The following is a 72089-nucleotide window of genomic DNA, read 5'->3' on the forward strand; positions in this document are numbered from 1 at the left end:
TTTCTGCTTCATTCCCGCGAGCCTTAACTCGAAACATGCATGGAGCGAAAACGTGGATGTAACTAAAAAATGCGAACTTTTGTTAACTTCGTTACATCTAGGTTTAACTGTAGTCGAACTAGCTTCGGCCCTTAGTGAAATTTCTCTTAGCAGCGGTGCTGTTCCACGGCTGGCCCTGACGACAGTCTCGGCCAGTATTGTGTCGCGCTCTCTCTTGAGCACGTTTGAGTTTGGGGAAGAACGGTTTCTAGTGTAGAAAGAAATCATAAAAAAATGAAAACTGTCCTAGAGCCTTTATATCTCGATACAAGGCGGCTTATATTGCACGCACAAAAATGCCTTCCCAAGAATGCATTTGTGTTCAGAGGTGAAGACGACTTTAAGGCGTCAGTGTAAGCTTGGTATTTGTAAGCTGTTTTTTCGAGTTGCGTGTGGCACAGGAAGCATGACCATTTACGGAGGGAGTTCAAGTACAAAAAAAAAAAAACCGCTGTAACTCTTGTGCTATCGAAATCATCAGAAATGAACTATTTGACATTTAGCCGCTAAGACGGCTCTACCGTTATTCCGAGTTATTCACTTGTCACAATTGCACTTAAAAATGGATGTGACGAACCTCTATGTGACGAATTTCTGGATTTAACGAAATTTTTCAATTCCCCATGGCCGCCGCCCTTGAAACCAATTTGTGTGCGACCTGTATGTAACGGAGGCGTTGCGGTGATTAACCTTTGTAACAAACTCGCTGAGTTGATAAGTCATTGGTTTTTGCACTTTTACAGAAAAATCGGAGGGAGAAATGGACTATCTTTCGAATACTAGCACGAAGGCAACACTAACAAAAATGTCTAGAACTCCAAAAACAAAATTTGTTGCGATTTTGGAGCGGAGCGGCTGTCGTCATACCATGGCTAACGTAGCCCTCACTTTAGGATTTGCTTGTGTAGCGTGACCTGAGGTGGCAAGACTAATGACATTTCACTTAACTACACTTCATTGCAAACTACCGCGCTTTTCCACGTGTGAGTGCGGTGCCGGTTCGAGACTTTAGTTTTGAGGTGCTGTCGTGTAGTCGCGCGGCTCCAGTGCCATGTTGGGTATCGGCTCGTCGGTAATGAGTTCTGCTGGCAGAAAACAAAATGCTTTCTGTTGTCAAAAACAGCTCGCAATTTTAAATGCCGTCTCCACCCGGTACAGTATTACAGCTAGTAGCCTCTGAAAAATTGTGAGTGTGTAAAATCGCATCGTTCCCAAAATGGTGCCTTTACAGGATAAGTTTGTTTCTTAAAACACGTTTGGAACAAAATACAAATTACACCAACTTTCCGTAGGGGAACCCTGAGTAGTATGCGAAGCAGCCATGGGGTCAATTCAAGTGTCCATTAGTTTTCTGTTCGTCGTTTCCGTTAGGTTGTGGTATGTAGCTACCGTTATATTTACCGTTTGGTTTCCAGGGGAACTACCACGCTTTTCCCTTACCGGAACTACGAAATGGGAAATTGCGTTGACCCCATGGCGGCTTCGCGTACTACTCAGGGTTCCCCTACGGGAAGATGATGTAATTTTATTGGAGGTGGGTGGGGGGTGTTAGAGTGGACAGGCATTAAAAGAGAGAGAGAGAGAGAGAGATTGAGAGAGAGAGAGGCGCTGTACGTGGTATGAGTTTGTCTTTATTTAAGCATTATCATCATCGTGTTCAACGTAGGTGACGTCGAGCTGTGGTTGGCGGGCTTTGATTATGACCGCCTTATGGTATGTGAAATGTAAAGTCAAGGGCTGTTGTAGAGGATGAACCCTAAAGTTGCTGAAGATGACGTCGATGCACGTTCCCCGGATGGTTGTGGGCTGCTTGTAATCACGGCCCGCCGATACTCGCCGACGCACGCCGCTGCCGACGACGATGAAACGTCGAAGGCGCGTGAAGCGTGCTCGTCTCGTGCCGGCCCAGGAAGACACCGGCAACACTGTCGCTCCAGGAGCCTTTAGAGGGGAAGCGTGCTCCTCTCGTGGCCGCCCAGGAAGACACCGGCAACACTGTCGCTCCAGGAGCCGTTATAGGGTAAGACACTACCGGGCGTTGTGCAAGCCGAGCATGCGCAGGGGGGGTGCGGACGGCGCAACAACGACCAGGGAGGGACATAGCCCCGACAATGAGATGTTTCGCATCTAAAAGTGTCTAAAGGCAAGAGTGATAATTTCTTTACAATTGTCGATACGGGGGTAAGTGTCCTTGCTTCTTGGGAGCGTCGTGTAGTGCCTAAGTTCCTGCAAAAGCAGCAGGCGGAAATAACGCAGTTTTCCACTGGGTAATAAATAATTCAAGGGTGAGTGCACATCCCCTGATATCAAGACGTTTGGTTTTGTTTCTGCTTCATTCACGCGAGCCTTAACTAGAATCCTGCTTGTAACGAAAACCGGCATGCAGGAAAAAATGGCGAAGTTTCGTCAACTTCGTTACATTCAGGTTTAAGAGTACAGTAAAACCTCGCTATAACAAAACGGGATAAAGCGAAGTAACGTCTATCACGAAGCAAATGAAACTCCCATTGAAATTACCATAGACCTCCATGCATTTAGGACCTCGCTTTAACGAAGCTAAAATTTCCTCACAATGGTTATAACGAGCCATTTTTTGCCACAACGAGCTTCTACGGACCACTTCGGTACAAGTCAGATCAACGTCTTATATCGCGCGCTGTACGTCGCATCACGGATACACGGATTCAAAACCCCGCGCTAGCTATACGCCCCCAATTCACGCGCGTAAAATCAATGGCAGCAAGCGACTGGAGTCACGCACGAACGAGGGTGCACGTCTCCCTGGCTCCCGTAGGGTGCCTTGATATTCCTCTAGGCAACCTACCGTGAGGAGGCAGACCTGCTGCGGCGCTTCTTTGGCGCGCACGATGACGCCGAGGAGGCACTCGAGAGCCGGGCTGTAGCTGAAAAAACCACCATTCGGCTGAAAAAGACGCCACAAAAATCTATCGAGGACTTTTGCTCTGCGTCGTGAGCCGCGAGCTCGTGTGCTTTCGAATGATCACGGATGACCTGTTCGGCAGGAATGAAGTAAGGATTCTTTGCTGTTTTTTTTCTCTTGTTTTTTTATTGCTGTTTTCACGGGATGCTGTGAGTTTTGGTGGTGAGTACATCTTCTGTTGCATGTAAATTATTGGTAAAAATAGGCACTGGCTGTAACGAAGTAATGGTTATAACGAAGCAATTACGACTCTCTTTTCAACTGCGTTATTACGAGGTTTTACGGTACTTGGATGACAGTGAAGTTGTAGGCGTCGCACAATTACTTTCTGATGTTAATTTATGGCCGTCTATGGAGGAAATACCATTACAGAAAGCGGCTGTAACTGCAGCCTTACCAAAACTATCCGGAAACAAATTATGTGAAAATTAGCGGGTAAGACGACTTTAACATTACGCGCCACAGCTTCGCATGGTCTCCCCTCTTCACAGAATGGAAGGGCACTGACTTGTTTTTTTCTTTCTGTAGCTTTTACGTCATCGCTTAGTAATGTAAACATCACGGTAGAAATGAACACGTTTGCTGTAAGTCAGCCTTGTGTTGGGTTTTCAAGCGCTCCTCCCCGTTGTACTCGCTGTTTGTATGTTTGTATGTCTTGTTTATCGTTGACAACATTCGTCTGAAGACGCTTCACAGCCCCAAGCCACGACTTTATTCGCTGTCTCCTTTAGTGGGTGTTAGCACACTACTTGTTGCCGTGTTAGTTGTGTATTTTGTTCGTTCCGAGGTCCTCAGCTGTGTGTTTCAGTGGAACACCTCCCCCGTGAAGCGACTTGTCTTCTACAGCTACATGAATAATATATTCGTGCTTGCACGGCACTACAAATTTTTACACCACTTGAGCCTCGATTTTGTGATTCTAAATGTGTTGCCCAACGGTAAAAGGGACTTCGCAGGAAACTTAAATAAAGAACGAAATATAAAGACAAACACTAGCGCCATTTGCGAGCACTGAAGCACGCACGGCCCTTCCAAGGTAAAACTGGTCCCACTTAACCCCGTTTTCCCGCGCGAGCCGCGCGCGCGTTCCGCCACACGGCACGGGAGAAACAAACAAACAAACAAAAAAGCGCGCGAGAAAAGCGAAAGCGCGCGGAAACGAAAACGCTGCCGCGAGTTGACCTTGCAGCCGCTTCGAGTTGCTCGGGTTCTATCGTAGACAAACAAAGCAACGACATCGACCAGGGCACGCGCCACGCTCGCGACAAACGCCGCCAGTGATGGCCGCAAGCCTGTGATCACTCCCGCACACCGTAACGAAGTCAAGGATACCAGCCGAAAATAAAGCAAACAAGCAAGTATCATATGATTACACCTCACAGACAGCATAAAAGGCTCCGAGATAGACGCGCGACCTCTTGTTAACTGGCCTGGATAGTTTCCCTTTACAGCGGCGACATTTGTGAACATCTCAATTCAAGGTTAGCGCGAAGAGTCAGTTGATAGCACAGTGAGGACGCAGTGTGAAGGTCTTCACACCATCAAGGAGGTGTATGTTGCGCACGGGTGGAGGGAAGCGGGTGGTTGCACCAGCGGATTGTCCAATCGCAGCGGCTTATCACGTAACGCTGCCGTCTCGTCTCGATCGTCCTATGAACGAAAAAATTTGACTGAATAAAAAAAGTGCGCAAGGCTTGATCCTCGTTCTAAGCGCCCACGGTGCACCGTCTGAAAGCTGTCCGAGCTGGTTAGCTCCAGAGAATACTGACCGTGACAGGTTGCGTGTGTCACGCTGTCCAGACCGAGTGTCCCACCCCACCCCCGAGCGATGGAGTACGTGCGTCTGGTCATCGTTGCGTTCGTGGCGTTATGGAGTCGTCAAGGTGAGTTCGAGGTTCTGCCGTCGTTGAATAACGACGTCATGTCTTTAGTATTACCCGCTGTTTGCGATGCCTTATGATAAATATTACTGCTAAAAGGATTGCTTGACCACTTGTTCGATACAGATGTATTTTCAAAATTAGGTGTTTTCCTGCTGTGCCTTTTATCGAAGTGTTTTAGGGCAACCTAAAAAAACAAGTAGACCCTGGAGATGAACGCAAATTGACATCTGCTGAGTTATGAAGGTTACTCGACCAGGCGGTTGCTTTATAAGCCTTAACACCACGTGGATTAAAGAAGGGAGAAGCGTGGCTTTATACGGTGATAGAGTGGTACAGACTTGTTCCCTTGGTGGAGATACCAAGGTGGCAGTGTGGGCAAACGTGTTGCAAAAAAAGTGTTAGCTATTGCACTCTGTAAAGGTGGATAACCTAGAAAACGTGAGCCCGGCCTGCACGCGGCATACCGACTGCTACGTCAGAATAGAAGTGAAATTGAAAATAGTGAACACCAACTTGTATTTGGGACGGTACCGCCCCCCTCCCTCCTATAAGCTGGAGGAAACTAGACATGCAAGAGCTTGGAACACCGACAAAGACAGCGCGCGGCGAAGTAAGGCATGTAACCAAACTGTTGGGCAAGTTGGTGCGTTATGATCGAAAAATAGAGCTCGACTTGGACAACGACACAACGAAGAGCGACGGGACAAGCGCTTGTCCAACTAAGCCATGGCATATCCAAGTGATGAGACGTCCCACATGTGGGCGCGTACTTACTGTCAACTACTTACGTCCTGGCTGACGGCACACAGCTTTGCCTGCTGACAGACAAAGACATTTTCTTGGTCTGTATACTCCCCATATAGAACTGCATCCAGCATACTTCCTTTCAATGTGCGCGTTTTTGACTATTTATACCATATTGGCTTTTACTGACTGTTTCATATCATTAATAACTGGTATTTTCAGCTTTTAGTAATGCCGTCATCATCTGCCGCTTTTTAAAAAGGGGCCGTATGCACTCGATTTCGAGTTGTTCAGTATAGCCTATTATAGTCTGCCATAACCACCTTCACTTATTAATGATGGGCTTTACGCTCCCCTGAGTCCTTTGTAATCGAATTACACGCATCAGCCTATTTCTACCCACCCAACCCATCATCAAGTTTGGCTTAACATCATCCGAGCGCTGCTCTTTGACAGTCACACACACACACACACACACACACACACACACACACACACACACACACACACACACACACACACACACACACACACACACACACACACACACACACACACACACACACACACGCACGCACGCACGCACACACACACACACACACGCACGCACGCACGCACACACGCACACACACACACACGCACGCACGCACGCACGCACGCACACACACACAAGAGCACGCACACGTACACACACACGCATGCGCGTACACACACATGCATACAGACACAATTTTTCCCCAAATCTGAAAATACATGACACCCTGGAAATACAAGCTACGCTTAACATCGAACGTTTGTGGCATTGTACGTCCGCGTGTTCTATATAATAAATGCCTGCCGTAGCGTTCCAGCTGGTTTCAGTCGGGCTCTCTGCTTCCGGTTTACATTTTTGCACTGTCCGTGAAGTACTCTAAGGTCGTCAGGGGAGTAAATCTCGTTAAATACTCCACACCTTACCCCAAAACTACACAGTTTGAACGAAGGGATTTTAAGCCACACCGGCTACAGCGTTGAGATCCGCAATATTCCTAGACAGCCTCCTGCGACGCCATCTCGTGAATGAAGTGAGAAACTGCCTTGCCCCGCGCTCGCCTCGTTTCCATCGTTACCCGTCGGGTCGTGTTGCCTGCATAGGAAAGTTCCCTGAATGCTGTTCTTCGCGGTCACCAAACATGGTCGTCGTCTGGAGCAGTGATGTCCAGTGCGGGGAATTTTCCCCGTTTACAGGAATTTTCGGATGGAATTTTGGCCAAGAGGGAAAAGAAAATCTCTCGTAGATGGAGTGAAGTTTAGGCGTCACGGTGTAAAACAGGAAAAATTGAGTCAGTGAACCGGACCGTGCATCCTTTATTACAATCGTTTTCTTTTCAAAATTCCATTCAAACTTCGTCGGATTCATGTTCAAATATTCGCCGTCGTCTTTCGGCAAGCCGCAAGCATCCAAGGCATCTTCCAAACCTGTTCACAAGGAAGAAGGGAGCATATAGCGGCTGAAGGGCTGAAGACTGTTCGCATGTAATCCTGAGCAGTGCACAAAAAGTATTTCGGGTGCCCCTTGAACCATGTGCTTTCAACAGAAGATGCTGCAGCGAAAATTACCTCAACTAGCCAACAATGCCTCGTTATTTCTCACACGGGCAATTTTAACTTCGAGCTTAGACGGCCCATGCAGACAAAATGCAAGTTTGGTTCATTCGAATGATTGCCCCTTTAAATCATACTGGCACCACTTTTAACGCAGAATTCGCTAAAATAAGGTACATAAATAGGAAGATATAAAATGGCCATGTCACCTACTAGCTCATTTCCCGAAACAGAAGCGATGATGTCATATGTATGAGCTCTGCGATTGGCTCAGGCCGCATATTAGGCAGGGATTATCAGCTTGCTGAACGAGTTATTTTTACAGCAGTAAGAATGGTGGGGTAAGGAGTGGGAGTTACGAAAATACACGTAAACATAGAAGTACCGTTGCGTACTGCTGTTTTTACTGCGCGCACTATGCTTGTTTTAGCTGCGCGGCGCTTTCGGGTTGTCTGAGATGGCACTGACCGATTGCCGTAAGCGACGGTGTCTTGTGTAACCCGATCATGGAGTGAACACCATGTTTCTCAAAGCAATTATTTTTTACGTTAACAAAACCAAGCCATGTGAAAGGACGGTCAAAAACAAAGCAAAAGCAGAAAACGGGCCGACGCAGCATGGTAGCGCCTTCTAGGAGGACTGGCGGTAAACAAGGCTCCGCAGTCGGCTGCCGATCCCAGTGGCCCACTAGGTTTCGCTTGGAGACCCGTTCTGGTGATTTTATTTCAGACCTCACGAAAACGCACGATTTCTGGGAGAATCAAAATGTTAACCTAAATTGATTATTTATCAGTTACTAAATCATGGTTTGCTTCCGGACAAGCGCTGCGGCTATAAACACGAAACCTTTCAGATGAAAGAAAGTCATATTTTGTCTTCACGGCCCCTTTAAGTATGAGAAGTGAGCATGCTGTTCGGTACAAAACGTGAAATGCATCGTCAAATGCTGTCGAGCGGGAGATGCAGAGGTATTTATTTCACGCTGAAACTCCGATTCTCTGAACGGCGTCTGCATCTGGAAGGCTACGGAAAGTAGACATAGGTGGCGCTTGCTAACGCCCGAAACCGAACAGCAATACACGGAAAGAACTATCAGCTCGCAAAAAGAGAGTGCATGACAATTTCCATGAGAGTCTTCAGAAACCTGCGGGAAAGATGTCAAAATAGGGAATTTCAAACCTACAAATGGGAATTTTTCTTCCCAGTACGGAACATCTTTGGCACTGGAGCACACTGCGACAGTGCAATGTCTGCCGTCCTTAAACGCTATTATCTTAGTACTTAGTACTTTTCCTGGTATTTTTGGCGGCTAAAAAAGGGGCATCACCACTGAGGGTTGCCACAGCTGCGTTAGGTATTGCAATCAAACCATATTTCACCTACACAAATTGCGGGTTATCCTCGGCATAAAGGACATTGTACAAACAATGCCGCTCTCAGCAACGCGCGACTCGCAGACATCACCTGGCAACGACAGCGTCTACAGCAATGCCACGCCAATTTAACCAAAATGTTTCAAACTACGCGCTCATCCCCAATGTGCAGTGCGCTTAAGCAACCTCGTCATACACAACGACGCACAATTGGATGCCTTCTCCTCCGACTATTTGCATGCAGACCACATACTGCTTCGTGCTCGCCTGATGATCGGGAAGTATATGGTTTGAAACCAACCAGGGGAAGGAAGGAATAACATTTATTTAAAAACGGTCATAGCAGTCCACGTCGGCTTCCCGAAGAGTCGGTTCAAGAAGCCGTGGTCTTGAGCTGCCCGCTCCGCCATTTTTGTTAGCCAGAGCGGGACATCCAGGGTCGGGTTCGGCCGCAGGGACTGCCAGGGTGGTTCAAGTGTTAGTAGTGGCCACGGAGCTGGTCTGGGTATGTTGGGGCAGTCTAGCACCATGTGTTGCAGTGTGTTCGGTTCATCTTCGCAGTACTGGCATTGACGCTGGTAGATTCCTGGGTGTACCCCATGAAGTAAAGTTCCATGTTGACACGTGTTGGTTTGTAAGCGGCGCCAGGTGGTAGCTTGTTCCCGGCTGAGCTTGTGATGTGGAGCAAGCTATTGCTGTCGTTCTTTCCAATAGTGTTCGAGGAGGTACCGATATGTGTTAGGTATTGTCTCTCTGCCTTGAGTTGCTGGGACTGGAAAAGCGGTGGGAGGGAGTGCCCGGTGTATGTGCCCTCGGGCTGTGACATGGGCCTCTTGATTCCGCTGCACCACCGCGTGTCCTGGCGCCCAGACGATGTGGGGGTCTTGTAGCGGCTGGGGATGCGAGGTGAGTACATGCAGTGCGACGCTGCTGCTGATCCGCTCTTTATAATTGCGGCACGCTTGTTGAGAGTCTTATCAACGCTGGCTCAGTCACTGTTTCAGTCGCAGTTGTCACTGCTATAGCTACCGCCAGCTCCACCACCGCCGTGGAGTTGAGGGCTCGGGTGGATGCGGTTGTGACCTCTCCACCACGGGCATTAACCACACTGATGGCGAAGCTGTTGCACTGTGGGTATTTCGCGGCGTCCGTGTAGATGGCGACTCTGTTCTGTCGTGTTGTTAGTTGTGTCCGTAGATACGTGGCTCTTCCGCGGTGTCGCACTTGGTCGTATTCTGGGTGCATGTTGTGTGGAATGTTGAATGCGTAGATGGTTTCTCTGATGTGAGATGAGATGCGACGTGGTTGGTGTGGAGCATCTTTTACGGAGCAGCCAAGTAGGGTGAGAAGCACCCTTCCGGTGGGTGTTAGTTGTAGAAGGTTCATCTGCCTCGCTTGCTGTGTTTCTATTATAGCTCTTCCCAGGTGTTGTGAATTCCATGATAGAGAAGTTCGTCAATTGATGTTGTTGTGGGAAGTGGTAGTATCGATTTATATACCTTATGAATGAGAATATTTAATTTTTGCTTTCTGCAGTTTTGAGACCTATAGGTACAGCGTACCATGCGTTAGGCGGCTGTATACCACTGATTGTGTGATTTTTACGCTTTCCTTGTCCTTGCGCCCCGCCGATGGTTTGTCATTTTCCGAATAGGTGAATAAATTCATTAACGGGCGCCTGTAAGCGAAGTAGTTGTAGTCATATCCTGGATATCGTGGGTACCGCTGGGCCACCGAAAGTCATCTCGGGATCAGGGTCCTCAGGCGGAGGGCGCCCACGGGTCCGTTTGCGAAGAATCAATAGTTCTGATTTTTCCGCTGCGCGTTAAGCCAAGATCAAGCAAATTCTTTTTTTCCAGTTGCAGGTCCAGCGCTAACTCAGCTGACCTTTCATCTTACACGTGAAGGCATATGTCTTAAAAAATTATTTCTTTATATGTTTCCCTCATTATCTATCACTTGTTCATAAGTCTGGGTTATTGTTGTTGATGATGACGATGATGATGATGAGATCATGGTAATGTGAATGGCCAGAAAAACCAACGAATGAGGCATCAAATCATCTACGAACCGTGGCGCGAGTAGCCGAGGAATGCCTCATGTTAAGGTGTGTACATGCGCTCCCAGTTGTGATGATTCGTTCCGTAAAAGGCAAATACTGACTTAGATCACAAGTTCCATGACTGAATGACGGGCTGATTGGCTGACTGAATCATCAAAGCCCAGACCGAACAACCGGGCTTTGTAAAAGTAAATTCTAATATGCTCCTTTTCGCAGGACGCAGTGGCGCAATAAGGCGGGATTCATCGTAGTTTTGTTTATTCAAGCCTGAGAATGCTTGCACAATTTTCAGAAAATTCTCTAAGAAGGCTGTTTAATTTCTTCTTGCATCAGGACTTCACTCAGGCGAACGCATGAAATGAAAAATAAGCTGTCTCCCTACTTTACGCCATTAAGACATGTTGGAAGCAGAAACAACAGTCAAGAGCAGTTGCCTCGGGGTCAGTTCAGTGCTGGTAAGGAGGACCGCTAGCAAAGTTGCGTCCGGAAAGGTCTTGATTGATTGATTGTAGGGTTTAACGCGCCGACGCAACGCAGGCGATGAGGCGCGCCGTAGTGGAGGGCTCCGGATTAATTTTGACCACCTGGGGATCTTTAACGTGCGCCGAAATCTCGAAAACACGGGCGTTTTTGCTTTTCGCCTCCATCAGAAAAGCGGCCGCCGCGGCCGGGAATCGAACCCGCGACCTCGTGCTCAGCAGCGCAACGCCTTAGCCACTTAGCCACCGCGGCGGGTGACGGAAAGGTCCTGATGCTAGCGCACTAATTTTGTACGTGAATGTTTGTCGTCGTTGCAATTCACCAGTTTCCATACAAGTTGGCATCTAGCGCCTGATTCGTCGATCACCACCCCTACTACGACAGCGGAATTTCTTTTTTAACGTTTAAAATAGTCAAACTTTATAGGGGCTGCTGAACTTCGACATCCCGTATTCGCATCGAGTGTTTCGTGCGTCTCCACTAACAAATCCTTTTCTCATTGCAACATGAAGCCCTAATAAAACCTCGCGGTGTGAGTGTGTATGCAACAAGCATGGCCAACTGCTTCTTCGCGTATTTTTTCAGCTTGTGGCATATGCACCGATTCTAATTTTCTTCAGTGCCCGAGGAAGTTGTTCATAGTCCAGCTTGTTACAAGGGCCAAGAATGCCAATAAATACCCGCCGATTATTGGATCAGCTGGTAGAGGCTTTTGCCGAAAGATAAAAGGTGTTATTGCGCGCCGTTAAGGCGAACTACAGGATTGCTTGAGAAACAGGGTAAGAAAGGTTAAAGAGTTGGTGTAAGAGGAAGTGAGTTCTTGAATGGGAATGTTCTCGGTCGTGGTGGGTTCCGGGTGAAGTAGGAGTCCCGGGGTGTTCCTGTTAAGAAATGGGGAACACACACTTGTTAAAGGGGCCCTAAAGAATATATTCACGTTTCTTTTGTTAAAAAAGCTGTTTTATCCCGATAAAACAATATTAAATCTATCAGCACCTTTAAACAAATATTCCAGATATTAAAGAAAACGTATTCAACTGCGACGATTCCTTAGCCACTTTCCGGCAATTTTTCTATGACGTCACCTAACCTTGTGTAGGCTACTGGCGGCCGCCCTAGCCACCGCCAAAAAACAGGACTCGAAGATTGAAGTAAAGTGCCGTTGAACCGTATCACTTTAGTGCCAACGCGTAGTCAATATATCGATAAGGATGTAATAATGCAGAGCGTTCTTTCTCTGGTATCTAGCCACTCAGAAAAGTGTAACGCCCTGCATTTGAAACAAAAATGGAGATTTGGCTGAAGTAACACTTTTAATCGTTACAATTGCGTAAATACAGGTCGCGGTTGAACGTTCCGTAAAACTGGAAAAAAAGAAAAATATAAAAAACGTTTTCCCAAGAATGAGCTCATAAAATTAATAATATGCATCTTATACAATTAAAAAAAAGCGAAGAATACGTGAAAATTCCCGCAAAAGGACGTTGAAATCGCGAATAAAAAACAGCGCGAACGGACCAACTACGTAGTACACCTTGCACCTTCGAAAAAAAAACATAATTATTGAAGTAAAGGCACTAGTCGCCATAATAGTATATATTAACGTCATTGTCGAAAAGAAACAAAATAAAATTTAAAAATAATAAAGATTTCAACGCCTTTCGCTACTCATGCCCATATTTGGCTGCTCACGCTCTATACAACGAACTCACGCTCTATACAACGTCATAAGAATGTTACGCATTAGTAGAGAATTAACTGAATTGATGCCGACGTTTTTAGTGGTAGTTCATAACTTGTCACTCCGGCCCATATTCCGTAACTATGGTACGAAATTTGTACGTTTTTGAATATTTATTGTACTTTTTCGTTTATAAAATGTCTTTTGGAGCTGGACTGGCGCAGGGTGACTCTAGTTCATTCAATTAGAACAGTTGTGTTTTATGTTCATGGTCCCTTTAAAACAAAATATGATTTCACATCGCGTTAGTAAAAGCCTTTGCTGATGTGCACATGCTGGCATGCAGTTATTTTCGGTACACCTTTTGTCTCGGTGAAACTTCGCAGGTTGCGTGAGGGGACAGTTCCTGGAAGATTCCAGTTGCAGCGATGACGTCATTGACGCCTGCGGTACGGATTTCATCGTCTTTGCCAAGAGCCCAACGATACCCGACACGCCGGAGAAACTGGCCGAGAGTTGCAAGTGCGTATCAATTTAATCGAAAGCCCACAAAAACTTGTACAAAGTGCAGCACCACATGCTTAAGATGTTGTCGGAATTAGAACTCACCCGCCGCGGTGGCTCGGTGGTTAAGGCTTTGCGCTGCTCAGCACGAAGTTGCAGGTTCGATTCCCGCCCGCGGCGGCCGCTTTTCTGATGGAGGGGAAAAGCAAAAAACGGCCGTGTGTACGAGATTTCGGGGCACGTTAAAGATCGCCAGGTGGTCAAAACTAATCCGGAGCCCTAAACTACGGCGCGCGTCATCGCCTGCGTTGCGTCGGCGCGTTAAACCCCAGAATCAATCAATCAATTAGAACTCGCCGAAGGTATTACTGCGACTAGACTTTCCCGATCGCTAGGAAAGTGCGCGGATACCTGAGATCTTTTCATCATGCACTTCCCAAAAAAAGGGTCGTCACACTTATTAACAGAACACTAACCACTTACTTGTCACAGTATCCACTAGGTATATAGCGCTTTTACTAACTGGCCATGCATAAAACAGTAAAAAGCTACGCGTGACAATGTGGATCGGGTGAGCGTTCAGCACGACGTATACACATTCTAATCGCACATATCCCACTTAGACAAGACATAAATTGAGCAAGAAAACCAACGGAATGCACGATGAGATGAATTGAAACTAGTGACCTTGAAATTATATCGACCATTCTTGCTTTGTGGCCAGTAGCGGAAAGTCCTCTGATAGGGTGAGTGGGCTACTCGCAGAAATCAAATCTTTTAGCGACAATTTTAGAAATATGCGTTTAGTTGTGAGCGTATACAAGTCAGCACGCGGATTTTCAAAAACGTTTTAAACGCGATTTGCAGTGGAAAAAGTGCTGTAGTTATTATGCTCAATATTTCATATAATTTTGTTACTATCGGGGCTGTTAGTATCAAACATGCAGTAGTTACTAAATGCAAGGTCTAGAATAGTAACTATAGCATTTAGGATCCATACTTAGTGGCGGCACTTGCGTACCGTTCTGGGGGTAGTAATGTTTGTAAGGAGTTAGTAAATGAAACCCGTTACTACCTTTGACTAGCACTTTTTTAAGTGTGTGAAGCGTTAGTGATCAATCGCCTTCTTTTGCACAGATAGAGTCTTTTAATCTTCTGCTAAATTCTCTGCTTAAGCTTGTTTTTTCAAAGTTTCCTCTGTTTCTTTGCGCTAATTTGTGGAACCGTTATACCCGCCCTCCAGAACACACGACCTCCAGAATACGCGTCTGGTGCGATGACCACTACTTTACCGGAGGGGCTATTTTCCCCTCCACTTTCTTGAACAATTATCACAACGTAATTGTTTTTTGTGCTTGAGGGTGGCAGCCAGCGCCACGCCGAGCGCTCGGGGTGAAGGGGACCTTCTTCCCCCCCTTCCTCCCCCTTTCCCCCTCCTCCCCCCCCCCCCCCCCCCCCGCCGTGAGTCAAGCGTCTACGACATGGTCGAACAGCGTTTAACCCTCTTAATCTACCTAAGGCAGCAAGACTGCCAGCCAGAACACAGACCCTCGCTATGGATATAGCAAATTTTAATGGGAAATGAGCCACTCGTTGAATGAAGACAGAAATAAGTGTTGGCCGAGAAGAAAACCTCGGAAAGAAAGGGGATATTGTGGTAGGTAATTGAAAGATACAAAGAATTTGGAACGACAGAAAGAAAGTGGATAAGAAATGCCCGCTGGGTGGGATCCGAACCCACGACATCCAAAATTCGCCTATGGTGCGATGACCACAACGCTACCGGCGGGGCTATTTTCCCCTCCACTTCCTGGGGTATTTATGTTAAGGTATTTTTGTTTCCTGCGCTTGGGGGTGGTGCCAGCGCCACTCGGACTACTAGGGTTGAAGGGGACCTTCTTTTTAACCCCCCGGCCGTGACTCGAGTGTATATGACATGTCGAGAGTGGTCGACCACAATTGAACCCTCTTAAAAGAGCCAGGAAGACGAAACACAACTTTTGGTTCATTCAAAAGACGGCCTTGTTAGAATCATACTGACGGCAGCTTTAACGTAAACTTCGCTCAAATAAGCTATATAATTAGGAAAAAAGGGAATGGCCATGCGACACACTCGATCATTTCCCGAAACAGAACCTATGAGGTTATACCAGCCTGCTCTGCGATTGGCGGAGTCCGGCAAAAGCAAACGCAAATTAGGCTGAGCTTATTATAAGCCTGCAGAACGAGCTATTTGCGCTTAAATTTAGGGCACATTCTTTTTAAAGCTGGAAGAATGGTTGGACAAACCGTGGGAATTACGAAAGCACAATAAACATAGTAGTACTAATGCATACTGCTGATGGTACTGCGCGCTCTATGCTTGGTTTGGCTGCTCAGCACGCGCGGCTTTGGGGTTGTCTCAGACGACACTGGCCGATTGACGCAAGCAACGGTGTCTTACGTGACCATATTTGTCGAGTGAGGATCACGAAACTATTATTTTCTTCCAGAACAAAAACAAGCCAGGCTTAAATACGACTTGCTGCGGTATGGTGGCGCCATCCTTGGTTCAATAACGTAAACAAACAGTCGAACCCCCCGTAGAGTACCTCAAGGGCAGCGCCGCCGTACAGTGTGGAGACACCCTTTGAATGGTCCCGTGCCGCCGCAATCGGGTCAACGTGCTCAAAGCGTTGTTCTTTTCGTTTCCCACAAGACCCAGCAAAGCGAAACACATAAGATGATTCAAACTTCGCCAGTAAACCGCGTTGCGGCGATAATTTTAGCATGGTTTTGATACAATGACTTGTTTCGGTGGCGAGAGAGTGACCCAAAATGGCGTAATGAGCGTATACGTGTCTCCACCCCATAAATAAAAACTTTTAGATGCAGAGTATCTGATTCACTCGTCTTGTTCCTCCGGCGTCGCCGTCGTTGTCGTCGTCCTCGTAGTCGTCGTAGGCGTTGTCCACCCCTCCCCCATTCTCTTCGCCGCGCCAGCTGCGCTCTCCGCCGCTCACCCCCTCTCCTCTCCGACAGCGAACACTCTCTCGTGAGGGGCATTGGCTTGGCTTGGCTTGGCGTGGCTTGGATTGGACTGGATTTGGATTGGATTGGATTAAAGTGGATTGTGTTGGATTGTGTTGCGTCATATCCGCGGCAGCTGAGGCCGGCGCATGTGCAGTACTCTCTCTTCCGCGGTTTCCTCTCCTTCGGGCGCGCTGCGCATATAACCGGTGTGCCGTTCTCCGGTGAAGCAACATCCACACTTGGCTCAAACACCTAGAGTTCACGCCCCTTTACAAGTACGCCAATGTCGTCACCGACTGGGACCGGCTTACTCGGTCCCCTCAACGTTATGCGCGCTATAAAACGCGGTCCCTTCGCCGCTCATCCTATGCGGCGCATCTACACAGGGGTTCCCGCGAGGGGAGGTGGGAGTTTTTTCTTTCCTCTATACTCCACCCTGTACGGCGGACGCGTGAATAAAGGTACCCTAGGTTGCAGAGGGGTCCGTTCCTGTGATGTCATTGGAAACCACGAAAACACACGATTTAGTGGCAAAATCAAAATTTTAGCTTAAATTAAATAATTTCTCAGTGAATAAAGGATCTTTTGTATCCAGAAAAGTGCTGGGAGCACTATAAAAGACGAAATCTTTCGAATAAAACAAACTTGTACTGTGTAATCGTGGCTCCATTACTTTGTATTCATGGCTACTTGTATTCATGGCTACTTTGCATTCATGGCTTCATTACTATGGCACCAAGACTGCCAGAACAGAGGCCCTCAGAACAGAGACCGAACCAGAATGAGAAATGAGGGGCTCGTTGAATTAAGAGAGAAATAAGGGTTGGCAGTCAATAAAACCTCGGAAAGCAATGGGGAGAGTGTGGTAGGTCATTGAAACAGAAAAAAGAATTTCGAAAGACAGAAAGATAGCGGAGAAAAAATGTACGCTTGTTGGGATCCGAACCCACGACCTCCAGAGTACGCGTCTGGTGCGACGACCACTACGATACAGGCGGGGCTAGTTTCCCCTCCACTTTCTGAGGTATTAATATTAAGGTATTTTTCCTCTGCTTGGGGGTGGTAGCCACACAGGCTTCACTAAACCAAGTTTGACCAGAAGTCTAGACATTAGGCTCTGGGTAGAAAAGCTGCAGTACCATTGTTAGCTTTGATACTCTCTCCTCGTAATCGATTTGTGCATGCGAGCGTATGTGATTGCTTTCCTCTTGCCTTCCTTTTTGTGTATTGCGGTTTTCTATTATTCCTTGCTGACCGCCTCGCCCTTCCCTGAACCGGTACACGTGCCGACCAGACGTGTACCTCCAGGTGCGCGTCATGCGCGTGCACCTGCCTTCTATTATCTTTCTTTTATCACTTGTTTGGCGCTGTCTTTTTTTTTTCTCTCCTTTTCTTTTTTTCTTGCTTTTTTCTGCTCTTTGTACACGAGTGTACACTCATTTCCTGTCGAAACTGCCTGTCTGACTGCTTTGGGGCCCAACCCTTACCTCCCACCAAAAGAAGGCAAGTTTAGCACTCTCATGTTTCAATCACCTGACTCTGATTCTTAGAACGGATGTGTATGGCCAGATGTGCGCCTTTTGTGTGCATGGGCATATCTTCTTTGGACCTCTCTCTTGCCCCCAGTTGCCTCGGGACACTGAAAATACCAATTACCTTGTTAATTTCTTTTTCTTCGTACTTCTTTCGCATGTCGCTTCCAGGTGACTGTAATTTCGTTATTATCTTTTTTATGCCATGTCAAATGCGTGCAAGGGCATATTTTGTTTTCACCCCTCTCTTTTCCCCTTGTTGCCAAGGGGGAAAGTGTAATTACCTTTCTAGAATATTTTTTTTCTTTTTCGTTATGTTTCTTCTTTTTCAATTCTTGTTTTCTTATGTTCGTTCCACGTGACTGGGATTTTTTTGCCGATGTTAAATGCGTGCATGGGCATATCTTGTTTGGTGTAGGTGGCACATTTTTAGGGTGGTGTTAAAATCTCAAAGAAATCAATATTTCACTTTCTTTGCGATCAGAGTGACTTTGAAGAGCGGCCACAAGCTGTTGCTCTCGACGCTGTTGCTGTTCGAGTCGTTTCGTGGGCCGCGTGGGTCACCACTGCCAGCGTGTGTGCGGAGCGTGCTCGAGAGCATAAAACACTTCATGATTTCCGACATTATCCATTTCTTGTGAACAAAACATGAAATCGAGAAAGATAGCTCAGCGATCATCGTAGCTAACAATATGCTGGCAGGGAACACGAACCGCAGCTTTCGCTTATGCCGGGTTCGTTCGGATACTTCAGCATACGCCACCATACTCAAGTTGTTTGCGGGCAGCCTGCCACAGTCAATAGGGTCAAAAAGTGCTTAGGTGGTCACATAACACTTCACACACTGAGAACTAATGCTAATGTCAAGAATTAACACGAACATGTATTCAGAAAGCGCGTAATAAACGGAATGCCACTCGCTGCAAGCCAACTCCACAGCATGATCGGAATGGGATCCCCATGACTGACGCCAAAACGATCGCAGCGCCAGCCTCTCCAGTGATGGCGCTCGCGGCGAATAACATGGGAGGTCAAATGGCATGGAAAGGAAATGCACATAGACAAACATTTTCTTGGTGGAACTTGACTTGACAGCCTACGCATGTCAATGTGGGCTGAGATTCTGGAAGAGGGCTTCGTTAAATTGTTTTTTTTTTGTTTTTGGAAATCTGGAAGCCTGTTTTACAAAACGAATGGTAACAAAGTACCGAAACAGAAGTTTGAACCGGAATGTTGAAACAGAAAACACCCTCCAGGCGGTCTTTTATATAACTCACATTCTTGTAGCAGACATTGCTTTTGTCTCTGTTACGCCCTTACCTTCCATAATGCCGCAAGCTGCGGTGGGTACTAAATTAATAAATAAATATGCAGAATATAAAAGGCCACAGAAAATATTCGTCCTAAACATAAAAAGTGGAACAGCTCTTTCGCTTTCAGCAGCGAAGCCGTCGTTTCCTGTCAGCATGCTCTTCATCTAGCCTCCTTCTTGATTTTGCAGGCGTGAGCTGAAGGGTGCTGTCTGTGCCAAGGAATACGTTATGCGGTGTTTAGTGGGATTCATACGTGGCGCCGCCCTAATTACAGTCGGCGCCGTCATTGAAGAACTCGAGGGCAAGTGCGACACGTCACATCCTGCTCACAAACGTAAGTTTGTTTATTTGATTGATTGTATGGTTTTGCGCGCCGACGCAACGCAGGCGATGAGGCGTGCCGTAGGGGAGGGCTCCGGAATAATTTTGACCACCTGGGGATCTTTAGCGTGCGCCGAAATCTTGTATACAAGGGCGGTTTTGCTTTTCGCCTCAATCATAACAGCGGCTGCAAAGGCGGGGAATGGAACCCGCGTCCTCGTGCTCAGCAGCAGAAAACGTAATATCGCCAAAATATGTTTAAAATAGTTAGATGCACTCTGATTCAGCGGTCGTCCGTAGCTGCGAGCAGTTTTTATCAGTAGCTATAGGAGGTCATGTATTCATCAAGGCATCGCCGTGGTGACCCAGTGGCTTAGGCGTTCTGCTGCTGGGTGCAGGGACGCGGGTTGAATTTCCACCTTGGTGGATGCTTTTCAATTGCAGGCAAAAAGTGAGACTCCCGGTGTGTCCATATTTTGGCGTACGTTAACAATCCCCAGGTGGTTAAAATTAACCCGGAGCCCTCAACTATACGGCGTGCTGTGTAGCCCACGTGTGCCATCGGCGGTTTAAGGGACTGTCACAAAGCTAGATGCCAAGGTTGTCCTCTCCCACGAGTGTCAACCCAGGCCATCAAATCGTAAACAACAGAACATTGCTAGCATTGCCTATGCGGGGACCTGGTCCTAACGAAAACAAAGCGGCATTTGTCTCGCGACGAATAGATAAAGGACTCATCAAAACCACAATGCATGCGTCGCCCAAAGGTATAGACGTGAAAGAGCAATGCGAAAGGCTGATCTCATTTCAGAAATCCTCTCTCCAACGCTGAAAGTTTTTTCGCTCAGGCGTGTCGTCACTCAGATTTTTGTGTGTGTGTGTTCGGGTTCGTGCTCTTACGGAAACATTTGAACACTTTGCCACAGCTTGGAACACCGCAGTCGATTTCCGAGAAGAGGTCTGGCCAAAACATAGACAATATTTGCGGCTCAGAAAAAGAATTTCGTTTCTTGCTGGTGTGTTTTTAGCGCCCGTCACGCCTCACACGTCACACCCTCTCGTGAAAAGAGGGTGTGAGGGGTACATATTTTCGGAGCTGGAAACGCGAGTACTGAAAGTCATTATGTTTCAGGATACCTTCCTCGCAGCTTATGTCCTACTCACAAACCAGTAGTGTTAAGGCACATCTTTTAAACAGAGGTACACGTGCTTGAACTCGGACTAAATGGGTACACATGACTTCTTCAATAACAGCGCAGAGCCTAGGACCAAAACGCTTCTGTTTATCACCTCTTTGGCCCTTGTTTCTGCGCGTTTCTTAAAGAAGCACGTATATTGCCAACACAATGCAGAATAATGAAATAGAAGAGCTCTCACCCTCACAGAAAAGCCATTCAGCTTTTTCGAATAATTAAACCTAGTGCTATATACCGTACGTTAGGCTTTGTAAAGCGTAGATTGTTGAGGGGTAAAAAAAATTCTGTTACTGCCCAGACTGAAGCGGTACTTTTCAATTTGCTAGAATAGAGTTCTTCGAAAGAGGAGCAGTTAGGCCAAATTTCAGGCGGCCCAAAATAAGCAGGAAAGGAGCAATCAGCGAAGTATGGCCTAAGAAAAGCTCTTAACTCTTTGTTTTTACATGTTCCGATGGCAGGTTACTTTCAGCATGTCAAATGCATGAACAAGGCTGGAGAAGAAATCCACGGATGCGTAAAGACATTCCAGAAGCATCTGTACATGACTGCCGTGAAAGCACCCCGCAAGCTCAAGATTGCGTACGCATGCTGGTGAGAATTTTTTCCTTTGAACTGTGGATAAGACCCTGAAGCGTCAGCCTGGAAGCAGTGATGCTTCTAGGTTCGTATTAAAAAAACTAAAGTGTCCAGATTCAAGCTAACAATGTGACCAAAATATTTTTTGGCGCAGTAAGCCTAACGAGTAGCTACTTCACAACGAACTATTCCGCACATACACAACTCCTTCTGCTTTTGTCTTTCACGTTCCAAGACAGCGAGCAGTACTACGTTACAGGAGTACCAGAGTTAACGGGGCTCTAAAATTACCAACCTGTTTACGACACATTTCATCGGACGGCATTTGTGTCTTTCAACGAAACCAATGAGACACTTTGACGGAAGCGGTAATCTGCAGATTTAAGCTAATCGCGGGACGAATTTCTATTTAAGCTAAATGGGCCCCAGGTCTTATTTGCAATTAAAAATGTTGGCACTTGGGAATTACTTCAACAGGCAGACTGGTGACATTTTACGCCACAGATTGTTCCAGAAACAGAGTTCCGCGGAACGGGCATCTCACTGTTCTACTTATGCGTTGTATCGTTCGGCTCTACCGTTCCGCGAGCTACAGTAACTCTTGTTCTCAAGGTGGCAATTTACGGAGGTAGCGTCGTGGTAACGCACACGGTTCAAAATCTGGGGACTCGGAATTAATTATTTCCGTAGCAACTCAAAGCGTTTTCATTGTATCCCACTCTTTGCGAAGTCTCCCTTCTCCGCTTCCCAGCAAGGACATTGTTACGCTATGCATTTGTACAAACATTTATGATTTGCGAAAGCAACACATTTATTCGTGATAATAGCGCAGATTCAGATATTTGCTCGAACGGAATTTTCAAAAACCGAGAAGTACAAAAATTGAAAAAAAAAAAATTAGCCTTTTACATGAGTGAACTTGCGAAATAAAAAAAAATAGGCGTCTTATATATCTGCTCCAAAAAACGAAGACTACACTGAGACAGCTAGGGAAAGGCCGTTAGAAGTATGAGTGAAACAATAGCGAAAATGAGTAAACCGTGTAATGCCTTTCGTTTTTACGAAAATGCAGAATTGCTAAAAGTACTCTATTTAGTCGTTACAGTAGCGTAAACGAAGATAATTTGTCGAACGGAATTTCGAAGGAACAAATAATTACAACACTATAACAACAAAAAACGCAAACATTATCTTTTAAACAAAATAAAAGGTATGCATCCAAGAAATGTCCACCAGAAAACGAATACTAAAATAAATATTCTGGAAAAGAAAGCAAAAGCACAAATAATACTACGTATAAAATTATCACCAAAACGGCCAACCGGGTTATACTACTTGGATCTGCGGAAAGATGCATAATTAATTAAATAAAGGCACTTAACCTTTATAATAGTTTGAATGAACATCATTGGCCGAAAGAAATAAAAACGTTACTTGTAGCGTATCGAATAGCGGAACGTATTTGGCTATTAGCCAGATGTGGGTGCATAGAAACCACAATTTCCACAAGCGGAGTAAGAATGCTAGGCATTACCAGACAATTGCCTGAATTCGCGCATATTTTTTTACTACTCTTTGCTGTGGCGGCCATTTTCTGCACCGTTCAACAACTACAACAATAATGGCCGTTTCCCACCCTAGAGGGGCAGTTAAGGCTCTCCGTTTTAAAAAACCGTTATGCAAGGGGTCCGAGCCAAATTGGTACCAGATAGAAAGAGTTGACCACCCGCTTCACAAAAATTAACAAACACATCTGGAGCTAAAGACATACATGCAGCGATGGGGAATGTGGGTGAAGAGGACGTTCTAAATATGCCATGGTTTCTAACTTCGCCCATAGAAACATCTCTTCTTTTATCTACTTGGCAAATAGCCACCGTGTACACCTAATGTGGCTCCCCCCGGGGAATAAGTCACACATCTCCAATAAGGCTGTACTATACGTTTATGTGTAACGTGAAGACGTAATAACATTCATTACAACGCGGGTCATAACGCTAATTAGTGACTACTCCAAGCGATTCCTAATGCTGACAAATAATTTCCATTGTGTGCTGAGCAATCAGTTCAAGGCAAGCGAAGAAGCCTCGTAAGGTATAACGTAAACGATGTTTCTCCTTGGTTAATGAATTAAGCTTTCGTGACTGCCGCCAATTATGATTATAACTACGCGGACCAGTCTCTTTTCCTCACCAGACTTCGTTCACAGTCTCACGGTCAACATAAAAAAGGTTTGACACGCAACACCGGCAGAATAAATTATCGAGCTCGTTAATCGTGTCTGGTTTCCCCTACGGAGAAATCGTCGAAGCGTGGCCGCGCTTGGAGCAATGCCAACCGACGGCGCCGCAGCGCATTTTTTATTACTCTGTGCGTCGACAGGCTACTTCTGAGCGCCTCTATTTACTCGTCATTTGGGCGGCACGTGTGTTGGCATTGCGGGTGTTGTGGTTTGAGTAAGAATAAATAAACACGTGATTGAGATATTCTCGGAAAGCGGTGCCGTTGACTTGTCCTTGCGCAACAGGGACGATGGATATTTCGCAAGCTAGCTCCGGCATTAAGCCCATCCGTGTGCGCGGAGACGTGAAAAAATGTTGCTCCATGGGGTGTCGAACCGTGTTGGTGTATCCAGAATAAAAAAAAACCACTATGCGCTCTGAGAGAATCCTGTAATTTTGCTGCACCACAAGGCAGTCGATTGACCAGTTCGTACTACCGAGAATAAAATTTTGGTGAATGCCGATGCCGTACGTACAGTAAGACTCATGGTATTGTATAAAACTGATCTTTAAATCACCCATGGTGTAGGATAAGGTAAGGAGTGGCATTCAAGCCCGATTCATAGGACAGGAGCACGTGGACAGCAAACGAGATTCCGATCGTCGTGAATGCACGATAATTGTGGAAGAAGACAAGCACTTGTGCCTGCAAAATATAGCCTCTCGTAGGTAACGTCGTTATCCTCATATATCATCCTGACAAGCCTCGCGTGTCATCCTATTTATTCTACAACCGTATACACGGATGCATCATGGCTCCACGTCAGAGCAGCTGCTTACTCAATTAATTGAAAAAAAAAGCGACACTTAGTTACACACACCCAGAGTTACTCAATATGCACAGTTGCGAAACTCCGCTTCCGAATACGGGCGGCGCTAGGCCCCCTGCTCCGTTGAAGCTGAGGGGCAAGTCGGCGCGCGCGGCACCTAAGAGATGTAAACGAAACTTCGCTGAGCTATTATAATTCAACTTTTTTTGTAAAATAAAGCTTGTTTTTTAGATTAAAATACATTAATTACGTTAAATGTACTTGTGTTTTTGCGGCTTTTCTTTTTATGTCTTACGGCTGCAGCCGCAAGCACTTGAGTACTACTTCAACGTCCTGCCAAAAGACGACAGGCTAGTCATTGCCTCGTGCTTGTCCCGGCGCAGGGGGGCAACAGATGACCGGCTTTTGCTACATGGGGCCTATGGGGAGTTTCGCAACTGTACGTATCCAAACCTCTGACACACACCCTTGGTTTGTTCACTCATCCCCTTGCTACTGCTACTCTAGAGGGCCTGTAAAAAATTAGCAGTGGCTTAGCTTGGGTATGCCAGGATATACGTAGCGTGAGCTACGGTTCAGCTTGTTATTCTTAGGTTTTTTGGTTGTCTAGGATTAGCGGATTATCATGCTTACTGCTGCTAAAACGATTTCTAATCCAATCGAATTCGATGCAATCGAATCCAATCCAATCCAGTCCAGTCCAGTCTAGTCCAATCCAGTCCAGTCCAGTCTAGTCCAATCCAGTCCAGTCTCTGCTCCTCGCGCATGCGCAGCACGGCTCTCCAGGAGCCAAGCGAAAGGGCTATCAAGCGTCTCCGGTGCAGCGTCACACTTGGCTACTGCGCAACGTACGGAGGCGTACAGCTGGGCTCACGCCGGCGCCACTGCGTTTGGCGTGGCTATGACGTCACTCCTCTGGAATGCGCACACCGGCGAATGTGCCGACCCAATTCTCTACACAACCGTACTCCACTTGGATTGAATCCAATACAATTCAATTTATTCCAATCCAATTCAATCAAAACCAAATCCAAATCCAATTCAATCCAATCCAATCCAATGCTCCTCATGCTTGCGCAGCACAGCCCTTCAAGGTGCACGCGAAACTGCTCAACCTCGGCCAGTCTAGCTACGCTAAAATAATCACACGTATTCAAGACCTCTGCTCAGACCCCCATAAACCCTCAGGATGTACCATGTATACAATTTTAATGTATTATAATTTAACACTCCGCACTCCCACGGGTAGGATTTCTGAATAACTACAGAATGATCTACATGAAGCTGCCACAAAACTACGTCCCCGACTGTTGCATTGAGGTGGATATTTTGGTCACACTGGAAACCCAGGTAATGAGGTGGGCATCGCTCAGCCAGCGAACTTCAGCTCCGGTCGCCTGAGACCACCTGGCCTTGTTTACCTACGTGGGACGCTACTCTCCACTACAAACAAAAGACAAAGCTTCCCTATGAATACATCAGAAAAACTCTCCGTAAACTTCCTGTTCCGGAAAAATCTCTCCCTACCAGGCGTTCTTCGACGAATGCACATGTAGGCGTTCTTCGACGCCTGCACTGAAATAACTTCGTTACCCCTGGACGTTCCTTTCTCTACCGTATCCGGCACACCGCGCATTGGCCCAAATAACCAGCATCATGCGCATCTTTGGAACACTGTATTTTCTCCTGGCCCGTTGCAATTCACTGCCCACATTTTCCCCACCCTCCTGCTTCAAGATGGCGGGCTTGGCTAGTCTCGGACCAGCTGACGGACCAGTTCCCTTTGGTGAACCTGGCCCTATACATCCCCGACACTCAACGTTACCTTGCAAAAAAATTCCCGCGCCTTCCCGAGAGGGGAACACGAGTAAATGCAGAGCATTGGGGGTCGTTAACGCCGCGTAAAGTCGCGTTAGGGTGGGTAGTTGGGTCGTAGTTGCGTTGGTGTTGGTTTTGGGTAGAGAGAGGAGAGTAAAGTCGCGTTAGGGTGGAGCGAGCGCCAACCAAGGAAGGAAGGAGCAACGCAGTGACTGAAGCACGAGCGACCGCTAGCCACATTATATTTGCAGCGCGCGCAGTAGAGGGAGAGCAGTGCGGGAGGGAGAGCGCGCATGCGCAAGCAGCGCGCGCTCTTCCACGCCCCACCGCGCTGCTATCACGCACATGTTACGCCGAGACCGCGACGGAGCGAACGGGCTGACTACGACGCATGCGCGCGCCAGCTGCTGTTGAGAGAGAGGAGGGAAGAAGGAGATGCGCACCTGCTGCGGACGCGGAGCTGTGGACGCCGTCCGACGCAGGAAGAGGCGAGGCTAAGAAATGCTCTGCATTTAAAAAAGGGTTTCACGCCTCCCCTTATTGTATTCTACGGGCGCAATAGTTTTAGTGGTGCTATATCATGACTGGTTATTATGTATTCAGCGAAAATGTGTTGGGTTCGGTTCGGTTACATTTTTCCGAAAAATGGCGTATGAAAGTTCATTTGACTTTTTTTGCGTTGGTGTAATGTTATTTCATGAATAAACGGTTGATGACACCTCCCCTCTGTTTCTTTTCTAGCATAATACATAATACTACAGTTTAGTGAGACCTCTAAATTATGATCCTTGCAGAAATTCGGCTGTGGGCAGTTTAAAAACACCACTTTTTTATTATCGGCCGCACTGCTCACTCTTTTGTTTCTTTAGTGGAACCCGTGTGACAGAAAGGGGGACATAGTGAAGAGTAAATATTGACGGCTGCTGTTATCGTCTACGTTTACTATGAAGGAAGTGTAAATACACATGTATATACCAAAAAAAAAAAGGCTCCGAGAAAGCTGCAAATGTCGTCAATGACGGTAGTCTTCTGCCGCTCCGGCCAAGTGGATGATTCCTTTCTTTCCGCCCATCTCTCACGCTCTTCCCGCTCGCGTTTCGCTACACTCGCGATAAATACGGGTGATTGATAAGGCCTATTCCATTTCTGCGCGTTCCATGGCTCCCGCGACATCTAGTAGAGCCTTTGGTTACCGTAGAAGTTGGAACAGCGTCGCGAGGTGCAAACTCGTCGCACTCAATCTTTGCATTTTTGCGACGAAATATTTTAACAGCAGAGCTGCTTATGACGACACAAATCCGTCCGTCGTACCCGAAAACCTGAACCTCACAAAAAAATAACGTGGTTAGTGATGTCCCGAGAATCGAACCCAGGACCTTTACGCCCCACGAAAGGCTCGAGAGGTGCGGCGTAGCGGTGGTGGGGAACAAAATAATGTGCAGCCAATCGAAAAAAAAAGCAGTTCCCGTGGCCGAACACAGACGTGAGCCCCTCGAGTTATGAAACCGGCGTCCATCAATTTAGCTGTCTTCGCATTACGGGCGTACAGCATTTCTTTCGCATTCGTAGCGCGGGCGTTGGCTTAGGACTTCGCAGTGGGTTCTAGCCACGGTGTAAGAATATTTAGGTGCTGACACTGCGCGCGGCGGCGCGGCCAGATCTTGTTCGCCGCTCCATGCGCTTCTCCGGAACGCCGCCAGAGTGCACCCCGCCACGAGGGCCTGTCTGCTCGCCGAGCTACGGCAGCCGTAATGCAGGTGTTGTGGGATCGTTCGATGGAGCGGCGTGTACTTGAAGTTTTTAAATTGCAGACAGGCACAGACAGATTGAAAATGCTGTCGACACCAAATAATTTTGAACTATATACTTTCATTTTTACTCACAGAAACTGCAGCACTGCGCGGAACAGCAGCGAGAACGCGGTCGTGCGACCCTTTCGAGCTCGTTGTCGAAACGCTTCTATTGCGAATATTTTTTTTTTTGCTCATCCGCACGACTCCCGAGAGCGTGGTTACTTTACCGCATTTTAAAATAAAGAGTTGTGCTAAACGCACACGCTCGCTGTTTGGGCCGAAGGGCCTATGCGTAGCATAAAATGTTGCTTGAGCAGTGTAAATCGCCCAAGGTGTGAGGTGGTAATGCCCGCCGCGTAGAGAATATGGTGAAATTCGTCCAACTGTGGTTATTTAACGTGTCCAGAGACGTCAGTGACCCTTTCGTATTTCGCCTGTATCAGAAATGCTACCTCCATAGCTAGGCACACAACCCGCGGCGATGTTTTGCTGTGTACCGTGACGCCTGCGCCGTTGTATGCGCGATGGCCCGGAACGAAGCTAAACCAAGACAATACATATGCGACATTTTAATGGCTAAGGCACTGCAGTGCTGCCTACTCGACGCGAAAATGGTCAGTAAAAATATCCCTGGCGTTTCTCTTTGCAAGCTCGGCTTTCACGACGATACCGACGGTGCTGAGCGGTTGTCTATCTCACGGAAACACAGGCGTGCACGCCCAGATATAAAATACTGACGCGGCTCTAAACTGGGATTGGCGGATGTCAGCCACCCTCGTCCGGAAACTGTTCCTCAGGACATCCGCGCGTGCCCATCAGGGTTGCTCCGCTCCCGCGAAACATGCATCCTGAGCATCACGTACGGTGCAGACAAGCACGGGTACAATTCCTGCAAGGGAAGTACTCTGACCACCCGCTTGTGCGCTTCACGGACGCGGCCCACTACGCGTCCCATCCAGCCACAGCAGTTAGTGTCATTGACGGCTCTGGCGATGTCGTTCGCACTGCGACCGTAAAAACCAAAAACATCGTTGAATACGAAGAAACGGCCATCGCACTGGCGATGACGTCTCCAACTTCGAATAGCCCACTTCATATAATTACAGACTGCCAGCAGGCATGCAGAAACTACGGCAACGGTCGGATCTCAATATGCGCTCTCCCACTACTAAAAAATCACAGGGACACCCTAAACCCATCTGTACTAATATGGACACCAGGTCACGCAGGGCTTGACGGAAATGAGCGAGCACGCGCTACAGCCCGAGCATGCACCCTCCGGGCACCGCACCAGTCGCTCCGTGTCCCAGAGCCTATCCAGCAGCAGTACCGTGCACTTCTGCAACACCACCGCCTTGCCAGATGTGCCTACCCACCACCACACCAGAAGCTCACCCGAGAGGAGGCTGTAGCCTGGCGGCAACTACAGACAAACACATACCCCCACCTTAGCTTCCTGCACATCATACACCCCACAATATATCCACCAACATGCCCACACTGCAGCGAACATGCAACACTGTACCACACACCACGTGGGCTTGCCAAAACACACCAGCAGCCCCCATTATTCACACCCCCTCCCTCGAGCAGAGGGAGGCCGCGCTGTGCAGTTCGGATCCTGAGGACCAGCGACAGTTGGTGGACCGGGTACGCAGAACCGCAGCCGCCGCAGGGGCTCTGGACTGACGTCTTCTCCCGCTTTCAAGCGCGAACCTCTTTCGCTTCAATAGATGTTTCTCCACCACCATCAGTTTGGAATAATTGCAGTCGGCGTGGTAAGGCGACTTCGTCGACCACAAAGTTCTCCACCGAACTTAGTAGGGTCAGGGCAAATTATACAGCTTTATAAACGTAGTATGTTAAACCAAGATGTGCAGCGGGTAAAAACTGGGCCCGCGATTGCTGTATAAACTTAACCGCATCGCTGCCATGGCATACGGCGTGTGTTATGCATGTGTAAATGCTCATTTGAAAACACATGGAAGATACCGGCATCGGTAGCCTCAATTATGTCTAATAAATTTGGAACTTGGGGTAACTAGTTCTATCGCACATTTTGACAAAAAAACTGCACGTAGACAAGGGTGAATAAAGAAAAATACAAGAGCTCATGTTTCTGTTTCCTTTCTTTGTCCTTATCTATGCACATTTTTTTTTGTCAAAATTTGTGGAAGCCTCAATTATTTCGTCCGGGGACCTTGTGACTTCCAGACTTTTGATATTGTGAGATTTTAATGATCAGGGAGCTCAATCGAACAACATAAGTGTAACACTGACTGCGGCATCAGCGAAAGAATGCAACTGGTGCCCGTGTTCTGTACGATTTGAATTGGATTTGAATAATCCAATTTGGTTTTAATTTGAAGCCTCGAATTGCGGTGTCTATTATTTCCCACCATAGTAATATTGAGAAACTCTATGTTTCCCACAATGGCGTATCCAGAAATTATTTTCGGGGGTTGCTATACGCCACAGGTAAAAAATAAAAAGAAATAGATCCTGCGGCGAGACAATTTTCGTTTTTCTGCTTTAGTAATGTCTGTGGTATTTGTTTCGTCAACGTAATATCTGCACAAAAATACGGATACGTATAAGAACCATACTTCTGAACAAACCAACATTCTTTTTATCCTTGTTTTTACATTTTAATATAACGATTCGCTGTGTTAATAGCAATGCTCTGTCTAGGCTCTTGATTATGCATGTATACATTCAGCATAAGGATAAAAAAATTATTTTTGTTCCACGAAAGCTAAAATAGCCGTTATGTGTAACACATATTTTTAACTACAAGTCGCCTTTCTTGCTGGAGAAAACACAATGCATTACAAGTACCGTTCGCAGAGATTTGCCATCGAAAAGCACATGGGCCGTGATATCCTGGCAGCGTCGCCTTGCTGTACCGCGTGAGTTCCCCAGCGTTCACTGCGGCTGGTGCCGCAGTGATCGGTGACGAACACAACGTGGAAGCTGAATAATAATGTCTACTCCTCACTCTGGCAGCAGAAAACACCGAAACGCAGCGTGAATGACACGGAAAGTCAAGCACGCCGCGCATCCACCGCAGCTGCGCCCGCTACTCCGCAAGCGATAGCCGGCCCCTTATTCGCAGCGCCCCCGCGCCGCTGCGGTCTGCGCATGTACTAAGGGCGAACACGACCTGGCCGCATTCTCCGCCGCGGGGGCCGGCGAGTGTCAACACCTAAATACTCTTACACCGTGGTTCTAGCGCATGCCAACGCGGTCCACTATGGGATACATATAAAAGCCTGCGTAAAAAACCATCCGGGCATGCCGGTCATTGAAAACGTTCAGCGACAACTTAGAAATAAACGTGAAGGGATGCCATAGGGAGCGGAAGTTTGGTGGCTTACTAAAGAACTTGAAAGCAAACTCAGGTCGGCTCAACGGGCTAATAACGAATGAGGATTGGAGTAACACTTATAAACAAAAAAAAAACAAGCTTTTTGGAAGAGAGAACAAACTAGAGTAGACGATATCATAGTTAAGATGAAGAGAAAGAGACGGACTTGGGCTGGTCACTAATTAGGCGAAATGACAGTCGGGGGACTACCCGGGTGACAGTGTGAACAATAAAATACGGGTCTAGAAAAAGAGGATGGACAGTAACTTGATGGAGATCGGAGTATGCTATTTCGGAGGCAAAGAATGAAGTCGAGCGGAACGGAACAGGAGCGGTTAGATGTCGGTGGGAAAGGCCTTCGTCCTGCAGTCGACCCACCATGGGCTGCTGCTGGTATGATGCAACAGCTGGGTCTCCGACGAAGGGAGATGGGCCACCAGCTCTGATGTTCCTCCAGCCTTGCAACACTAGTGTACGCTGCGCCGGTGTTTTCGAATGCTGATTTTTTATTCTTTATCAAGAAATCGATCAGCCTGATATTTTTACCTAGAACACTGCAAATATTGGTTTTGTGTAGATGTTGTGCCTTTAAAAGTACTGTTTTTTTGTTGCTAAATAATGTCGGCAACTAGAAAGTGGGTTTCCAGACTTGGTTGGTTGGAAGAGTTTTACCTATTGAGAGGCTCCGGCGAGAAGGCTTGGGTGAAGGCGAGAAGGCCCTTTATTTGGCAAGCAGCAGCCCTAACTCGAGAAGGGACCTCGAACCGCGATGATCATAATAAAGCGTTGCGCGTCCAAACGATGATGTGCTGATGATGAACGGGTGAGGTAAGAAGAAGACGATGTTCTGATGGCAAATAAATGGAGGGAAAACCATGAAGCAAGCTCGGCCCTTAGACTAAGTCACTTGCGCTCAGAGTTACTCAATATAGACAGTTGCGAAACTCCGCTTCAGAATCCGGGCGGCGCTAGCCCCCCCCCTCCGTGGAAGCTGAGGGGCAAGTCGACGCGCGCGGCACCTAGGAGATGAAAACGGAACTTCGCTAAACTATTATTATTCAAAATTCTTCTGTAAAATAAAGATTGCTTTTTAAATTAAAACACAATAATTACGTGAAATGTACTTGTGTTTTTGCGGCTTTTCTTTTTATGACTTACGGCAGCAGCCGCAAGCACTTGAGTACTGCTTCAACGTCCTGCCGACAGACGACAGACTAGTCAACTTGCCCCGTGCTTGCCCCGGCGCAGGGGGGCAACCGAAGACCGGCTTTCGATACATGGGTCCTATGGGGAGTTTCGCAACTGTCTATATCCAGTAACTCTGACTTGCGCTTACACTATATAAACGTCCCATCGATGATGTATAGTAACTTTTGGCTATGCGGCTGAATGGAGAGGCAGACAGAAAGACAGGGACACAAACACTTTCGCGTTGAAGTCGCCCTAGAAAGGCTATTGTCTTTAAAATCAAAACCGAAAAGCAGTACGAGGGCCTGCCCTTGGCCGAACAAAATTATAGCAGACAAGGTAAGGACACACCACCCGCACCTGTCCAGTTAAGTACAAACAGGCGCATAGCCCCGTGGAAGGGGTGTGCAGTGGGGGAGGGTAGAATCAACCGTTCTTCAAGCATACGAAATAATTATTGATTTGTTGCGCATGGTTCTTGTGTTGGAGGCACTTTAAAATGCCGTATCAATGGAGTATGGACATCTCTTGAGGCATAGCAGCTTGTGATAAAAAAAAAAGTAATCTGAATTGCCCTCCTGCACCACCTCCTCTTGCGTCGCGTCTCTTTGTTTTCATCTCCATTCAGCTGCCGAGGAAACAAACCGTTACAAAATGACGTGTAGCATGAGAATACCACTCTTATTTTCGCAATTCTTTTTTCGCTTCCCGCCTGCCGACATTAACATACCATACCACTGCCCCTTTCCCAACATCGACCACCCGTGCAGTGGATACCACGACTTCGTCTCCTGTTGCGAGCGATCACTGGACGAGCGTTGCGGTGATCCTGAAGCTGTGGACCTCATGCACGACACGGCGGAGAACGTGTTCGGCAACGTACTCAGTCTTACCTGCGGCTCTTACCAGAGGGACTCTTCCGACTGCCGCTCCCTCGACGTGCTGCCACAAGGGGCGGCTAACGAGACCGTGCGGAGAAACTTCATCTCTCCACTGAAGGCCATTGTGCGATCTCTTGGTTGAATCGTTACCTGTATCACATTGTAAAATAGCGCTTGAAGACGAGGATGAAAAGGAAGCAGACACGCGACGGCGCCAACGCACAACCGTTTTCAGCAATTGTAGTCCTGTTTGAAAAAAAGAAAAACGCGCATTTTTTAACGGCACAAACACTGGCTGACAAGAGAGGTTGTGGAGGCCTTACCATATAAAAACAAAAAAAAGCAAATGTGGGAGCCAAGCGCCTCTGATGCTGCATGAACAGAAACTTCTTTTCGGAACAAAAGAGATGACTTAGATTTTTGAGGTTGTTTGCGTGTGTGGGACTATCTTCTTGTATTTATAGCAGCGAGATACCGAGGTGACGCCGTAGGCACGTCTTTGCCCTTGGAGTATATATTGGTATCCATGCATTATTAAAAAACAGAGTTGCGAGTTGGCGCCGTCGTGTGTCTCGTCATCTTTCGTCCTCGTCATCAAGCGCTATTTAACGATGTACAAGTACAAACTAGCCGAACTGTCGATTCTACTGAACTACATTTCTTTTGAATTGTCACGTTTAGTAACAGCGTGGTTCCTAACAAGGAGTAACTTGGCTCGCTATGGAATGCGAAATAGGAGATACACATTCATGTACTGATTGAATGTCCACTGTTAGTGTAAGCGGCAATCTCCGCTCGCTGTGTCAACGCAAGCTGAAGCTCTCTAACGTTATTAGGCACACAAAACACTTATTTTTGTGACTTCAGCTGGAACCTGAACACTGTCCGCTTCAAGTGCCAGTAGTTTCATTTTTCATATCAACGCAGAATATAAAACCTGGACACAATGCGCCAAACTCGTCCAACAGTACACTTTGTTACACAAAAAGAAGTTTGTTTTAGAGGATAGAAAATTTTATTTGCCGCGGAACCGTGACAGTGTGCATATGGGAAACTTACAAGATTCATGCTTCCTCAAATATCTATGCAATGTTTTTGTAGTGCTACCTGGGTCACGAGTAGCTACCGCTTGGCGGTCCAGTTCGAGGGAAGATTCGATTAGAGTGGCGTGAGCCAAGGTTTGTTTACCAGGCGTTTCGTCACGATTGGTGTTGTTACAGAAGCGACCGAATTTTCTTGGATATTTCTATGCGCATGTATTGAGGTAGTTTAAAATTACCTTTAAAAATGCAATCAACCATCAAAAAAGGGTTGTAGAACACGGCGGCATTTTAAACTTGAGACATCAAAGGTTACTCAATGAATTGAACAGCCGAGCACGGTATTGTTTTTTGTTACAGGGTGGCGTGAACTGATGTGTTTAGCGATGAGTCTCCTGGTCGGTCAAATCAGAGCATTCATTGTGAATTTCGAAGCGTGTGGGCGTACACTGCACTAGAGTCATTTTTTGCATAAGAGAGCTTTTCATTCTCTTGTTAGCGACACGACTTGCGTAGTGATGAACCCAGCCACCCGCTACCATAACAAGACCCTCTGATCTTCTGAATAAAGCAAAACGCTTTTTCACCCCTAACACCGGAGTTTTGCCGCATTGTTTTAAGAGAACTATGGGTCTCCACTTACCTATATTGAAATACCTACGCTGATATCATTGCTTACTTCGTTTTGCCATCCTTTGTGAAATTATATTTAGATGCAATGCCCGCGCAAGAACATTATCATAACTGGAGCAGTAACTGGCCTAGGTTTTACGCCAAACATCGCCGTTGCTTTATCAGTGTCATTGGCGGCTTTCTTTTTCAGCCTTTCGGCTGGCAGGTAAAAAATGACCACGCGCGTGCTTTCGCTACAGGCAACGTCGAAGGACCAGAGTGTCATGCCACCTTTGCCACGTGCCACTGACCCCTCTTCTTATGCCCTTCAAGTCCTTTTCCGCTCCATGAAGCAGCGAAGCTGTTTACCAAATCGTTATAGTTTGGTGTGCGCTGATAAAAATACCAAGAAAATGCCGAGCGCGTCCCCCGCGGCGACCGCCCAACTTCCGTGGCGCACGTTTCTCAAGCCAAGCCTACCCACTTACACAAGATGGCCAAAATCGGCAAAAAAAAAAACTCCAGCGTTCACCGTAATCGTGGCAACAGTTGCTCGAAACGAGAAAGACACGCCAAAGGGTAGGCCCGTCCAAAGTGGTGTCCAACAAATATCACTCCCAAAATAATGAAGCAAGCTTACAGTCATAGCAACATTGATGTAGTGAAGGACGTCGCGGCAGCGAAGAAGCTAATCGGTAGCAATAGCGGATTTCAACCGTGGCGATGGTCGTTAATGTTGCGTACAGCTTCGCAACCTTCAAGTCTTAAGCACAGTGCGAACTTCCTTCATTTTTTTTTCCACAAAACACTAATGCGTTTTTCTCCCTCCCACTCCAACTATATTTCATGCAGATCCCCTCCTCTCTAACAACTTTCTTTACCTACACAGCTCGTGCACCACCACCACCCCGAGTCCGCCTCCTCACTGATTCCCACGCCACCATCAGAGAATTCAATAGGGCTTACTCTGATCACCCTACCGTTCATCACATCCAGGCCATGGTAAACCTACTAGCCCGAGACGGAAAGCAAGTCCGAGTAGCCTGGATTCCGGGGCATGTGACCCAGGGGGTCGGCAGTCACGCTGCTTATAATTCAGCGCGGGAGAGTTTTCAGTCTACACCTTCCTTGATTGCTCCCGATCTTGCACCTAGACCAGGTCTACATCCACCCCTTCAACTGGATAATGCTAAACATTCCGCAGAACGCGGCTCGCTGAGAAGACCCCGCAGGGCTACCTGCATGGTGTTCCTACCCTACTTCGTTCCGCAGAAGCCTTTGTTAACAAGACAATTGCTAATGCTGACCTTACACCCTCCACACTGCAGAAATAGAAGTACTTAGACTCTTCAGCCTCTCCGTACTGTCACCATTGCCAGCCAAATGTTTTTCAAATCTCAAACACCTCACTTGTCACTGTGCAGCTTTCGAATCTTCTCGTGATTCTTTGCTCAGTGCTCTGCCCCTAACTCATCTCCTGATTACCCCCCCCCCCTACCAAGCCCCAAATGTTCTGCCAGCTCTAGGTGTGTTTTAATTTAAGTGTGGCCTGGCAAGGGAAGTGTGAGACGGGGTCTACACTCCCCCTACCAAAGAAATAACTCATCATCTATCTCCAACGAGTCATTTCTAACGATTGAGGGATCCCCTCCCCCTCTCCTCCCGTTTACCCTTGCCCAACTACGGCCATGGGGCTTCCCCCTCTTAATAAATGTAATTCACCCATGCAGTACCATTTCCCCTACCCCTACCACACCCCTCCGTCACCTGCATAACCCGACCGTTTTATTTCGTCTTTTCCTCTCGTCGCTTTTCTGACATGCTCCTCCCGCTCCGCACTTCCTCCTTCCACAGGACGACGTTATCTCCCCGCGTGACCCTGCTAATTTGCGAGTCAGCGGTTACGTGTCTCTGACTTACCCGAGGATACCCAGTGCTGACACTCGGGTGGGGCGGTGCTTAGTGACCCATTGGCGGGCAAGCAGTGGCCTACTAATAGCCAGTTAGTGAGTGATCCATTAGCGCGAAGACCCACAATCAACATTTCTGTCCGACTCAGGAGACAGACAGACAGACAGACAGACAGACAGACAGACAGACAGACAGACAGACAGACAGACAGACAGACAGACAGACAGACAGACAGACAGACAGACAGCTGAAGTTAGCCGTAGCTTCCAACGTAATGTAATTTGCCATAGGCCTCAGTTTTAGAAGCATTCAGAGGCGAGGTAGCCGATAAGGTTCATTTTGAATTCTTGGAGAGCGTATAGAAAGCATGTGCCACCGCGACAGACCTTCGAGCCCCATGGAGAAAGGTGTCAAACCTTTAGCACCATACACAGCCTTGGTTATGAGGTGCATGAAATAAGCGTCATTTCTTAGCAATATTATCGAACGTATGATTTCAGTGTCATTAGTGCACGAATGGCTCCAGCAGAGTACCGGATACCATTTTGCCACTACGTTTCGGAAATAATTACAGCCCATGCGGAGAAGCTACCGCCATGGCTCTGTTCTCAGCTTAATGGAGTGGGTCATCGGGCTTATTATACGTTTATACGTAAGCTCATCTACAGTCCGCGTAACAAATAAAGTGATCGGCCCACACAGCAAAAGGTACAGGCTTTCGGTATTTGGCAACCTTTACGCGGCCGCTTCGTACTTCAGGGAAGGTAACCGGATGGTTGGCGTTACTCTTTCGGCCAAGTTGGCATAGCTTTAGGTGATGTGATCTGGGTAATGCAAGCCGTTGCTCTTCTGTATGCGATTCAAAATCGCACTTCCTTAGATATTGCATATCAGAATGCGGCCAAGGTTAGCCTGGCCGCCTCCATGGATTTCAGGACGGCTTCCAAGCCACTTTGCACAGAGGAAATCTGTGCGCATGCTGTAACGTAGGTCTGTGGGTTGAATAACTGATGAAATCATAAAGAAAGTGCCCTCAAAACTGGCACAAATCAACACCGCATCACTCAAATGTCTAGAGCAAAACAAGCTTAGCCATGTTCTTGCTGCATGGAAATAAACTCTTGTCAGTGCTCTGATCGTCGACGACGTGGAATACGCAGCTTTCGTTACAACAGTATTGTAGGCCTTGTGCGTATTAGTCAGATTAAATCCATGCTGTTGACACATTTTGACTCTTCGGATAAGCTCCGAAAGTAATTCTCTACGCAGTCGCGGCCGCGGTGCTGTCGACAGTGTGGCAAACAGACGAGACCTTGGAACAGGAGCAGGTCTGGTACAATCTTGCTTGCACTAAGCTTTTCAGACTATGGCCATCTGAGTGAAGGAAATCCCTTAGAAAGCAATGTTAGGTGTCCCGTCACCGTTTAAATTCAACCGGCGAAATCCTCACGATATTAAAGCAGGGATAAATGGGAAAATAAAACAGCACCAACACGATAAGTCGTAGTAACAGTTAGAGTTTTTTTTCGCCCCTTTAAAAAGTTGACGTAAAAAACAGAGACGTTCACTTTGCTTGGCTTCATTCATTATCGCATTGATTTGATCTAGGTATTCGCTGCGTACATTGTCATGCATTTTCGAGAGTTATTCAGTATACACTGTGCTGCTTTTTTAATAGCGATGATGGTGTTGAAGCACCTTGAAACAACTGAGCTTCATTCGCTCCGAAAGCGATTATAAAGGCACGAAAAACACCATGTAATACACGTTGCACCACGTGTGAAAACGAATATAGCTGCCGCACTCGCCTGGCTAATCATCCAGATAATCCACCTCACTCGCAAGAACGTCGACTGAAGGCCTGTTGACACATCGGTCCCCCATCTTTTTTATGACATAGGCCTCGAACACTGCCCGTTCTTCTTTTTTGCGATATGAATGCAGCACTCGGGTCCTCTCGAACACTGGTTTGCAGCCCCTTGGTTTGCAGTCAGTCTTAACAGTGAAGCGCTTGATTGCTTCCTGTTCCCGTCTTCAGCGTAGCCGCATGTTCACGCAACCGGTCGTTGAGGCAGCGCCCCGTCTGTCCTACGTATACACGGCCACACTTCAAGGGGATCTGATACACTACGTTTTTTGAACACTCCACAAACGCAGTGGCATGCTTCTTGCTGCAGCCAGGAGGCCTAGGTCCGCATCGGTTAAGTATGCGGCACATAGTTCCGAGTTGGTTGGGAGCGCTGAAGACCACGCGCACACCGGCACGCTTCGCATTTTTCTTTACGCGATGTCGGTGTGCGCGTGGTCTTCAGCGCTCCTAACAAACTCGGAACTATGTGCCGCATAGTTAACCGATGCGGACCTAGGCCTCCTGTCTGTCGCAAGGAGAATGCCGCTGCGTTTGTGGAGTGTTCAAAAAGCATAGTGTATCAGATCCCCTTGAAGTGCGGCCGTGTATACGTAGGACAGACGGGGCGCTGCCTCAACGACCGGTTGCGTGAACATGCGGCTACGCTGAAGACGGGAACAGGAAGCAATCTGGCGCTGCACTATAAGAGTGACTGCAAGCCAAGGGACTGCAAACCAGTGTTCGAGAGGACCCGAGTGCTGCATTCATATCGCAAAAAAGAAGAACGGGAAGTGTTCGAGGCCTACGCCATAAAAAAGATGGGGGACCGATGTGTCAGCAAGCCTTCAGTCGACCTTCTTGCGAGTGAGGTGGATTATCTGGATGATTAGCTAGGCGACTGCGGCAGGTGCAATCGTTTTCACACGCGGTGCAACTAATATTACATTGTGTTTTTCGTGCCTTTATAATCGCTTTCGGAGCGAATAAAGCTCAGTTCTTAGAGCGCCTCTTGCCTGTCTGTTTTCCTTCCTCCAGTTGTGCCTGGCGCTTAATCTGTTCCCACGATGGCAGAGCAATGCTTTTCATACAGCAGAAATTATGGAACTGCAATAGTCAATGGAATGCGATTTCGGTAGCAAAATAAACATACCAAGGATTGATAGTTGACTGAACAAAATACAGTGACATGCTCTGTCATGTAATTATACTTTGTACCAGTGTGAATACAAGGAATGAAACGCTAAAGTACAGACCACACGTATGCCTATATGAGGCTTTTCCTGCTGTTCCGCCATTTCCCGGCCGTGCTGTTCAGCCAGCGAAACAGTGGGGCTGCCTCGATCGGCTTTCGGCGGGTTCCCGGCGCAGCTCGATGTATCCGGCACGAAATGCAGCCGGGATGCATATGTTGACATGCACAGCATCTGTTGCGGGCACAGGGATCAGACGATGATGTAGCCCGTGTTTTCAGCTTTAAATGAGCAAGAATGTCCTTAAAACTGCCGGTTCCGCGCCTGCGGGCGACTTCAGGCGGTTCTTCAGCCTACTGAAACCGCCCCCCAGCCTGGCACGAACTATTTCGGGGGGGCATGGGCCCGGTGTGCCCTCCCCCATGGCTACCCCCCTGATGTCTGGGTGAACATTTATTTGTTTTTTTTTACTGTGTTGGCGGCACTCCACTGGGGTCTTGTACCCCGTGCTAAAGTTCCCAACAGGGTCAGCATGGGAGCTACCCTTTGTCCAGGGCTCCAAAGGCGTCTGCTGCTTTGCCTGCCCGCTGAATCTGACCAATATAGTCTTCGCAGCAGTCGCTGGCCAGCAGTGTCTCCCATTGCTCCGCATTACGGTTTCTCATTTTGGGGATAGCCCGTGTGCTTTGTGTATTCCCATGTGGTGTGGTATAAGGTGAGGTTTTTTTTTAATGGCACAATTGGCGTATCTGAGAGTACGCGCCTTCCCTGCTAGCTTGTATTTTTCCTGTTCAAAAGCCCATTCTCCAGTTCCAACGTCTGCTTCCGTATGTTTGACCAGTTTTTTACTAGCGAGAACAATAACACGGGCAGCCAATTCGAAATTTAAAAAAAAGCGTTTCGGGAGGTCGGCATTGAACATGGACCCCTCGTGTTATTCAAGCGGCGTATGTCCAATTGCGCTATCACAGCATTGGGGGCGCAGCATTTCCTTTGGGTTCCTAGAGCGGGCGTTGGCTTCCGACTTATCTGAGTTAAACTAGACTTTGTCTTTCGACTTCGCCAGTTTGGATTTTGGACTTGAGGAGGATGGATAGTCGACTTTGATTAAACTCAGTTTGTATAGAGAAAGCTGTACCTTTTAAACATGTTTCTCTTAAGAAAGAGTCAGCCCAAGAAAAGCCAAGTTATACTTAGTGAAGACCACCTGCTCCGCTGTTTCCTCAGCCTTTGCTTTTCAACTATGAAGGTGGCCGAATGTTTTATCTTAAACATTAAGACAAATTAACTTGTTAACTCACGGGGGGTGTGCGTCCTTTGTGTCATCGGTCTGATAAATCGCAGTGACCCCCGCGTAGTAACTCTAGCAAAACTACACGGAAACTGCGCACGCAATACAGCCATGGACCTAGCCGCAAGAAGCCCTTACTGGCGGCCAAATGTGGCCGAGAGATTAATTGGCTACGTGAACCTCGGAATGACGTGAAAGTGCGGTGCACCCTATTGTTGTAAAGCGTTCTCCAGGAGACAGCGGTGGGCATGTCGGCTCTATGCGTATGTAACACTTTAACAGTTGTCAAAATACCGGCAGGTCAGGAATGCGGTTTTGTTGTTATCGAGCATCTTAGGGCTAGCCCTGAAAAAAATCCCTTGATTAATTTATTGTTTTGCTCAGTGCATGTCCCAGCATGCTCAGCGGGATGAAGTTTATGTAGCAATGTGCCTTCTACATCATATATTCGTGGTTATAAAGCGTTGTCCAGTAAACCAATGCGGTTATGTGCTGCTCTTTGGGTGTGTATAATTACCCACGGCGGTGGGCCAGCTGTTTAAGACGTTGTGCAACTGAGCCCAAAGACGCGGAATTGGTTACATGGCCGCGGTGGCCGCTTTTGCCATCGAGGTGGAAAACAAAAACGCGCGTGAGTTCGGGATTTCGGAGCACGTTTATGATTCCCGGGTGGTCAAAGCGACTCCGGAGCCCTGCACTACGGCACGACTCCTTGACTGTGTAGCGTCGCCGTGTTAAACCTCATATTCAACCGAGTGTGTATAACTGCGCTGGGAACACAGTAACTGCTCCTTAGGCGCTGGGCCTTACGCCTTAAGTTTCGTGTGGAGATCTTATGACATCGATCAGCATCCCCGGGAAGCAATATCTACAAGTGATGAGGCGGGTCTTTCTGCCTTTTTTATTTGATATTTGTCTTTGTAATGCATGCTTTTTCTAAGTGACCCTACCTTTTGCAATTGGTGTATATCACACTTTCGAGCCAGCCTGTCGATTGTTCATGCTTTCCAGTGCAGCAAAAACAGTACACAGAGCGGTTAATTAAACTATCCTCACCACTTCAAGATTCTTGAGGAGCCTTCAAATGGGCAAATATCTCTAGTGCCTTCAATTCGGCTTATTGCCTAACTGCTGACTTTGCCACCAGAGACAAAATTTGCCTTCTTCTTAACAGCATGTTCACCTCATCGATAAACAGCGCTTTTTCTCCCAGAGGAGTGCAATGTTGAATCTAGCGTACAAACAAAAAACTACCCCACCAACTTTTCGCTTGACACAGGGCTGAAACGGAAGGGAAATAGCACTACGAGCAAAGAAGAGTTGAGGAGTCTGCTCGGTATACCGGAATTGTCTAGGGCGCAGCTCTTTGGTTACACTGGAGAACCACGTCTCTCTTGGCTGGTGTCGAGTGCTCTACCGGCTGGATAATAAGATCGACCATTTGCCAAGTCAACTCATTAGTAATATTACAATGCACCGAAAAGCCAGCGTGTTTGCGAAATAGGCAAAGCTTTGGTCAGCTGTGCCATCCGCGCCCTGGACATCCTTCCTGTCCCATTGTGTCTGGCGACCGATCAATCGCTCGTTCTTATTGAGACTGCATCCCGCCATCTCTTGCCCCATCCCTCGCCTCCATCACTCCTTGGGAGCTCTGGTGGTCTCCTCCGCCGAAAGTAAACCTCCAGGCTGCCCAGAAAGCTCTGTATGAAATGTGCACCGGATCAGCACGGGCATCCTGAAGTACTACGCGGAGCCGGTGAAATGAACACTCAAATTAGGACCTGGACTTAGGTCCTGCGCAAAATAAAACTTTATTCTCGATTTCTCTCTGTCTATCGGAACCAACACTGCGTCATCGTGACAGGAAGAGAAAGTTTGAATTAATACCGAACAGGCTGGTCCAACTAACAGCCCGGCTTGAAACTTCACATGTGATATTTAGTGATATAAAAAAACCACAGAAGGGACCTAAGAACTACTAGCAAAATAACTGGGGAAATAAAAAGTAGGAATTAAGTAAACAACAGAGCAGAAAACTGCTAGAAGACATCAAAGACGTCGTCTAATCTCGAGTCACTTTGGTAACTGAAAAATATCCCTTGTCCTCAGCACCGTGTTATATCCGGTCGGCGGGCGCATTTTTAGTAAAATTACAGCGAAAAGCCGAATTCTAAACCTAGTCGCCGGAACTTCGAGAAGCTTCCATTCATGGCTTGTGCGCTTGGAGAGAGCTGCACGAATTTACACATTTTCGTGCGTAAACCTGCCATATGAGTTCTATTCCTTCCACACGCCTCTTTCATAATGTTGAAGAGCGCCTTTGAACCAAATTTGAAACTCTTAGCACCAATATTTTTACAGTTACAAACGTTTTCTTTTCCTTCGGGCCCGGGACGGCCGACAACGCTGAGTCGCCGGCAAGCAAAAAAAACCTGGTTAACTCCCGCCACTAGGTGACACTTTGAAGGTCATACTTTTGTTATCGTGTTGCTGTTCCGATCTTTTACAAGATAAATTCAGCTCGCTAGGCATATTTTTGGTAAACTTACAGCCAAAAGCCGAAATGTACACATAGTCGCAGTAACTTAGAGAACCTTCCATTCACGGAGAACGCGTTAGGACAGTTCACGCAAATTTTTACATTTTGTCAGGTAACCTGACATGTAATTTGTACTTTTCCCCCGTCGTCTTTTATAATGTTCTACAGCACCTTTGTACCGAAGTGTAAACTCGTAGCACCAACAGTTTTCAAGTTATAAATGTGTTCTTTTTCTTCGGTGACTTGGCAGACGGGCGCAATGAGTCACCAGCAAGCAAAACAAGCGTAGCTAACTTCCGGGCCAAGGTGACAATTTGAAGGCCATACTTGCGTTATCGCGTTGCTGCTCCGATAGTAAACAAGGTAAATCAGCTCGCTCTGGCGCATTTTCTAATGTTACAGCCAAAAGCCGACATGTAAACAGTCACCGTTCGTTCCAGAAGCTTCCATTCATGGCAGACACGCTTAGACGGAGCGGGGCAAGGTGAGCTTCAAACTAACCAGCTGAGCGTCAGCTGAGAAGCTCAAGTCCAGCTGATGTTCTAGCGAAATTTTGTCGTAGCTATACGCTTGAGCATGGCAGTAGCTTACCTTCCCAACAGCCATACATCCGTGTATCTCATCAGAAAGCCAGCGTGTGCACTCGCTCCTTCAGACCCACCCGTGTAATAAGCAAAACCGAAAATTCTCGCTCAACCCCACAAAAGGCGTGCGCGACAACGTCGTCGGCCGGAAACTTCGCTCACTGTCTCGCTATTTCTCGCTATGCCTGCTCCGGAAGTAAGAATAACCCCGTATACCTAAGGATGCTAGGAAGGCTCAGAGGGCCACACACAGCACTCCCCTACCAGAGAAGGATCTGGTATCCCAGATTTTGTAGTTGACCACCGCCTCCTATGAATAAGCAAATCAACTCTCGGCACAGGATCCCCAGCAGCTGTAAAAATTACCTGTCCTCGGCGGTGGTCAGAACCGCGATACAGCAGAAGGTGCAAAAAATCTCTGTGTGCGGACTCGCCGCCGCTGGAACTTGGCCCTGCCAATGTTCAAAACACCCAGTCTGTCTAGCGAGAAAAGCTTAGCTGTACTAATATAGAAGCCCTCTCACATTAGGCGGGATATTACACGGTTAAGAGAAGTTAGAAGGACATGAGAAGGCTTCATGGAACTCACTAGAGGCCATATTCTGTTCTACACTGGACCTCGAGAGAACAAAGATTACGGGGGATTTTCAATTCTCAGAGAAATAGCAGGAAACGCCGAGGAGTTTTTCAGCATTAGAGAGAGAGAGAGTCACTGCTGTTGTAATCAAGCTAAACCAGCGATACAGGCTAAAGAGAGTACCGGCCTACGCTCCTCAACCAGCTATGATGATGAAGCCGTACATAGGTTCTAGGAGGACGTCGAATTATCAAGAAAGAAGGCAACAACAGATTTCACGATTTTGATGGCAGACAGAAGTCGCTACGAAGCAAATCAGGGAAAGGACAGTTGGGAAATTTCGGAATACACAATCTCAAGATGGAGCGAGATACACTCGTGGGGTTTCCGGAGAGAAATAATCTGTAGATGATGAAAACATTCGTCTACAATCGAAAAAATCGTGAATGGACATGGAAAAGTCCCGATGGTACTACCAAAAACGAAACAGCCTAAATTACTTCATTTTAAGTGACGACCCAGTTATTGTGCAAATATAGAGATGATAAGCGGGATTCGGTGACGCGCCAGCAGGATGGTTACAAGCAAGGTAATCTTGAATTTCAAAGGAGAAAGAAAGAAACTCGTTAAAATTAACAAAAATACCCCGCATGAAATCAGTGAGAGCCAGGACGAAATAGTTCAAATTAGCTCTCTAAAACAAATTTGCCCCTCTGACCCAGGAGAACTAACATAGTGTAGACAGGCTAACTGAGGCTAACGTCCTCTACTCTGCGGACACGATTGTGTTACTGGCTTGCGTTGCCATCACGCGATGAGGGAAATAGGTCTTAGAGAGATGTGCTCCGATGTCGTTTATGGCTTGGCAAACGTAGCGCAACATCTGCGATTCGAAAGTTCGAAACTACCTTCGCGCTGCTACCTCACGCACGTTGTTCTCTTTGCTGTGCAGCAAGAACTTCCATTAAATCAGGGAGTAGCGGATGCTTTTATTTTGAGTCACCACTAATCGGACTTTGTAAACAGCGGCATCCTACCGGTACTAACCTACTGGGCGTGTGAACATAGACGCTCACTCAAAGGGTTCAACCTATATTGAGGACGACTCAGCGAGAAGTGGAGCGGAAGATAATAGATGTAACGTGAAGGGACAAGAAGAGAGCGGAGTGGGTCAGGGAACATGAGCGTGTTGAGGACATATTAGTAGAAATTAAGATGAAATGGGCGGGGGTAGGGCGTGTATAGCGGAGGCCAGATAACACTTGTTCATCAAGGGTAGTAGAGTGGATCCCTACGGAAGGCAAACCTGGCACGGGCGGAAGCAATTTAGGTGGGCAGATGACATCGATTTGTTTGCGGAAATGAATTGGTCGCAGTTAACTGAAGTCCGGGGTAATTGGAGATCTATGGGAGAGGTATTTGCCCTGCAGTGGGAGTAGACAGGCTGCTGCTGCTGCAGCTGCTGCTTCTGCTGCTGCTGATGATGATGATTATGGTGATTTTTGCAACGTAGGAAATAGCACTGCTCTGAAAATAAGTTATGGATTACAACCTTCATGTGGTTACTAGCTGCCTCACGTGTATTTAAATTTCGTTTGCATATACGCTGACGCAAGGGAATTCAAATGTGCTTACTGAAAGGCAGGAACCATCAACACAAATCAGTGACCTACAAAAGCAGTTAACCGAACAGTACACAACAACATCTGCACGCATATACCGACGCTACTTCTTAGTTCAATCAAGAGAAATACACACTATACAGAAAAGGCTAACTCATATCAGAAACATGTCCTATACATATACAAATTTGCCCAAAAAAACTGAGGTCCTTTAGAATTCGCAAACACGAAAAGATAATAGAATATAACCCACATATCATGGCGCAGCGTCCGGTTGTAACAGCGCTGCATTCAAAACAGTATTATGCAATCAGTTTTTATGCAACATGGTCATTCTACACACTGCGCAACGATTGTATGTTACGGTCAACAAGCTACTACAAGGTCAGTTCACTGAGAGTTCACCAGCGTGACAGAACCAGTTCATAAACAATAGGGAACTCAAAGCAAACTAGACAAACGCCAGACGATTACAGAGAGACGAAAAGTTAACTAGCTCCCTTCATGCATTTTACGCAACCATATATAAGCGCCATGCGCCTTTTTTTTGAAAAAAAATGAAAGAGAATAAAAACACATCCAAGCAGCAAATCACGAGGTAAAACATCCGAATTATTTATTGTTGCTTAGAGGATGGCAACACACCTTTATTTTTTCAATTGTACAAATGCGTATAAACGAAACAATGAAGACAGGCAAGTAACGCAAATAACACATTTAATAACATTACTGCAAGGAACGATTATTTATTTTTTAATATTAGAAAATTAACGCGGTAGTAACTCCCCTCTGCAGTTTCCATAAAGAATATTTGGCCAGAGTTTACAAAAATGATCTCCTCACAAAGAACATACACTCAGCTGCGCCAACAACGTCAACAGCTATTCGATTATGGAGTTACGGTTGCCGTTATTAAAGCGCACTGTTTTCCAACACAGGTGCTCAGATTGCGACGGTATGTTCAGCAAATGGGATTGATACATCGCTGGTAATGACCAGGTACCATGTGAGTGCTATGGGCCGCCAAGAATATGCGCTACTGTATAAAACATTCACTCAAAGATTTTACAAGCTAAAATTGTTTACCTGAAGAAACCTGAAGCTACAACATGTATGCCCCCCATGAGAACCATTTTATATACAGTGGTAATTTCTATATGCCTTTGTCTTTGACACCGTGTTTCGGTTTCGGTTTAAAAGATCTGACATATAGTAATATCGAAACAGGTGGCTTTCTGTTAAGTCGGTCATATGACACCCGTACAATGCGGAGAGGCTCCCCACACCCAATACTATACATGGGCGAAAGCCTTAGGTGTCTCATCTACGTGGTCTCTACGCGGTCCGGCCTAACATTCATTACAAATGAGGCCAGCCTGGCAGGATCCGCAATTAAACATCTGTAGAGAGGAGCCTTGCTATTGTTTCGGTTCGCATTTCGACATACAGCAAAATGTACATAGCGGGACTGGAAAAAATAATGAAAGCCCAACAGGGGCTAAGCTTTACTGGCGGAGAGCTTCGGAATTATTTTGACAGGGATCGCCAGAAGCTTAAAGCCGAGCTAGCTCTGAAAAGAGAGGCCAGACGAATTTGCATTGATGTAGTAATCCTAGAACACATTTGTGGGGACGCAGAAATGCTCCTGCGACAAAGTCAGCATGCGAAAGATGAAGAGGAAAAGGAGGCGCTCGGGAAATATGCGATGCAAAAGAACGAGCAGGAAAAAAAAAATAGCTGCACTCAAAAAACGACTTGCTGAGTTAGAGAAGAGTACTCATCGTCCGATAACCAATGGTGTATCTGAAGACCTCCAAAACGGGGAAGCCTTTAAAAGATGGGACGTGGCTGAGGCAACAGATTTTGGAGAAAGGGAATCTCAGGTGAACAGGTCGGTGGTCCAAGTAGAAGTCATAAGCCACGAAGCGGAAAGCCACCAGCGACCCAAAGACTCAGTAGGAGATGAATACAGGCTATTGCCTCAAGAGGCGGGTCGGCTCCCCATTACCAACGCTCGAAATGCTGGAAACAACCATTTAGCTGAAACCCTTCGCGAGGGTAAGACTGGCAGGACAAAAGACTGTGATGCCAAAGCAGACCAGTGTTCACTATCATGTACGCAGCGACGAAGGAGCTCGGGGAACGGGAGGTACACAAGCGGCTCAACGAGCGCTACCTTCCCGAGACCGCGATGGGACAACAAGGAGAGTACGCCGGCCCGCCCAACCCTTCGCTCGACCGCGACATCGAGGAGTGGGAGGTTCGGCGCGCCACCCAGGCCCTGAACTGCCGATCGGCGGCGGGCCCGGACCGCGTCACGAACAAGGCGCTGCGTAACTTCAGCGACGCGGCCATAACATCGCTCACAAAGTACTTCAACGAGCACTGGCGAGCCGGCAGCCTCCCGCGACAGTGGAAGACGGCCAAGACAATTCTCATACCGAAGCCCAACAAGCCGCCGGGCATAGAGAGCCTGCGCCCCATCTCTCTCACGTCGTGCGTGGGGAAGGTGTTGGAGCACTTTCTCAACGACCGGTGGCAACGGTATCTCGAGTCCAACGGCCTGTACCCCGACCCGATGCTGGGCTTCCGCTGGCGGCTGGGGACACAGGACGCAATGCTGCTGCTGCAACGCGAGGTGCTGGCTCCGCCGTCGGGACCGACCTCGGACAACCGCGCCATCCTGGGCCTGGACCTGCAGAGCGCCTTCGACAAGGTGAAGCACTCGGCGATCCTGGCCCAAGTGTCCCGGCTCGGCCTGGGACAATGGTCTTACAACTACGTTCGAACCTTCCTGACCGGCCGCACGGCCCGACTGGAGGTGGGCGGGACACAACTCGAGGAGCGAGAACTGGGCAGCGTCGGCACGCCGCAGGGCTCTGTCATCTCGCCGCTGCTATTCAACCTCGTAATGATCGGCGTGGCCCGCCGCCTGGACGAGCTACCCGACGTCCGCTACACCATCTACGCCGACGACATTACGCTGTGGGTGCCGGGCGGCAGCGACGGCCACATCGAGTCGGCGTTACAAGAGGCGGTGGACGGCACAGAGGAGAGCCTGCGCGGCACGGGTCTCCGATGCGCCCTGCAAAAGTCGCAACTCCTGGTCCTGCCCCCGACGGGACGTCACCGCAAGAAGACCGAAGCGGAACGCAGCATCGTGGTGCGCGGGAGCGGCGGCACGGCGATCCCCGAAGCGACGAGCATCCGCGTCCTGGGTATGCACATCGACGCGAGCCGACGCTACAACACCACCACGGTCGAACGGTTGGTAACAAAGATGGGCATCGCCACGCGCCTCGTCAAGCGCCTCGCCACGCGGGCGCGCGGCATGCGAGAAGCGAGCCTGCTGCGCCTGCTGCAGGCGTTCGTGGTCAGCCAGGTGGCCTACGTGGGAGCCTTTCATGACTGGCGGACCCAAGAGCGCGCAAAGATCGACGCGGCGATACGCAAGTCGTACCGGGCGGCCCTGGGCCTCCTCAACAGCACGAGCAACGCGGCCCTCGCGTCTCTAGGAGTACACAACACGCTCTCGGAGATCAGCGAGGCGCAGCGAACGTCGCAACTGGAGCGCCTAGGGTCGACCCGCACGGGCAGAAGGTTACTAGAGCGCGTGGGACTAAGCTGCTCCTTCGACGAGGAGGACGAGCTAGTACCGCTGCGCGACGACATCGCAAGCAGCCTGGTGATCCCGCCGCTACCCAAGAACGTGGCGCCGGGGCGAAACTCGGAGCGGAGGATGGCGCGGGCGTGCGCGCTCGCCAAGGGGTACAATGGGAGGAGCGACGCGGTGTACGTGGACGCTTCCAAACGCCGCGACAGGGAAGACACCTACGCCGGGGTGGCGATACGAGCCGCCACGGGAGAAGTACTGAGTGAGGGCAGCGTGCGAGCCAAGACCGCCAGACAGGCGGAGGAGGCGGCCATAGCGCTGGCCCTGCTTCACCCCGACACGCGAACGGTGTTCAGCGACTCGAAGTCGGCCATCGCCAATCTCGCCAGGGGTACGGTCTGCAAGACAACGATGCGAGTCCTCTCCGGCATCGGGGAAGGCGCGAGCAAGAACGCAACGACGACCGTGCGCTGGTTTCCGGCCCACATGGGTCGGGAGCTGCGAGGCGGCTACAGGAACGTCAACGAGGCAGCCGACGCTGCGGCCCGTGATCTCGCCGCGTGCCGGGCCGCGCCAGCGACGGACGCCGACGTCGACGAGGAGCCAAGCAACGACGAGGAAGACAACGGCGCAGAGCCCCTGACCACATACGGTGCTACGCTGTGTTGGTATAGGACAGAGAGGCAGGCCTATCCTCCGCCCCACCCGGGGCTCGCGAGGAGAGAGGCCATGCTTCTACGACAACTGCAAACCGGAACGGTGCTTACGCCGGCGCTCGCGCGCCACGTGTGCCCGGACTTGTACTAGGACGAGGTGTGCAGTGTGTGTGCGCGTGTGAACGCAGACTTGGCCCACTTGATGTGGGGATGCGCGGACCACGACTCAAGTGCGGGGAGGCCGATCCTCCCACCGGACATTGCGGACTCAGTGCGCTCTGCGGGGCGAGAAGATCAGCTAAGGGCCATCCAGCGGCTCGAGGCTGCACTGGACAGGCAAAGGCGAAAGGGGAACCCGCACTCCCCACGGCCTCCTCCTGCAGGAGCGAGGGCTAGGGGCGACAGCGGCGGCACTCCAAGTAGCCCGCGCCGACCAGACGCATACCTCGGGGTCGGCCCGACGCCGCGCTGAGCGGTGAAGACTACGGGACGGTGAAGCCCTGCGTGGCCTGATCCGTCCCCGACTGCCGGTACCTCAATAAAGTCCTTTCTCTCTCTCTCTCTCTCTCAATGGAGGCATTGCCCGCAATGCGAGACTCGTGGCAAAAGCAGGCGAGGATCTCAGGCTAGAAAGTGGTGGCATTCTCCTACAGCTGTTAATTATAACAGAAAAGAAGCCACACCCATATGAACAGAACTCTCTCCTACCTCTATTGGTAATGGTCCTGAGCGGAAGAAATTCCCTCGAACAAGGAGGAGATATAGAAGTGGAAAGAGACGGTTCTCAGTCCATAAGCGAAATAAGAGCTTGCTCCAGCCGAGAGTCCATAGCAGGTTTCGTAGTCATTCCAACGCAGAGTGCTTTAAAACCTTAGGCAGGAAAGTGTACACAAAGCGGCGAACAGATCCCCAAAAACAAGGCGGGACTTGTGGCGGCATTGCAGTGTATGCCTTTGCAACCAATACAGCAGGCTAACTGATGTTGTCCGCGGCCGCACGGGATATGCGGCTGTACTTCAAAAGGCTCCATCGAAGAACGGGCGTAAGCAAAATAAAGGCAGACAAGACCGGAGGGGAAACCATCAAGACCGATAAAAAACATGTGGGTTTTAACTTAACCCTTTCGGCCCTGCTGTCCTATATTTAGGACATTAACCAAAAGCCTTCTAGCAATTTGAGAACAAAACGAAAACAGATAGTTTTCTGGGAAATAGTTCTTTAAGGATGCCCCTTCCGATTGATATAACTATTGTTCGTTCTTCGCTATAGCTGAACACATGAAAGAGGAAGGCATTACAGTAAAAACCAAATTGACGTCAGGGTGACTCCAAGGACTGAAGTCATCGTAAGATAACATGGCTGTCAATCAAAAAATATTTGCACTACCACCTTCAATTTTTGTATGTGGGTTATGTTCTTTCCAAAATTTAGGAAAACAAGCAAAAGTATTTTTTTTACTCGACTTTAAAATTTTAATTGCTTAATGACCTAATTAGTTCTCATGCCTGTAGATCGGTAATTACATGCATCACAAGCTGAAATTTTTGTTTGTAAACTAATAGGGTACAAATATTAAAGAAAACACATAGAAACCATCTTACACATACAAACTGTGCTGAGTACTCTAGAGGCGCAGTACTTTCATTTGCTCGAGACTTCAATCAAAACGCTCTTCTATGAGGCGCTGGTACCGATACCGCAATGTTTTTCCCAGTAAAGGTGCATGCTGCCCAAGGCAAAAGAGGCACCGTGTGACATCGCGAACAACCGTTGGCCCTCCCGGAAATCTCGCGCATACACTGGAAACATTTTTGTAACCTTTTGCTGCACTAGGACCTGTCGTGGTGTTACGTCTTCTAGGTTTGTTTTATTCTGGTGGTGTAAATAGGCAGAATAGACAGCGCCGTAGATCTTTACTTTGTTTGGGGACATTTTATACTACAGCCAACCGTGCAAAACGGACTTATATTTCAGGAACTGCTTTTCTGAACCTATCCGAACTTACGCGAGTGACTGTGCTGTGTACTCTAGAGATTATTCTTGTAGGACCCTTTTTTGAAGTTTACACCAGAACCTCTCATGACTTCTGATGGACGCAGACTACCTGCCCGCATATAACGTTTAAAATAGTTCACTTTCTTAAGACGGGGGTAGTGTGATGAGGTGTGTCTGCAGCGATTCCAGAGCGGCCAATCTACTAAATATTATGGGTGCGACCCACGAGGAAGAAGAGGAAGAGGTGGAAGGAGCTGTCGATTCTCTGAGGCAGCAAGACCTCCACCCTCGCGGTGTAGGCCCGAGGACCGTCGCAGGCTCCCCCGTCCGAGACACTGCCCGGGCTGTCAACGAGACGACGGCCGACAGAGACGACAAGAAGCTGTTGCGCCCGTTGGAGCGATCGGGGTTCCGGTGGCGTAGAGCGCGGGCAGCGAGACCTCGCTGCGGACCAGACCTCAGCTCTTCACGCGCGCCGCTAGCCATCGGCCACCGTTCCTGTCAGGCGAGGCGCCGGTTGAATGCCTGCAGCCATTTGCTCCGTCGCCCGTCCATACTCATCGTCCCCTACTGAGAAGTAGCTCTCCATTTCATCACTGCGCGGCGGTCTCGCCTCTACGAAGGTCGCAAGTGTATGACTCGTGCTTTTTAACTGTGTCCACTCTCGTCCGCCACTGAATGTGTTTCCGCATCTGGGTCCATTTCGCTGGGTACGTATCTTACGTTAATATATATATGGGGTGTCGGCTTGTTTTGCGAGAACATGGTCGGGGTTCGTGACTCTCTACGCGATCCGGCCCAACATTAATTTCAATAACAACTGTTTATTAAAGGTAATAGAGTGGATTCCTAGAGAAGGCAAGCGTGGTAGGGGCGGCGGAAAGTTAGGTGGGCAGAAGAGAAAGTAGTTTGCAGAAATTAATTGGTCGAAGTTAGCACACGGCCGGGATGTCTGGAGATCTATGGTGGACGCCTTTGCCCTGCAGTGGGCGTAGACACGCTGCTGCTGCTGCTGATGATGATGATGATTATTTATGCAACATAGGAAATTGCACTGCTCCGAAAAGGGCTTTTGGATCGCAACCTTTATGTCGTAACTAACTGTCTCGCGGGCATTGTACTTTCGTTTGCATTTACGTTTACGCAAAGGAATTTAAAAGAGCTTACTGAAAGGTTTGAACCATCAACACAAATCAGTGCCCTACAAACGCAGGTCACCGAACACTACACACAGCATGTGCACGCGTATACAGACACTAATTGTTAGTTCAATCATGAGAAATACACACTATCCGTAAAAGGCTAAGTCATATCAGCAATATTATGTCCGATACATATACAGGTTTGCCTCCAAAATTACTGAACCCCTTCACAATTCGCCAACACGAAAATAGAATTTATTATAACCCACATACCAGGGCGCAAGGACCGGTGGTAACATGGCTGCGTTAAAAAAAAATTATCAAATCAGTTTTTATGCAACATGGTCATTCTACACAGTGCACAATGATTGTAAGGGATGAGAAGCAAGCTACTCTAAAGTCAGGCCACCATTACTTCACCAGCGTAACAGATATTCGTTGTAGCACAGTTACGAGTGACATAACCGTTAACGCAGCGTTGTGTCTATTTCAGCCAAACATACGTAATCGCATATCTTTTTGTTTCAAAACAATTGAGTTTAAATAAAACAATTTTTAAAATCTTAATTTGCTAACAAAAGTAGAAAAATTATTTATTGTTAATAAAACGACGCAAATGCTTCTGTTTATTTTTCATTGTGGCAACTGTTTTAAAAACGTAAACGCAGAAAGAGAAATAACAAAATTTATTTATTAAATAGCAATATATACAAGTCACTAATATTTAATTTATTTTGATATTGCTGAGTTAATACAGAAAAAGGTGCGCTCTGCAGCTTCCATAAAAGATTACGTCGGCACAGCTTAAGAAAATTATTTCATCGCAAAGCTATACAGTATAGCTGCGGCAACGGCGACAACTGTTGATTATGTAGTGACGTAAGGCAGTTATTACAGCGCAGTATTTTCCAAGACACAGTTGCTCAGATGGCGGAGGTAATTCAATGAAGGTGATTCATATACAGTTGGTAATGACCAGGTACTGTGTAAGCTTTGTGGGCCGTCATGAATCTCTGTGACTGTATAAAACATTCACACAAAGAATTTACACCGCTGAAATTGTTTACCTGAAGATGACTTGGTACAATGTGTACGTCCCCCACGAGAAGAATTTCTACATGCCTTTATCTTCTACACGATATTTCCGTTTATTGTTGAAAAGAACAGACATTAAGTAATATCAAGACCGGTGGCTTTCCGTTAAGTCGGTCATCTAACGCAGGTAAAATGGGGAGAGGCTGCCCCACCCAGTAATATCTATGGGTGAAAGCCTTAGGTGTCTCACCAAACACGAAAAGTTACCCTTGTTGTATTCGCCGACGTCGTCGCCAGCGTCAATGTGCATGCTACCGAAATCATACTGACTAGCCTATCTACGCCCAGTGCTGGGCAAAAGCCTTTCCCATTAATCTCCAATACCAGTCCTGCGCTAACTGCGACCAATTTAACCCCGCAAACTTGATGATCTCATCTGCCCATCTAACTTTCTGCCGCCCAATGCAACGTTTGCCTTGCCTAGGAATCCACTCTGTTACCCTGTTACCCTTAATGATCAAAATGACCAAGGCTACCGCAATAGCCTCCGCTGTACAGCCCCGTTCCCCCTGGCGACTGGAGTAGCAAAAGCGACGCCATTTCTGACGCTCTTGTCGCATCGCTCAAGTCCTCCTTGTCACCTCGACAAAAATTGGTTGACCTAATCGACAAGTGCGAGCTCTGCGGTACGACAAGAGCGATGCCTGGTGGTTAGAGCCAACGAAATCGCGTCGCTTTTATCTTACAGCCGCAAGTGTGAAGGGGCCTTAAAAAGAAAATAAATTGTCTTTGTGAGCGAGTTGCGCCCGGGTGCCCAGAGCAGTCGCCAGGAGAGCTATCCTCAACGCCAATCTGACACCATTCCTCACCCCCCTACTGCAACGAAAATTAACCTAATACGTGCACCATGACAGGTGCGCCTCGCTGCCTGAGCGTAGAACGCGTGCCGGCAAAAAAGGCGGTCAATGTGATTGAGCTTCCGTCCGAATTGCAACCAGCCTTCCTGTAACGGGTGTGGAAGTCATCAGACGAAGATTACTTTTCCAACACCCAGACATCAGTGAATTTCATCCGAGAGCAAGCATATCAGCTCACTCTTCAGAACCACGCGTGTAATAAATAAAACCGACAAAGTCTGGCTGGGTGCCTCTACTGGGAGACGCTACAACGTCGTCGGGCGGAAACTCCTCTCGCTGTCTCAATACTTTAGATCTGACCCCCCCCCCCCCCAACCCGTTCAGGTATGGAGTAATGCCTCCTCGGAAGTAACCTTCAACCCAGATACCTAAGAATGCTTGAAACACTCTAGGGACCCAAACAACTCTACCTCGTCAGATAAGGAACTGACCACCCTGGTGTTGTTGACCGCCCCCCTCCCGTGACTAATCAAATCAACTCTCGGTCCAGAGCCCCCAGCAGTTGTAGAGTATGTCTTCAAGGTGGTCAGAACGGCGATACAGCAGAGGGTGCTAAGACTCTGAGGGCGCGGATAATCGTTGGCCCTCCCGGAAATCTCGCGCGTAAATTGGAAACATTTTGTAACCTTTTTCTGAACTACAACTTGTAGTGGAGTTACGTCTTCTAGGTTTGCTTTATTGTGGTGGTGCAAATAGGCAGAATAGACAGCGCCGTTGATGTTTACTTTGTTTGGGGACACTGTATAGTACAGCCAACCGTGCAAAAGAGACTCATATTTTAGGAGCTGCTTTTCTGAACCTATGCGGACTTACGAGAGCGACTGTGCTGTGTGCTGTAGAGATTATCATTGTAGGCCTCATTTTTTAAGTTTACACTCAGAACCTCTCATGGCTTCTGATGGACGCACACTACCTTCCCGCCTACAACGTTTTAAATAGTTCTCCGGAGAACTTTCTTAAGACGGGGGTAGTGTGCTGAAGTGTGTTTGCAGCGATTCCAGAGAGGCCAATCTACTAAATACTATGGGTGCGACCCGCGAGAAAGAAGAGGAAGAGGTGGATGAAGCTGTTCGTTCTGGGAGGCACTGAGACGGCCACCCTCGCGGTGTAGGCCCGGGGACCATCACAGGCTCCCCCGTCTGAGCCACTGCCCGGGCTGTCAATGAAACGACAAGAAGGTATTGCGCCCGTTGGAGTGATCGGGATTCCATTGGCATAGAGCACAGGCAGCGAAGCCTCGCTGCGGACCAGGCCTCAGCTCTTCACGCACGCCGTTAGCCGTTGGACACCGTTCCTGTCCAGCGAGGCACCCGTTAAATGCCTGCAGCCATTTGCTCCGTCGCCCGTCCCTACTCATCGTCCAGTACCAGAAGCACCTCTCCGTTTCATCACTGCATGACGGTCTCGCCTGTACGAAGGTCGCTAGTGTATGACTCGTGCTTTTTAACTGCGTCCACTCTTGTCCGCCACTGAATGTTTTTCCGCCTCTACTCTGTGCGTGTGCTTGATTGTCCATTCCTCTGGGTACGTATCTCACGTTAATATATATGGTGTGTGGTCGTGTTTTGCGAGAGCATGGTCGGGGTTCGTGACTCTCTACGCGATCCGGCCCAACATTCCTTTCAATAACAATTGTTTATTAAAGGTAATAGAGTGGATTCCTAGAGAAGGCAAGCGTGGCAGGGGCGGCGGAAAGATAGGTGGGCAGATGAGAAAGTAGTTTGCAGAAATTAATTGGTCGAAGTTAGCACACGGCCGGGATGACTGGAGATATATGGTGGACGCCTTTGCCCTGCAGTGGGCGTAGACACGCTGCTGCTGCTGGTGCTTCTGCTACTGCTGCTGCTGCTGCTGATGATTTATGCAACGTAGGAAATTGCACTGCTCCGGAAAGGGCTTTTGGATAGCAACCTTCATGTCGTTTCTGTCTCGCGGTTATTGTACTTTCGTTTGCATATACGTTTACGCAAGGGAATTTAAAAGTGCTTACTTAAAGTTTTGAACTATCAACACAAATCAGTGCCCTACAAACGCAGGTCACCGAACACTACACACAGCATCTGAGTGCGTATACAGACGCTAATTGTTAGTTGAATCATGAGAAATACACACTATCCGTAAAAGGGTAAGTCATATCAGCAATATTATGTCCTATACATATACAGTTTTGCCCCCAAAATTACTGAACCCCTTGGCAATTCGCAAACACGAAAATAGAAGTTATTATAACCCACATACCAGGGCGCAACCACCGGTGGTAACAGGGCTGCCTTAAAACAAAATTATCCAATCAGTTTTAATGCATCATTTTCATTCTACACGGTGCACGATGATTGTAAGGGATGAGAAGCAAGCTACTCTAAAGTCAGGCCACCATTACTTCACCAGCGTAACAGGTATCCGTTGTAGCAGAGCCATAACTGGCAAAGGTTAACGCAGCGCCGAGTCTATTTCAGCAAAACATATTTAGTCGCAGATCTTTTTGTTTCAAAACAATTAAGTTTAAATAAAACAGTTTTTAAAATCTTAATTTGCTAACAAAAGTAGCAAAATTATTTATTGTTAATAAAACGACGCAAATGCCTTTGTAAATTTTTACTGTGGCAACTCTTTTAAAAAATTAAACGCAGAAAGAGAAGTAACAAAATTTATTTATTAAATAGCGATATTTAAAAGTAACTAATATTTATTTTTATTTTGATATTGCTGAGTTAATACAGAAAAAGCTCCGCTCTGCAGCTTCCATAAAAGATTACGTCGCCCCAGCTTAAGTAAATTATTTCATCGCAAAGCTATACAGTATAGCTGCGCCAACGGCGACAACTGTTGATTATGTAGTGACGTAAGGCAGTTATTACAGCGCAGTATTTTTCAAGACACAGTTGCTCAGATGGCGGAGGTATTTTAGTGAAGGGGATTCATATACAGCTGGTAATGACCAGGTACTGTGTGAGCGTTGTGGGCCGTCATGAATCTTTGTGACTGTATAAAATATTCCCACAGAGATTTTACACCGCTGAAATTGTTTACCAGAAGAAGACTTTTGCTACAATGTGTACGTCCCCCACGAGAAGAAATTTATATGCAGCAGTCATTTCTACATGCCTTTATCTTCGACACGATATTTCGGTTTATTGTTGAAAAGAACTGACATTAGGTATTATCTAGACAGGTGGCTTTCCATTAAGTCGGTCATCTAACACCGGTAAAATGGGGAGAGGCTGCCCCACCCAGTAATATCTATGGGCGAAAGCCTTAGGTGTCTCACCAAACAAGAAAAGTTACCTTTGTTGTATTCGCCGACGTCGCCGCCAGCGTCAATGTGCCTGCTACCGAAATCATACTGACGAGCCCATCTACGCCCAGTGCTGGGCAAAGGCCTTTCCCATTAATCTCCAATACCCCAGTCCTGTGCTAACTGCGACCAATTAAACCATGCAAACTTGATACTCTGATCTGCCCATCTAACTTTCTTCCGCCCCCTGCAACGTTTGCCTTCTCTAGGGATCCACTCTGTTACCCTGTTACCCTTAGTGACCAAAATAACCAAGGCTACCGAAATATCCTCCGCCGTACAGACCCGTTCCCCTTTGCGACTGGAGCGTCAAAAGCGACGGCATTTCTGACGCTCTTGTCGCACCGCTCAAGTCCTCCTTGTCACCGCGAGAAAAAATGGTCGAACGAATCGACAAGTGCGAGCTCAGCGGTGCGACAAGAGCGATGCCTGGTGGTTGGGGCCACCGAAATCGCATCGCTTTTAAATCTTCCAGCCGCAAGTGTGAAGGGTCTTAAAAAGAAATTTATTTGGCTTCATGAGCTGGTTGCACCCGGGTGCCCAAAGCAGTCGCCAGGAGCGCTACCCTTAACGCCAATCCGACACCATTCCTCACCCCCCAACTGCAACGAAAATTGGCCTAATAGACCTTATGCAAAAGTGCCGCCACCTACCGGAAGAAAAACGAAACGAGTACTCGACGCCATGTTGGGGGATGGCGGTCGCGGGAGTGTTTGGCACGGAGCGTGTGAGGGGCTTTCTCGGTGTGGCGATCCCTTTATATTCAGATTTGAGCGCAGCAAAATGAGCGACGAGTGATCTGCGGACCTTTATCTGTTGCCCAAATTTGCGGGTGACTTTGTAAATACGCCTTATGCACCGAAAAAGCAATCAGGGAGGTACCGGTAGGGAAGCTGTTGGTGGCTGTCGCATTTCTTCTCTCTTTATTTTTTTTTGGGGGGGGGGCTGCTTTGAAAGTTCGTCCGTGTCGGTTCGCATGCTGCGGGTTTCTCAGGCGGTCATTCCTGAAACGCTTCGAAACTTGCGGGCTGTGCTGGGGTTTAAATGGTGGAGGGGGGCACTCGCGATATAGCTATACGCTAAGGATCCTCTGGGACGCAGAGGAAACCTGCAAACGAAAAAAAACACTTAAAAAATAAATTAAATACCTGGCATTTTTTAACAACTGAGCTGTTGTAGCTTGCCGTAATGTGTAGCGCGTAACGTTTGTGGCGTGTAACGCGTTAAACATTGCCAAGAAATTACCAATAAATTGCCAATGAACCATTAGATTACCAATAAATTGCCTAGGGCTGGTGAGCGCGTGCCTGGCGGCGACCGCCGAGCGTCCCCAGCACACGCAAAGGCTTTAGCAACAAAAAAAAACTGTGAAAGCCCTAAAGAGAGAGAAAATGCCAAGCGCTCGTGAGCGCGTGCCTCGCGGCGACCGCTTAGCGTTCTTTGCTTGCGCCGTGGTTAACAAAACTGGGTGCACACTACCGATTAGAAAATTCCGATTGAAAAATTTGATCTTGGGAAAATAGGCTACGGTCGAACAGCAGGCGACGAGCGGTAAATGACTGATAAACGGGTTCGTTACTTGCGCTACTCGTGGTGCTACGTGAATGTTGCAACTCTCGTGGAATCTTATTTACTGTAACGTTTGGCAAACGAAAAAATGCGTAGTACTTCCATAAAAGCCTACAGAACGTCCAGAATAAAAAGAAAATGCGGGCGCGCAAAGCACGAACGGCAGACTCAAAACTCTACCCGTACGATAAAGTACGAGCTGACTGACGCAGTGCGCCTTAACTACCAGCAGGGAGGAGTGCTCTTCGGCAAATACAGGGCTAGAAAACAGCTCACTTTGGAACCTTTTTAGTCCTGCACATATTATTCGTTTCCTGACTATGCATGCGATCTAGCTAAAATATTACTGCGCGAAGGGAAGTCGACACCCGCAAGCGACTTTACGCAGGGCTCGAGGCACGCTTCCTTTGAGAAATAATTAAAAAAAGATGTGTAGGCTATTTCCGTGGTCGTCCTCGTATCATGTTTGGGCACAGCAAGTTACACGGCAGTATTTGGGCATCTTGGACAAAGATAAATGCCGACGTGCGCGTCGCTAACCCCCGGCTATCATGTATACAGCGGTATCCGGAGATCCAGGAATCCCCCAACATGGCGGAAGCGCACACGGTTGCCGCAAGATGGCGCCAGTATTTGCATAAGGTCTATACGTGCACCATGACAGGTGCGCCTGGCGGCCTGAGCGTAGAACCGGTGCCGGCGAAAAAGGGCTATCACTGTGGGTAATCTTCCGTACGAATTGCAGCCAGCCTTACTTTCGGGGCTATTGAAGTCATAAGATGAAGCTTACGTTTCCAACAGCCAGACATCAGTGAATATGATCAGAGAGCCAGCGTGTCAGTTCACTGCTTTGGAACCACGCGTGTAATAAGCAAAACCGACAAATGCTGGCTCACTACCAGCACAGGCGTGTGCGACAACGTCGTCGGCCGGAAACTTCTCTAGCTGTCTCGCTATTTCTCGTCCGTCTCTCTCTCCCAACCCACTGCAGGTATGGAGTAATTCCTTCTCCAGAAATAAGAATCACCCCGTATACCTAAGGATGCTAGGAAGGCTCATAGGGCCACAAACAGCACCCTTACCAGAGAAGGATCTGGCACCCTGGGGTTGCAGTTGCTGGCCCCATTCATTACTAACCGAATCAACTCTTGGCCCAGACACCCCAGCAGATGTAGAGTACCTGTGCTCGGCGGTGGTCAGAACCCCGATACAGCAGAAGGTGCTAAGAATCTGTTGGTGCGGACAGGCTGCCGTTGGAACTTGTCCCTGCCAACGTTCAACGGATACACTCTGTCAAGTGAGGGAAGCATAGCTGTACTACTAAAAGAGCTCTCTGACCATAAGTGGGATGTTACAGTGTTAAGCGAAGTTAATAGGATAGGAGAAGGCTTCCGGAAGCTCACTAGCGGGCATATTTTGTTCTGCAGTGCTCGTCAAGAATACAAAGATCATGGGGGGATGTTCAAACCGCATATAAGCATAAGGGAACGTGGAGGAGTTTTTCAGCATTAGCGAGTGAGTCGCGACTGTTGTAATCAAGACAGTACCGGTCGGTACGCCAACGGCCAGCTATGATGATGAAGCCGTACATTAGCTTCTACGAGGACGTCGAATCCTCAGTAAAGAAGGCAACAACCAAGTTCACGATTTTGATGGGAGACAAAAGTAGGTAAGAAGCAAATTCGGGAAAGGTCAGTTGGCAACTTTTGAATATACTATCGTTACATGGGGCCTGATTCACTGGTCGGGTGCGCGGAGATAAATAATCTGGGGCTGATGAACACATTCTTCTAAAATGACCTCATTTGAAGTGTCGAGCCAGTTATTGTTCAATTGTGAAGATGATAAGTGGGATTCGGTGCAGTGACCACAGGATGGTTAGAAGCCAGGTAATCCTGGATTTCAAACGACAAAGACAGATACTGGCGAAAAGTAAGAAACCAAGCACGGACTCCGTCAGAGCCAGGACGTAGGATTTTAAATTAACTCTCTGAAACAACTTTGCGCTTTTAGTGTAAACAGGCTAAATGACAACCTAAGCGGAATTCACAGAATCTGCAGCAGCTGGGGGAGAAGCGGCATATGGGAAAGAAACAGGAAAACTTGCTAAGAAAACAAAGGAAATAATTTTCAAACGTAAGACCATGAAAGTGCTGTGGATGAAATTGAGTTAGAAGAAATGTATAAATTGATTAACACAAGTAAAACATACGACATTTGAGCGTACAACGTCGGAGTATTCGAGGAAACCCTATAATTAGGTGGAAGTTCGAAAGCAACTAGGAGAAAGCTTGAATTAGGCAAAGACATAATGCATGCACTCAAAGACGCGCAGGTCAAAGTTACTTGCATGTACGAGGTAATAAAGGTAGCAGGAGGATTCTACACGGGGTTGTATGCCAGCGACGTTAAAAAAGGGAAAACTATTAAGAGTACAAGCTTAGCTTGCGATATCCCACTAGTTACAAAAGAGGAAGTGGATGATATGCTCTCAAGGGTATGATAATAACAAATCTGCACGCGACGACGGCACACCCGTGGATATTGGGAAGGACGGAGGAGACATAGTACTACAAATGGTTGCCGCACCATTTTCACAATGCGTAAGGACGTAAAACCTGCCCATAGCAGGAAAAGACGCTTAATATGATGATTTATAAAAAGCAAGATACCAAGGACGTTAAGAATTACAGACTCATTAGCTTACTGTTTGTTGATTACAAGTTGTTTCGCAAAGGACGGAAGGAAGGAAGAATGTAGAAGAAAGGCAGGAAAGTTTACCTTGCTAGAGCCTAGTTTGCTATCCTGTACGTGGGAAAGGGGAAATGATCAAAAAAGAGAGAGGAAAAAAAGAGGGAACGTTCGACCAGACACGTATGCCCAGCACTGAGGCACTGACAGTGATTGACACTGGAGGCTCTCAGCCTACAGCCTAGTGTTCAAGTTCGTCGCCCGTAGAAAACGTAATAGTTCCTTAGTCCCCTTCTGAGCGGATGACTGAGAAGGCCAGTGGCACAGATTCTTCTCCTCCGAAATTGACCGCCGAGAGTCTAGTTCCTCAGTGCTGATGACAGCTTCTTCCTTGCAGGCGACTAGCGTGGGCACTCGCATAAAACCTGGCGTATCGTCTTCGATGTGCCGCACGTTTCGCACTCCGCCCTTGCTGCCATTCCTATTAAGTACGAGTAAGCATTTGTGAATGCCACCCCCAGCAAGAGACGGCAAAGAAGAGTTGCGTCAGACCGTGGGAGGCCTAGTGGAAGGGGACGTTGCAGGTACGGTTCAAAGGTACCAATGCGTGCACATGTGAAATCTTCTGGAGACCATTGGGAGATAGCTGTTTCCCAGGCAAGAATGCGGAGGGCCCTAGCTGCGTCCGTCCTAGACAATGGGATGAGTACAGTTGTCGCTGTTTGATGCGCCAGCCGGGCGGCAGCGTCCGCACTTTCGTTGCCGACAATTCCGCAGTGGCTAGGAAGCCACTGTAGGGTGACATCATGAGCCGCCTGGGCAGCACGGTCGTACACCATTCTTATTTCTGTCAGGAGCTGTTCGTGGGGTCCCCGGCACAGTGCTGACTGGAGGGACTGAAGTGCAGGCTTCTAATCACAGAAGATAGCCCATCTGCGGCACGAACTTTGCTCGATGGTGTGAAGAGAGCTACGGATGGCCGTAAGTTCTGTAGCCGTGGATGTTGTAGGATTGGCTATCTTAAATTTGCTGCACAGCGACAGTCGTCGGTATAATAACAGCTCCGGCAGAACCCGACGATGTTACAGAGCCATCAGTGTATACATGGGTTCGGTCACTGTATGTCTCGTGCATGGACGTCAAAGCGAGCTATTGCTGCCGGAAATGGAAGATTACGTTTTTGTCACTCCTGGGATATCTAGGCCCACCCGGGGCTGCATCACACACCACAGCGGAACGAGCGGTCTCATCGCCTGCGTGTAGTTCGATGGAATGCTGGTGTTGTGGGAAGCTACTACCCTTGCGAACGACGCCCGGGGTCGGGTCGCTGGTATTCCCGCGAGGTGATGATCAGGTAGACGGGCGAGGTGCCTGATATGTGTCCTGAGTATTTCAACGTCCACAAAGGTTGCCAAAGGGTGATTTCGAGCCAGGGCAATGGTGGCTGCTGTGGACGTACATCGTGATAGGCCAAGACAGGCTCGCAGGGCCTGAGCTTGTATACCCTGAAGTGACTGAGTAGTTGTGCGGCACGCTCCAGAAAGGTCAGGGGCACTGTATCGCAGACAGCCCAAGATCAGCGCGTTGTAGAGCTGTAACATCGACTTCAGTGGTGTTCCCCACGTCTTGCCGCCGATGAGTTTGAGCACATGCACCACTGCAGAGAGCCTCTTCTTTTGAACGTTAACATGAGCGCTCCAAGAAAGGCCTCTGTCGACAATTATGCCGAGAAACTTGATTTCTCACATAAGACACCCTTTCACCATTAATATACAAAGGGTATGCATAGATAGGCTTTAATGTAAACGGAAGCACGGCGCATTTGCTGCTGGGTATTTCCAACCCTTGTCCGTGTAGACATGAGGTCGTCAGTCTGCGGCATTTTGCAGTCGGGCGCGCACATGCCGACGAGTCACGCCATCTGCCCGAACACACATATCGTCGGCGTATATCGACACGTGAACCCTCCTTGGAAGGCGAGAAATCAGGCCAATTGGTGTAAGGTTGAACAGTTTAGGTCTCAGGACGCCTCCTTGGGGAACACCACGGTGAGTATAGGCCTCCTGCGCTGCCCAGGGGGCGCTGCGCAAGCGGCTTCCGGGCAGTACTTCCGGGTAGTACAAAGCTGCGCGGGTCCCATAGGATCCCGTGTTGACAGAAGCAAAAATGAGCTCGACGCTTCCGATTATTTTTCGACGTGGTCACCAGCTCATCCCCGACGCGTCCGATCTATTTCAGCGATCAACTTGGCTTTAGGCGAAAAAGCTCTGCAGCGCTAAACACGTTTACAACGCCGACGAAAGTGCCGGGACCGTGACGGCGTCTGCTACTCGCAGGTTCACCGATCGATGGTCGTACGAAGTGAAATTTTAAGTGAAATTTCTAGTGTAAACTAATACTCTAGCTGACAAAGACTTCTCAAAAACAGCCGATCAAAAAAGAAGAGTAACGCAATCGGCGATGATCGCGCTTTAAAAAGCCAGAGAGTCCGGCCGACCGCAGGCTCGGCTGCTGCGGTGCGCCGCTCTTTAGCGTACCTGCAAACTATGCGTGCACGTTCATTAAACAGTGCTCGTTTGCGTCGCCGTTACGAATACATGGTGCAGCGTTAGCTTGCCGTTTTGCTGCGTGTCTCAGTGACAAAATGCCGCGACCGTCAGAAGCGTGAAATCTGTTTTGCGATTCCGAAATGAGTGGCCGTAAAACAAAGTGGTCGGGCGAACTGAGAAGCCGCTCGCTTTCCTTGTTTGCTCTAAATTTACTTAAGTACGCTCTTGCATTATATATTCCAAGTTCGCACTTAATAGGCTAGAATGAGGGTCAGCAACGTTTAGAATTGTAGGGCCGAGTTGCATGCAGCTGACACGGCGGAGGGCTGGACAGCAAATTGGGTGGGAGGGAGAGGCGGAGGGGGTGCTTTGAACGCAAAAAAAAAAAAATAGCGAATTGCCAATGATATTTGACAACAATCTGGGGGACAATTCAACTGGAAGCGACCAATTCTCTGTTCTTGTCTCGCTGCCTAACTCCATTTGAGGCCAAAACTGGTGTGTCGGCGTTCAGATTGTTAGCGACGACCCCTGCACTAGACGATAACCAACAGAATATGATTGTATGTAAATATTGATGGCCGCGCGCCGTATACGCGGCCGTTATGTTATGCAAATATAGAAGTACACATCTCTGCAGGCAGCGGGCGTGCGGTTTGGTGCTTGTTTGGCATCCTTTAATAGCGCTTAATTTGTTTATTTGGCGCTGTTGCCCCACCTACTCGCTAGTATACATGTACCCTGCCATTCGTAAATCGTGCGGCGTAAAACGTTACGCAAGAATCATTTAGTTTGCGAAAATGCGAAACAAAATTTCCACTCGTTTCAAAGGCGGTGCCAGGCCAGCAGTGTCAGCTGAGTCCGCTGCGCAATTCTTGCGTTCGCTTGCATGCTCCCGCTGAAGCAACCTTTTGCAGTTACTTCAGGATATAGGATGAGCAGCGCTCCGTGTTTATGCTACTCGTGAACTTTCCTTTGTCGACCGCACGCAAGAAGAAAAAACTAACTGTCGTCAAACAGTTAAACCTCCCGACCTGGCGATACTGTCCCACGCTGCGACCACCGCGACAGCTCGCTCAAAAGAAAGCCGACAAATCGGCTTCTTTGAGCGGATATTATTTTGTTTAGCCTCTGCAACTACTTTAACGGCTATTTCATGCAGTCATTTAAACACGCCACAAAGCGCCACAACCAACTTTCACTCTGGCTTGTAATTGAAAACACATGGAGGGCGGCGAGGGTCGTCTGCTTTTGTACTACCCAGAGGCGTCGGGCGCTAGGGGCGCTGCATGTCGACGAAACTCCAGCGCAGGAGGCCTATAGTGAGCTGATGTCGGCCCATCTGCAGTCATAACAAAGAATGACCTTTCTGTTAGGTAGTTCCGTATCCTCTGGTAGACCCGGCCACCGAGCCCCACAGCCTGCAGTACTTTAAGAATCGCATCGTGCTCCACGTTATCGCAGGCCCCTTTAACGTCGAGGAACAACGCAGCACATATCCGATTCGCACTTTTCCGCTGCTGCACAAAAGTCACCAAATCAATACCGCAGTCAATATATGATAGTCCACGACGGAAACTAGCCATGACATCAGGGTAGACATTGTAACGCTCCAGGAACCACTCCAGACGTGCGAGAATGATTTGCTCCATCAGCTTTCCAACGCAACTTGCAAGTGCAATTGGTCGGTATGCCATTGGATCAAGCATAGATTTTCCGGGCTTCAGGAGCAGAACGAGGCGGCTGGTCGTCCATTTTTGAGGACAAAGTTATAGTTAACTTCATGAGAGGCAACAGCCCAGAGAGAAGGCTGGGTAACGGATGGGTTACTAAACCACAGATTACATCCTTGTTGTTAATCAAAGGATCGAAAAATGCGCGTAATAAACTAAGCCCCTTTACTGGGCAACCCCTTTACTATTGCAAAGCGCTTGACTCAGTAGAAACCGCAGCCGTTGTAAAAGCATTAAAGGACCAGGGAATAGATGAGACCTACATAAGACTTCTAGGCGAAATGTATAAGAGATGTACGGGCACAAATACTTCATGAGCACAGCGATATATTCCCATCCAAAAGGGAGTAAGCTAGGGAGACAATATCTCGCCAAGACTGCCGTGCTATAATGTCATAATGTACACCGAAATCTAGTGGATACGTTTTTAAGGGAAACGGAAAATAAAACATATGCCGAAATCGCACTATCCAAAGACGTTAAAGAAAGGAGCGGAATATGCATACTTCCTCAGGAAGTGAGTTTTATTGAGAAAACATTAATAGAGCTGATGAATTCGTGCGTGCTTGACGTTATTCTATTCAACGTCTAGGAGCAAATTCTTCTGAAACGTAGAAAAAAGAAAAGCTGCCTCTTTGCATCGCCGAACGCTGTTTTGCGCGTCCTTCCATGTCGTGACCTAAATCGGTGAAGCCAGCCGCTCGACGCCTGAGAGTCTTCAATGCCCAAGAAGAGCGCGATGCTGTCAGCTTTTTCGCGTACGTCTGACTCATCGACTTTCACTCCTGCCGCTATAAGTTCTTCGAACCATGTAAGTAAGACATCCTCCATTTGCTGATGTTTCGCACCTAGCGTTAGTTTTTCCCCGGGGCCTATATCTTGCAGCTTTTTCCACGCTCCCGTTGCTGACCGAAAATAGTGTTTAGCGGTGACACAGACAAACCGAGCTCGCATGCCAAGTCCAAGCGTTGGCCGTTCCGGTTTTTTTCGAATTTGTGTAGCGTTTCTATTTTTTCTATTAAAACGAGCGAATTGCGTTTCCTCGACATTGCCACAAGCCTCGCAGCACCAAGAACACTGCAACATGGCAGAAAGAGAACAAAGAACAGCATGAGAAACAAGAACATGGCGAGAAGTCGGACAGGGAGGTCGCTGCATGCCGAGAGTATCGCCCACTTTACTTGATTATGATGTGTTTCGCTAGACGGCGTGGGGCATCTGCTGAGGTATCATCATCATTGGACGCAGCGGTCACGCCTGGCAGCGAATTTTTTGCCTCTAAACCGGCGCTGCCGCGGCCTAAGAGATTTTGTAACGTGCACATCGTGGCTTGATGATTACGGTTGAGCTAGTATAGCGAGGAATAACGTAACATTTCCAGAAATGCTTGTAGAATAAACTTTCGCGGTCTTATTATCGGATTTTCGCAAAACATGTGGTCGTAATAAACGCCCGAAAATACATTCTGTTCAACTCACGTCGGCCGTGAAGGAACATAAAAACGTATTAGGACGAAAAACGTATTATGCGGAATCGTATCAACGACATTTAACTGTAGTATACTTGCCCGAGTATAACAGGTAGGAATACCTGTAATGTACATTCAAATGGCCCGATACAGTGTCGCAACATTGCGGGTTTTGGAAGGAGCGGAGATTTTCAAAATATTACTCCAGGCAGAAATTCAGACGTTTACTTTCACCCCGGTGGTGTACACGTTCCTCTAAAACAGGAAATAAATCTCGTTACTCGTTCCTTCGCAATTTTGAAACGAGTTCCCGTTAGAAGTTCCTTCATTGCGAAGGAACACGTTTCAGTTACACTTCGAGTATTGGAACGTGTCGTTACATTTCACTTTTAAATGAAAATATGGTGTCGAATATTCCCGAGGCAAAATAAAGTGAGAAATTTAAACCTCATACCGAACTACGCATATTATACCAATAGGAACACCGCCGGCCGCAGGTGATCTGGAGATAAAATAATCCAAAGAAACGCTCCTGACGAATTTTTTCAGGGAGCACTGGACAAACTCAAGACATGTCTAACTGCGATTTTGGGGCTCGCCTATTATGGGTGCAACACATATGGCACTTTCCACTTCGGTCTTACAAATGCGGAGTAAGGTTACTGCGCTTCATATGTGCCAATAGAAATTTACTCACATGCAGATACATAAATAAATTTCTTGCATAAGAAACTGTGTCGAAAGGAACAACACATAGGCATTTATGAATGGTTATTCAATATTGCAGTCTGTTTAAAATAACGTAGAGGCCTTTGCAGAGAATTCATTAGGGGGTTAGAAAAGTGAAGCTTTGCGGTTCATACAAAAGAATTTGCGATTACCAAAACACAGCAGAACGAATAATGCCTACGAGGTTCGCAATACAACTTTAAGACGGAAGACGATAGCAAAAGATAAAAAATAAGTAAAGGGCGTCATCACACATAAAATCTACGGGGAAGAAATACAAAGTATGCAGAACGCAATCATGGTAGTAGATAAAGGAGGCCACCAAAGACAGCCAGACATGTGGACGCGACGCAAAAATCAGTTGCTGTGGTTAGAAATACGCGTAAGGGAAACGCACAGGAAATAACGCGGAGCCTAATCACATGCGTTCAAAATATTCACACTATAAAAGATCAACGCACAGGTTGAAACACACCAACTAAAGCAAATCGGAATGCTTGCCGTCCATGTTTGGGCGGCCTCTCTCAGGTGTTGTCCATACGGCGCGCGCCCAACAAGGACGAAATTCCCGTCCTTTTTCAACACGACGCGTGAAATACAAAAGGACCTGGCACTCCGTGGGCCCACTCCCGTCAGACACTGCGTGCGTACTCTGTAACTTCGAGTAGTACAGCCCAGCGCTATTGATAGCCGGTGACCCCTCGAATGACCTCACAGCAAGCGCCCCCCCCCCTTCCCCAAAAGCAACGCAGCCGTACCTCGCACGCTCTAATGCGATAATTACCCTGACACTATACAGATACGGTGGTTCCACAAGGGACCTGTAGCGCCACTCGGACTTGGACAACCTTTCCCAGACGAGCACCCTGGCCTCGCCAGACAAACGATGAATGGTTAAAAGTATTCTCGCGGCTGCTCTATTTACCCTTCGAATGCCGCGTAAGCTCTACCGGAATGAAAGCAAACACAGGCAGCGGCGCGCTTCGTGGTTGCCCTTCTGTCTTTGACCGGCGAGGAAGCACGTTCCGCTGAAGTGCGCGGGCAAAGTGGCCAGCTTGTAGGAAGAGAAACACAATAGCGACTTGTGTAATTTGTACTCAAGCCATGGCATCAGAAGCAGCCAAGTCCCAGATATGTAACGTTTGCAGAAGGAACGCCGTTCCTGCCTTTCTTTCATAAACCTAACGAGTTACCGTTACAGTTGCACCAACCCTTAATGGAACGGTGGCGTTCCTCAGTTCTGCCAAAATGGAACTAGTTCCAGGAACGCTGTTCCTTGGCACAACTTTCCGTACAACAGTTTCACACCCCGTGATGACACTGGTTAAGCCGGCAGTAAATGTGGCTTTTTTTCATAAATGCAAAACTTCTGGCGACTTTGCCCCCGACCGTATTTATTACGCCAGATTAAGGAACAAAAAGGCGGCAACTCAGTTAGCCATCCCGCATTTATTTACCTATATACTAAAAGCAATATAGCACGTGTTGATAAATGTATCAGTGAGCATTAGCTTCTTTTATAGTGCAACAAGTGTACGCGCCCGAATGAGTTTAACGTTGTTCGAATAAGCCCACGTATGTACGCCAGCTGAGTAAACAAATCAAGTACATGGCAAGGCACTTGCCGGAGACTGCTCGCCGCCAATTCCAATTACGGAAGTAAAGAAACGTTGGGTTCCTGGCAACGTCCTCTACTCGGCGGACACAACTGTGTCACTGGCTTGCTTTGCCATCACGCGATGAGGGAAATAGGCCTTAGAGAGATGAGCTCCGATGTCGTTTATGGCTTGGAAAACGTAGCGCGACATCTGCGATTCGAAAGTTGGAAACTACCTTCGCGCTTCTACCTCACGCACGTTGTTCTCTTTGCTGTGCAGCAAGCACTTCCATAAAATCGGGGAGTAGCTGGTGCTTTTATTTTCAGCCACCACAAATCGGACTTTTGTAAACAGCTGCATCTTACCGGTACTAACCTACTGGGAGAGAGCATGGACGCTCACTCAAACGGTTCAAACTATATTGAAGACGACTGCGCTAGAAGTGGAGCGTAAGATGATAGGTGTAACGTTAAGGGACAAGAAGAGAGCGGAGTGGGTCAGGGAGCATGTTCGTGTTAAGGACATATTAGTAGAAATTAAGATG

At 47.8% G+C, this 72089-nt stretch overlaps 1 protein-coding gene across 1 annotated transcript; it reads left to right on the forward strand.

Moving 5' to 3' along the window:
• Positions 1–4568: 4568 nt before the first annotated feature.
• LOC144149792 (uncharacterized) lies at positions 4569–33601 on the forward strand. The gene is made up of 5 exons (XM_077681433.1): positions 4569–4863; positions 13174–13309; positions 19337–19482; positions 21124–21256; positions 33230–33601. Exons 1-5 carry the CDS (start codon positions 4809–4811, stop codon positions 33480–33482), a joined length of 723 nt encoding a protein of 240 aa, XP_077537559.1. The 5' UTR covers positions 4569–4808; the 3' UTR covers positions 33483–33601.
• Positions 33602–72089: the final 38488 nt, after the last annotated feature.

This window comes from Haemaphysalis longicornis, unplaced genomic scaffold, assembly GCF_048455015.1.
Source record: "Haemaphysalis longicornis isolate Haplotype H1 unplaced genomic scaffold, Haemaphysalis longicornis Haplotype H1 scaffold_8, whole genome shotgun sequence".
In the NCBI taxonomy this organism is placed as follows: Eukaryota; Metazoa; Arthropoda; class Arachnida; order Ixodida; family Ixodidae; genus Haemaphysalis; species Haemaphysalis longicornis.

What these genes read in the sequence shown, in the direction of transcription:
- LOC144149792 (XM_077681433.1), top strand. Translation starts at nt 4,809, where the DNA reads ATGGAGTACGTGCGTCTGGTCATCGTTGCGTTCGTGGCGTTATGGAGT. An exon ending in AAACTGGCCGAGAGTTGCAA is followed by an intron (nt 13,310 to 19,336) that starts GTGCGTATCAAT and finishes TTGATTTTGCAG; the next exon opens with GCGTGAGCTGAAGGGTGCTG. An exon ending in AAGATTGCGTACGCATGCTG is followed by an intron (nt 21,257 to 33,229) that starts GTGAGAATTTTT and finishes CCACCCGTGCAG; the next exon opens with TGGATACCACGACTTCGTCT.